The following is a 72,089-nucleotide window of genomic DNA, read 5'->3' as shown; positions in this document are numbered from 1 at the left end:
AATATTTGTTTTATCGTGATTGTGATTGTGGAATCATCTTTTTGAGAAAAACACGTTTAAAGTTTTACTAAAAATTAAAATTGATTTCTTGAAACATTTTATATTTCAAAGGACCTAGATAGGTGTTCAATATGTATTTTTTTATGCTGAACACGATTTTTATGATTAAATAATTTTTTGAACATCAGTGTTATTGTTATAAACAATTTATTTTGCAAAAGTCAAAATATGAAATTTTAAATTTAATTTTAACGACTTGCTGATGTCCTAGAGGTCTGAAATTTTTTTTGCGCCTTCAGAACTGACAACCGCACAAGAATCCATTGTTATTTTTTACCTACAGAACTAGGTTACCGATGGTGGGTATACCTGGAGATCATCTTCGAGGATTAAAATCGAATTTTTCGATAATAATTTTGACATTCATATTGAAGGTTTTGAAAACAAATTTTTACAATTGGACCACCAGGTCGCCGATGAATGTATGTATACCGGGTATACCTAGGGGTCATCTTCCAGAATTCAGGTCAAATTTTTTGTTTACGGTTTTGATATTCATATTTATGATTTTCAAAAATATTTTTTATACTAGGATAACGAGGTCGACAATGACGGATATACCTGGGGGCCATCTTCGAGGATTTAGGTTGATTTTTCGTTAATGACTTTAATATTAATTTAGTTTTTATTTATATTACACACAATAAAATTTAAAAAATATTTTATTTTTGAAAAATATAGAAGCTTATATTTTTTTGATCTAGAAAAATTTCTATCAAAAACTTGAGAACGAAAACTATCATAATTGTACTTTTCAATTTTATAAAAATTAATAAGTTCTTAATTTTTTGTTTTAAACAAAAATACCAAAAGTGATTTTTGTTTTGGAATTACTTATTTTTTAATTAAAAATTTTTTTGGAAAAAGTTTTATTTTATTAAATTTGTGTAAACAAATGAAAATTTTTTTTTAACATTTGGGACTTTTTACATTGTATTTTTATGACCACAAACTATAAGAAACCGTCATAAAACAAAAATCGATTTTTTGGTCGGTAACACCCTTTTCTCAGACCTGGTCACATGTAGATTATTTTATTAAGACTTGTTGGTAAATGTTTAATGAAGATAATTTCTCTATTCAAGGGTTTTGTAGCTAATTACTTAAAATTAATTTTAAATTATTATGCCTGACACAGGGCTGGTTTTAGAATCAGCTGTAAATTTAAATCTAAATTCAAACCCTACAATAATTAGAATTCTTAATTGTTGATATTATTAATCAAAATTCCTCACATTCAATTAATTACAATTCTTATTATGCGAAAATAGTAAATGAATCCGTAATGCTTAATAAAATAAAAACTATTTTTTAGATTCACAGAATGTCTTAATAAAAAATGATGTAAAATAATATTCTTCATGGCGGAGGGCGGATTTTGAAATTTTTGTTTAACCTTTAATGGGCATTTTCCTATTAAGAATTCCATAAGGAACACACATTACAAAAATAATTTATTTACTGGTCAGATGTGCTAAATAAAACACCGAATCAAATTTTACTAATAATATGTACATGTGAGTATTGTTTTTGAATTTTTTTAAAGGGAAGGTGGGGCGGGGTAGAATAAATTCTATGAAAAAATACATATTCTTAAGAATATTTTTTGACAATGCAGAGAGAGAGAGAGAGAGAGTTTAGTTATTTAATTAATTTTCATATAATAAAACAAAATTTGAACAACATTATTTTAAAGCCTAGGATTGTATAACTTTTTCGACTTAATACCTTCAATAAATTTGATTTTCAATTTAAAAAATATTATACGATTTCTTGTACTTTATACTGTAAATTGAGACTAATTGTGGCATTTATTGTCTTAAAAATGATTTTTTATTTATCATATTTTATGTATCCAAATAATCGTGTTATTTAATTAATTATTTTGTGTTAATTAAATTATATTGGTTTTGATTTTAGTCGTTTTTTGTTCGAATACTATTTTTTTATTTACATAAAAAATATTTACCGCGTCGATTTTCATTTTTTTTACTAAATATTAAAACCGTAGTTTTCATTTTTGAGTATCAACTTTCCTTTTCTCTCTGCTGCAAAATGCCTTTTGCAAAAGTAAAATATACAAATGTATGCAGATATCACAATTCCTCAAAGTCTTATGTTAAATCAATTTCCGAAATTCAAATCGAGGGACAGCAATTTGATCCAAAAAGGAAATATAAAACGAAATGCATAGGTGACAATTACAAATGGTGCGACGCTATCATAGGACGCATAAGTCAAAACAGTAAGTAGTTTTATTGAATTCAGTTTTTTTTACCTTTAAACATTATTAATAAAAAATTGTATAATATAAAAAATTAACCTATTAACGATAAAAACTTAACATTTCTTGTTCATTTCGATGTTAAGTTATTATAAATAGTATCGTTAACGTTTTGCAACAAAATGCCTTATCAATTGGTTATAGTGGCGGACAAGAAATTTTTATAATTATTTAATACTCCTACATTCTGTTAAATGTTTAACGTATTCCTTATTAATTTTATTGCTATTGAAAAAACATCATTTTGTACTAAATTTTTTTACGTGTACCAACAAAAATAAGCTGGTCAGAATATATTAATTATTTTAATTTTTCAGGACAGGAATTATGGAAAGAAAATATACGTTTCCCTACATTAAGTTTGGTCAAAGGTGATGAAAGCTCATCAGAACCTGATGATGACACAGATGATGTTAGTTATAAACCATATCTTATTATGATCTTTTCGTAAAGGCATTTTTTTATTATTATAATTATTTATTCTTTTAACTTTTTAATAAATTTAAAATGTTAAGAAAAAAATTATATTAATATTTAATAATAACAGGGTCGAATGTTAGGTTATGGTGGGCCTGGGACCCCCGTGGTACGTTCGGCCCTGAGTAATAATAATAATAATAATAATAATAATTAATCTTATAATTATATTTATTAAATTTATCAGCTACCAGTGGAAGAGGAAGAAAATAAATCTAAGCGCAGAACTGCTTTTCTAAGAACGGTGTTTCCTCAACGATCACCGAAAAAGAAATATAACAAAAAAAGAAATGATGACCCTGATTACGATTATCACGATGATGAAGATGTTAGGATGGTGAAAGCGTTAGAAAAAAAAAGAATTAAGTAATTAATCTTTAACATTTAAAAAAAATTTATAAAAATACCAGAAACATTTTTACCAACCGATTTAAATTTTATTATTCTGGTGTATTTTTACGAATAAGTTATTAAAATAATAAAGCAAACCTTTTTAAAATGGATTTTAATTAATTCTTTTATTAATATTATTTTGAATAATAGGTTCTTAAATTTCGCAGTTTTAACGCTGAAATTAGATTTTTTGTAGATTGATTTAAAATAGTGAATGAATATTTATTTTTTGCAGTATTATCACAGTAAATTTGTTTATTTTAGAATTATTTTAAAAATCAATAATAAATTTTTATTTTTCGCAATTTTATCAATAACTTTTTAGTGTTTAAAAGATTACTTTAAAACTGAAGTTTTCGCCCGTTTGCCTAATTTTTATGTTATTAGTTAATAATTGATATTTGTTATTGAAAACGATTCACGATTATAGCCCTAAACTTTTTTAAACTTAGGTATTATTTATAATCAATAATAATAAATAAAATGGATAGAAAATTTCAAATATTCCAGTGTATTATTCCTGGACTGTATGTGAAATAATACGTGCTATTAAGGTACATAAAGATATTGCTTAAAAGGATTAAAACAAAAGAATAAATACAATTTTGAAAAAAATTAAACTTTAAAAAGTTTTTTGGTAATAAATAATACATAAAAAATGAAAAACAAATTTAATTTTTATTGTATTAAATTGTCTTTATTGAGTGTAAATTTATATTGTCTATAATTTTAAAGTTGAATTCATATATTTTAATTAATTTATTATAATTATTGAAAATATTAATTTAATTTATCGTAAAAAATAATTAAATTACGACTTATAACTTATTTCATTATAAAAAACTAGTAATATTAAATGCGCGCAAGCGCGCCAAATTGACTGTTTCATTATTTGTTATAGAGAAATTAAAAATTAATATTATCAATAATTATTTAAATTTATTAGAATGTTATTCCATATTAAATGATAAAAATAAAAATTATATGTTTATAGGCCTCAGATTATTAATTATTAAATTATTAAATTCAAAGTCTTTTAAAATTCAATTATTTTCCAAATTTTCAATTTAAAATCAAATGAAATTCAATTATTACCCAAAATTTTCTATTCAAAATCAACTAAAATTCACTTATTTTCCAAATTTTCAATTTAAATTCAAATAAAATAAAATTAATTTCTAAAATTTCATTTCAAAATTAATTATCAAAAATCAACTAAAATTGAATTATTATTTAAAATTGTAATTGAAATTTAATTATTTTCCAAAATTTCAATTCAAAATCCAAGACAATTCAATTATTTTCCACATTTTTAATTCAAAATCTTTTAAAATACAATTATTTTTCTAATTTTCAATTTAAAATGAAATAAAATTCTTCAATTATTTTCTAAAATTTCTATTCAAAATTAATTATCCAAATTTTCAATAAAAAATGAACTTAAATTAAATTATTATTCAAAATTTCAATTAAAATTCAATTATTTCCCAAAATTGCAATTCAAAATCAAAGAAAATTCAATTATTTTTAAAAATTTTCAATTCAAAATCAACTAAAATTCAATTATTTTCTAAATTTAAAATCAAATAAAATTTAATTATTTTCTAAAATTTCAATTCAAAATTAATTATCAAAATTTTCAATAAAAAATCAACTAAAAATGAATTATTATCCAAAATTTTAATTGAAATTTAATTATTTTCCGAAATTTCAAATCAAAATTAAAGAAAATTTAATTATTCTAAAAAATTTGAATTCAAAATTAATTGAATTTTCAATAATTTGAATTTAAAAGCATTTAAAATTTAATTATTTCTAAAATTTTCCATCGAAAATTTTTTGAAATTTAATAATTTCAATTATAACTCTAAGGGAATTCAATTATTTTTAAATATTTTTATAATATTCTTTGAAAATTCAACTATCTGAAACCATTTTTCAATTAAAAATGATTATCAAATTATTGTATTTTGTTTGTAATTTCTAATAAATTTTTTAGTGAAATCATCAAAAATTTAATTAAAATCACTTGAAGTTGAATTAATTTCTAAAATCTCAATTTTAAATCTTTTGAAAATTCAATTAAATTTAAAAAATGTTTTCCAAAACATTTTTTGATAAATTATTTTTAGTTCTGTAAAATTTTATTATTGTTTGAAAATTAACAATATCTTTTGAAATTTAATTATTTCTAAAATTTTCAAGTTTAATTTGACACAAATTTGACACGTTATAAGATTACTATTCAAGAAACACGTGAAATCATAAAAGACCAACTTCAAGTTAGGACAGAAGGACAGGCCAAGCATTTTATTATTATATAATTAATTAATTAATTATCGAATATGTGAAGTCAAACGTTTACAGATTGTGTCGTCATCAATTTTCATTTGTTTTTTTTCGTTGTCAAAAAATCAATAACCATATTTTTTTCTCGTGAAGCGTCTGTAGTTAATTTTCTGTGTTAACTTTTTACCACATCTCGTTCGTGTTATTATTGTGTGGTTATTTTAATTATTGTTCCATTATTTTTGTTGTTCTGTTTACTTTTTAATTATATTAGTGATATTTGTTGCTTTGTGCCCTTTTCCCTCGGGAAAATGGTGTACACGGGCCAAATGTACGCCGAAATGATATTACTCTATGGTGCCAATAATTTTGTCGGCGCTAGGGCAGCCCGGGAATTCAGTGAGCGTCATGCCGATTGGCCCGTCCCAACTCCAAAAGTAGTTCTGGACGCGGTGAGAAGGTTCCAAAGTACAGGAAATGCAATGTCGGACCACCATGAGGCGGGTCGTCCTCGAATAGTCGTCAATCCAAGGAATCGCGAAAGGATTTTGGAACTGGCGGCAGCGAATCCGGAATTGGGGATTCGAAGAATGGCAGCTCAATTGAATTTGTCCTATTATGCAGTACAAAGAACATTAAAGATGGAGAGATGGCACGCGTACCACCCGACACGTGTGCAAAATCTCCATCCTGGAGATACAGCACATCGTTTGCGATTCTGCAGGTGGATTGTGGCGGAAAATCGCAGAGATCCAAATTTTCTGTTCCGAATTTTGTTTACGGACGAATCGCGCTTCGGCAATGACGGGATTTGGAATTTTAAGAATTTTCACTATTGGGCGCCTATAAATCCTCACATGACATCAGTGAGAGGATTTCAACATCGATTTACGATCAATGTCTGGGCCGGTTTGATTGGTGATCGTCTGGTAAGTTTTTAGTTTGAAGTTAAAAAATTATTAAATGTTTAAAAATAACTTAAAGTTTGTAACATTTTTTTTAAAAAATACTATCATTTCTCTAAATTCGAAAAAATAATTTAAATTTTAATTTATAGTTATTTTGAAAAAAAATTATTTTTTAACCTTACTAAAAGTATTTGGAAATTTTAGATTGGTCCCTTCAACTTCAGGGGAATCCTGACAGGCGCCAGGTATAATAGGCACATGCTACAACAAGTGACTCGTCGTCTTCGAAATGCTGGATTTACCGATGAGGAGATCCGTCATATTTGGTACCAACATGACAATGCGCCTACCCACACGCATCGAATGAACCAAGCCTGGCTTCAAAGGCGTTTTAGAAACCGATTCATCGGTCGAGGTTCAAGAGTTCCATGGCCGCCACGATCTCCCGATTTGAACCCTCTAGATTATTTCTTTTGGGGAAAAATCAAGAGTGAAATATACCGTCATCCAGTCCAAAACATGGAGGAATTGATGGAGTGGATTCGAGTGGCTGTGCAGGCTGTCCGAGATGATCCGGCAATGATTCGAAGAGCCATCTATGATTTGGTCCACAGAGCAGAACTTTGCATTCAACAAGGAGGTCACCAGTTTGAACAACTGCTGCGTTAGCGTAAGTAAAATTTGTAAATAAAATTACATTTGGGTCTGCAGAATTGTTAAACTTTATTTAAAAAGAAATCTATTGCAGAGAAGTGTCATTAAAAATTAAAATATTACAATTGTTTTAAATAAAAATAAAACAATTATTGTTTTCTAGGATTTTGACCTTTGAAAAAAAAAGAAAATCCACGGAATTTCCTTTACATGTACGTCGCGAAGTAAATTGATCTTCAAACGATAAAAAGGCCGACCTTGAATTCTTTTCTTCAGCAGTTTAAGTTTACAATAATTTTAAGTTCAAATTTCTTGAAATTAAGTTATTTAATAAAATCTTAATTCTTCCAAATTCTTTTTCAAATTTTTAATAAAAAAAAACTATTGCAAGTTAAGTATGTTCGATAATTTTAATAAAGTTTTTTAAAAATTCAAATCTTTAAGAAATTTAAAAAATCTGTGAAATATAATTATAGTCTTAAATGTGTAACAAAATCTTCAATTAATTTGCAGTTACAAAAAATTATAATTAATTTCACTGAATTTTAATTATTCAAAAAGTTAAAATTTATTTAGTTTAAAAATAATTGAGTTTTAAATTTATTAAAATTTATAATACTTGTGTGTGTAACTACGCCGAAAGGTTCATATTTGTAAACTTTGGCATTTCACTGAAATTAAGAAAAGTTTATTATTCTTTATTAATAATCGTTTCTAATATTAAGAATTAATGCTAAAATATATTTCTTTAAATTTCATATTAAAATTAAAAATTATTTAACACTGGAACTCGTTTTCTCAGAATTATTTCTATCAGAATATTTAAACTTTTTAATATCGTCAATAGGTCTAAAAAGAGTGTTTTCATCGAACGACGAAATCTTGATTTCCTTCTCCATAAGTTTTACCTAATCAAGAGATTTTAGACTGAGTTTGATTAGCAGCGAGAGCGTTCTGTCTGTCTCTGAAAGTCATCAAATCCCATCGAGTTGACCAAAGTTGATAACGGCTTATTTAAAATTTTTCTTGTGTTTCTCAGGATCCACGTAGAACATTGATGTCGATTACTGAAACTACTACCCTATGGTGACTCTTTTTGAATTCCGATATTTAGCCAAAAAACAATTTTCAAGGATTCCAACTTAATAGAGAATCTGAAATATATATTAATTCGACTTATTTTATTTACTAGTCATTGATTTAAAACTTAATAACAGTTTTTAAAATTGTTACCTAAGCCAAGCGTTTCTTTGTGACGTTTTCGTAATATTCTATCTGTCCAGACGGGTTGACGGCATTTTTTACTGGTGCCGTAAGAATTGAAAATTAAATTTTAATTATATACAGGCGCAAAAGTGATTGAACATTTATAAAATTTTTGATAATTTTCAGGCTCTCATGTTACATTTATAATCAATTGCGCGAATACCAAATTTTTTTTTAATCTTCAACAATATTTAGGTAAAAAATGGTTGCCACAAAAAGTTGATTATAGAAATATATGACTTTTCCAGCTTTTCCAAAATATTTTAAAAGATTCCACTCTCAAGTATAATTTTTTTATAAACTTCTAACCAGTTACAACAAAAATACAAAATAATTTAATTAAATTACTAATAAATATTAGCATTAGAGTGCGAAAAATTTGACTGTTAAATTTCATCAAAATATTTAAGAATCGAGTTACAATAATGTCAATTTCTGAAATCCACTTTATAAAATTTCACTAAATATGAAAATGTTTTGCTTTTAAAATTTTAATAAGTTTCCATAAATTTACGCATTTGTGGTAACCCTGTTATTGCTTTTTTTACTTACTAAAAAATAAAAAAAAATAAATTTAATTAACAATAAAACAAAATAATTACTCATCGTTTTTTCTGTGAATTAATTTTTTGCAATAAATTTTGAGTAATAAAATTATTTAACTTAAAGATAATTATTTGCTTTACGTTTCGATAAGATCAAATTTCTTTTTAATAAGATTTTATAAAATAGAATTCATTAATGAATTGACTTTTTTAGCGAAGATTTTTTATTTATTGAAACTTATGTAATATTTTATACAATAGGTTATCTGTTTAGCGAATTTTTATTTATCAATATTTTTAATTGACATCATATTTATCTATAACAGAATTTTCATAGATTTTTATTTTTAAAAATTTTTTTAATTAGAATAAAATGATTTCTGATCGTTACGATTTCTGGTGCAGCGTCCTTTAGAAAGAAAATTTCCTGAAAAGAAATGTTTTTTAATATCTGAAAATTTTTGATCTAACAGCTTTGTGATTTTCTGTAATGTAGGAATATTGCGTATATAATCGAAGAATTTTTTATATGTGCAATTTAATTGTTGAGTTTATAACGATGAGTATTTTTTTTTAAATAAATTTTAATCTGCATTGAAAAATTTTATATTTCTTATAGAAAAATCGTTTCTAACCAAATTAAAGTTATTAGTTTTAATGCAATTGATAAAAATAACATTTATATTCTTAATAAATAAATTTGTCACCCTTCAGGAAGAAAGGTGACTCAAAACCGTTTGATAAAAATACATTTTATGGTGAAAGTAGAAAGAGGCGATGAAATCTCAGTATAAATATTTGATAATTAAGATGTTATTACATTGTTGAAGGTAATGAGTAGCAACTTTTTTTACTTTCAGAGAATTCAAAATAAAAAGAAATAGTAAACATAACCTATAATTTTTTAGCTTGAGTTGTATATAATGTGAAAAACTTGTTTATGTAAAATACTTACATCTTCCATTTCTTTTTTATCATTTGAAGATGATCCAGAAATATTAAAAGAGATAGTTTGCATGATTAATTATTTATTATAATTAGATCAGATGCCAAAGTGCAAATTCAAAATTGTTTTAATGCTTCTGTGTAGATCAGCTGACTCAGTCCAGTGAAGGCTCGCCGTTCGCGCTTAGGGTTGATTCATAGCTAATCATTCTAACAGTAAAAAATTTGATTGGTTGTCCACAATTAGATTAATTGTTGATAGCCAGTCAAATTTGTGTATTTAAATGTAAACATATAGTCAAAGAATAGACTACTGTAACTCCATCCAACCATTTTTATCGGTCAAAAAATCATCAAAACAAAGAAGAAAAAGAATTTAGATACTCGATATTGCTAATTTCGCATGAAAAATAACTGTGTCTGAAAAAGGAAATTTACAATATATTAAAAATGTCGAGTAAGTATAATTTTCATTATAATAAAAGTTAAATATTATAACAGTAAATCCACAATAAACACTTTTCTTATGAAGAGTGGGACGCACATAACCTAAAACTAAAAAAAGGTTAACGTAAACAAAAATTAGTTTTAAGCATTTTGTTAAAGTTATATACATTTTAAATAAATTACGTTGAATTAAAACCTTCTGTAAAATAGTATTTTTTTAATTTTAATGTTTTCTCGGATTTGATAAAAATTGTAATTTTCATCCAATTTTGAAATTAATAACTTTTTTTAATCAGTAAAGTATTCTCTAGAATTGTAATCTGTTTTCAGTTATTAAAAGTATGTTGTTAAAAAATATAAAAGTAGTTAAGCTAGGGGGGTTCTGGCGCACTTACCGACAGTCGGTAATGTAGGAATCTACTTTACCGACCGAGTTAGTTCCGGCTGCCACCGCTAGATGGCGCCACCGGCCAATTCAACCCCCCTTGGCGGGAAATTTGAATTTTTAAAAGTTTAATTTAAAGTGGCTTGGTGTTCTACTTTACCGACCGAGTTAGTTCCGGCTGCCACCGCTAGATGGCGCCACCGGTCAATTCAAACCCTCTTGGCGGAAAATTTGAATTTTTAAAAGTGGCTTGGCATTTTACCGGACAATTCAAACCCCCTTGGTGGGAAATTTGAATTTTTAAAAGTGGCTTGGCATTTTACCGACCAATTCAACCCCCCTTGGCGGGAAATTTGAATTTTTAAAAGTTTAATTTAAAGTGGCTTGGCATTTTACCGGCAAAATCAACCCCTCTTGGCGGGAAATTTGAATTTTTAAACTTTTGTGTTCAAGTGGCTTGGTGTTCTACATTACCGACCGAGTTAGTTCCAGCTGCCACCGCAAGATGGCGTTATTTTATTTTTACGCTAAATTAAAAATTATTTTTTTTCTATTAATTTAAAGTGGGGGTTTTTAAATTTCCCGCTTAAATTACCGACCGAGTTAGTTTCAGCTGCCACCGCAAGATGGCGCTATTTTATTTTTACGCTAAATTTGAAATTATTTTTTTCTAATAATTTAAATTCGTTTGGAGTGGGAGTTTTAAATTTCCCGCTCAAATTACCGACCGAGTTTTGGCTGCCACTGCAAGATGGCGCTAATTTAATTTATTTTTTTTTAATCAAGTTAAAAAGGCTTGATGAGAATAATATAATTTTATAGGAAAAGTTGAAATCCATTGGAGGACGGAGACTTCACAACTGTAGTAGTGGGTGTGCTTCACAAAATGGTGTAATGTTAGTTTACTTTGTTCTTTAAATGGTGCTTCGTAATTATTGGCTGCAGCTAGATATACTTTTAGACTGTTGCGCCACCTCACTTTGCGGAAGGTGATTAATTTCTACCTTCTCTAGGTGGGTTATCCCCACTCCAACTCTTTTGATTCTCCATCTTCAAATTGTGCGCAACATGTGTAAAATATCTTTCTTTGAAAACGTGCCTTCGATATAGAAACATACAAAAATTTCTTTTTTTTCAATCATTTTTCATTAAATTAAATTTTTAAATATGGTAAGTAAAAAAAAATATCCAGGAAAATTTTCTTTTCTAATATTTATATATATATATAAATAAAGTTTAAATTAAATTTATAGAGTGGACATAATAATCGAGTCACGTGCACGTGTTGCTGTTGCTTCTGCAGATTCATATATTCAGAGAGAAATAATATTCCGATGGACTCATTATCAACTAATTTAATTGCATGTGAAAATCGTTTTATGCAGGTACATTTTTGATATTTTTTTAATTTTCTTTTATTATATTTATTAAATATATTAATGATTACATAACCTTAACTTTATGTTTACATTATATTTCTTACATAACCTTAACTTCATTTTACAATATATTAATTTAATCTTTTTTTTTCGTATTTTACTGAAAGAATGTACTTTTAATTAATTTTTATATACATATATATAAGTACATGTAAATTAAATGAATATTTATATCTATAATAAATAAATTAAATTTAAAAAAATTCTACGTTATAGACACCCAATCCTCATTGGCATCAGACAGAAAATCGAGAGACTCTAAGAAGAATAGATAATATTGTCAACGAGAGATTAAGAATGACATCATCTAATAATCGAACACAAACATTTTGTCAAACACCAGCACAATGTGTTCCTAGACAACCATCGTTTCCAAGGCAAACAGAACAGTCAATACGTCCAATGGTTTCAGTACATCCATTAATCTCTGGACGTTTTCCAGTACCAACGTATCCTAGACATCGACCAGTATCTACACATCCTGTGATTTTTTCTCAATCCGTTTCTCGACAGCCAACGTTTCCTGGACATAAAGTTGTCTCCAAACTGCCAACAGTTTCTGAAAATACATCAATTCTTAGTTCACCAACAATTCCTATTCAACCAACCGTTCCTAAGCCACCAACGCTTCCTATGCAGCCTACAATATCGAAAAATCTTACAGTTCCTACTAATCCAACAGTTTCCGAGAATACAAAGTCAAATACTTTATTGAATTCAATTCCCTCTGTGCAAGCAACTTCTCCAAAGTCAACGGCAGGTAACCGAAAACGAACAACTAGATGGGACATTGATTCACAAGAACAGTTAAAAAAATCTATTATTACTATATCACCTCCTACAGAGAATCCAATCGAACCTTACACTCCCACTTCAATAGAAACATATTTTTATACCCCTACACCAAAGTTGCAACTTGAATCACAATTTAAACCTTCTTCCGGAAAAGCTGATTCCACGAGTGACTCTTCCTCGACTGACTCTTCCTCAAGTGATACTGATTCTTCTTCAAGTAATACTGATTCTTCAAACGGGCCTTCTAAAGAAATTGTGACAAATAATTTGACTGAACCAACTCCAAGTCCTTTAAAAAAAAAAATTGAGAAAAACTCAATTAGTTCAATGCCTTCTCCAAAAAAAAGCAAAAATAATTCAAGGAAGTCGAGATCTGGAAAAATCATTAAGAATAATTTAACTGATCCAACTCCGGGAACTTCTGAAATAAACACCAAACATTTAATGAAAATGTCAACTGAAGATTCTTCTACGTCCTTGGAAGATATAAAAAAATTAAAAAATCAACCTTTTGATCCTCGGGAAGAAGCAGTAAGACTTGATAATATTTGTGCAAGAAAACCAACTAGACCACGCAAAACCAGTTCAAAAAAAAAATCAGATAACTCTGACCCATCAGTGTCGAAAAAAAAAGATGAGTGACGTATTGAAAATTATACTTCTTTAATTAAAAAAAAAAAAAAAAACTTTTATGTGCGGGACTGTTCGTTAATCAGTCGATTTAAAAAAATGTTATGTTTACAGCAAAAAAGTTTGTTGCGTTTCATCGTAATTAAAAAATACTTTTTATGTGTTTGACTGTTCGTTAATCAGTCACTTAAAAATTTCTTCTTTATATTTAGTGTGTGCGACTGTTCGTTTATCAGTCGATTTAAAAAAAATGTTTTACTTACAACAAAAAGTGATTTTTGCGTTTCAGCGCAATTAAAAAAAAACTTTTTTATGTGTTTGACTGTTCGTTAATCAGTCACTTAAAAATTTCTTCTTTATATTTAGTGTGTGCGACTGTTCGTTAATCAGTCAATTAAATTTTTTTTAAATTTAGTGTGTGACTGTTCGTTTATCAGTCGATTTAAAAAAAAAATGTTTTGTTTACAGCAAAAAAGTTTGTTGCGTTTCATCGTAATTAAAAAATACTTTTTATGTGTTTGACTGTTCGTTAATCAGTCACTTAAAATTTTTTTCTTTATATTTAGTGTGTGCGACTGTTCGTTAATCAGTCGATTTAAAAAAATGTTTTATTTACAACAAAAAGTGATTTTTGCGTTTCAGCGCAATTAAAAAAAAAAATACTTTTTATGTATGTTTTCGTTAAAAACTAAAATTTAAAAGTTTTATAAAATTTGGTTTATGTGAGATTTTCTTCGTAGGTCATGCAATTTAGCAAAAAAAAAGTTTTGTTTACAACAAAAAGAGAGATGGCTACACTTTCAGCGCAATTTAAAAAAAAAAGTATTTTTATCTGTGATTCATTAATTAATCACATAATTTAAAAAGAAAAGTCAATGTTACATTTAGTGTGTAAATTGCTTTTCAAATGATTTAATAAAGCAAATGTTACATGTTTAGAGTGTTTATCATTATTATTATTATTTGTTATTTGTTACCTTTCTTAATTCAATATACAACTATTTCTTAACCATTTTAAAATTGAATACAAATTATAGTAATTTAAAAACTGACTAGATGTTAATAATATTAATAATAATATAAATCTAATTTATTACATTAATAAAAAAATTCATTACAATAATTAAACTATTTAATATAATATTATAAATTATTTAAATAATTAAATTGGATTGTACTTGAATTCTATAGAATTTCATAATTTATTTAATTTAAAAAAAGGTTTAGTTTTAAGAAATTGTCGATCGAGAGAAGCTGATGGCGTATGAGAGAGAGAGAGAGAGAGAGAAGATTGACACATAGTGGGGACGCGTGGTGGGGACCGCCGTGGTGGGGATCGCTGGTATACAGTGAAGCCCGCCAGCCACCAGAGTCATTCATTCTTTCAGCTTCCAACAATTCAGATCAAAATAAATTTCTCCTTTCAGCTTTCTTTTTTTTCAGTTTTCATATTTAATTTGTCTAATATTTCTCATAAGCGTTTTTATCACATAAGTATATTTTTAGCAATTTAAATTTTCTTTTATAATTTTTAAAAATGGATACCCCTCATAACACAAAAAATGAAGAGGATGAGGACCATCCAATTATCGATATCTATGATGAGGTTCCTATAAATAATGATGAAGTCACCATCGTGGACGACAATAATGACAGTCAGGCAGACACAATTATTATAAGTGACTCTGACTCAATTATTATAAATGACTCTGACTCACAGTCAGATGTCTCCCATAATTCTGATAATGATTCAGACTGCTTAATAATAGACGTTGACCCAGAAGAGGTTAGTTTTCAAAATCAAATTTAAAATTCTCGTAAATTATGATTTATAAAAGAATATGTACATATTTTTTTCTTGTTCTAGATGTTAGAGCTTTTAGAAGAACTGCCACCAATTGAAGAGATGTACAATGTTATTGATGTAGATTTCAATGTAAATTTTGTTGTAGACTTTTTAAGACCTGCTACACCTTCTCCAAACATGTTACCAAATTGTGAAAACTAAATTTTATATGTGAAAATAGAGAAATTTTTTAATATTATTAGAGTATCAAATTTTTTCTATTCAAAGCCGAAAATATTTTGTATTTCACACCAATTTTGGTATACACCTGCGCCTGCGCATATAAGGTTGAGCGTTAAATCTGCGCGCGCATTATACGAGCGTCTTGAATTTATTGAAGGGGGCGGGTCATATTTGCGTGCGCATCACAATATGTGGTGGGGTTTATAAAAAAAGTGGGGTACCGATAATATAAGGCGATGCCGAGCCACTGGAGTCATTCTTTTTTTCAGGACTCCCTAGTATTAATAATTATAGACTTCTCACTCATTTACAGTACTTTTATTGCAGGTATTTCTAGTTTTAACTTTTTTCAAGTTTTTTTTTCCATTTAGCATTTTTATTTATAATTCTATTTTTAGCTATTACAGGGTTACTTTTTTAATTTCAGAGTTTTTTATCCTGTCTTTTATTTTAAAAAAATGGATCTCGAAAAAGTTAATGCAGTTGGTCGATTTGAAGGTTACCTGCCTACAAAACCTCTCGCAGAAATGACTAAAAATGGTCTTTATTATATCACCAAAATGAAGAAGGTTCAAACCAAATACGGACCGAGAATAATTGTTGAAGTAAATGCAGATTTTATAACATATTTACCATCGAGATTCGCCAAGCATTTTGACGATGAACCAAGCTCGCTGGAAATGATGCAGGAAGCAGCAATAGCCAAGCAGCTTCAAATGAAATATGTCGGAGGAACTTACAATATCGTTGAATTTCAATTTGTAAAATAAAAATTGTAAAATAAATGTATGTATATAAAAAAAAAATGTTGAAAAATACAGAAAAATTTTATCTATAAAATTGGTTTTTAATTTTCTTTCCTCTCCCTAGTAGAAGTTAAGTAGTAGAATAAGTTTATTTTCAGGTATTGTAAAATAATGTTTAATTTATTAAAAAAAAAGGTTTAAAATTAAAAAACAACATATTTTGAATTCAATGTTATTAATGTTTATTTTTTTAGAAACGTTTAAAAACTATTTACAAAAATGATTTATAATTTTCATAAAAACATTTTAACGTAGAATCAACTTCATCAGTTTCTTTAACAATACTACTTATATATTGGTTTGGAGGATCCAAAAACCAATCGCGAAGAATCTTTACATTTTTTACAGCACAATTATCATTATAAAGAGTATGATGCGTACATGTTAACAAATCACTTTTAATTTTTTTCAACGATGGACATTCAAAATCTTCTAAATTTTGTACATTTTGTATATATTTCTCAAGCCATGTCTTCTTTTCTAATCCTTTTACATAGATGATACTAGCGCCTCGTAATACATCTTGTAGAATGGGACGAAGTTCATCGTAAGAGACGTCTCCAGCTGTCCAATCTATTCCATGGTAATTGTGTGTTAACCAGCGATTTTCACTTTTATAGCGTCCTGGCAATGAATTCCACGTACAAGGTGATTCAAATAGGTAGACAAGTGGTTGAGCATCTGATTGAAGAGGAAGTATTGCCAACTCTTTGAAAATAAAATCGTTGTAGGGTCTTTTAAATCCTTGAACGTCCACAATGAACTCCATGTTGAAACAGAAATGAATTTTTGACTGAAAACTACTGCATTTATACCGAATTATACCCCCACCACTTTACCCCCACTCCTCTACAGCAACTTCTTGACGACGCCGCTGATTGGTTTATATTGTACAACGCGGTCATGAATAATGAGGCAATATGCAGTGGTCTCAGCTGGCATATTATTTCCTGATTCAAATTCTAAACGTACATCTACTGATGCTTGTTTAATAAACTCATTTTGTTTTGAACAATCAATAACAATTAGAGGAAATAGTTGTTTAAAAATAGCCCTTGTTAAAATAGGTTCTGAGTCTTTTCCATAGTAAGATGTTTGAAAATTAGCATACATTTCATAAAGAAGAGCATACTGATTTTGATCAAAGTTTAGATTTAAATTTCCATAAGGGTAATATTGTGAATTTAAAAATAGTTTAACATTTGTAATGTTACAATGATCAAAATGACAGGCATATTTTTTTCGTTTATCTTTTCTTGCTGTTTGAAATCCTACAATTACATATCGTGGTTTCTCCAATTGTGTTGATGTTTTTATTTGCCATAGGACTTTTGAACTTGTTGGAACTAACGGATACTCGTACATTTCCCATGATCGAAAACTTATTGAAATTAAAGGATCTTTTTCAATGAATTTTAATAATTTTATTTTATTATTATCAGCTGGTAAAACGTATGGTACCATCCATTCTAGTTTATTGATGAAAATTTTAAATTCTTCATCAGCTCCTTGTCCTGTTTGAATTATGGCATTAGTGTCATTACGTGCTCTTGTTAAAATAAGTTCATGTTTAGCGTTCATAAGAATTTTCTTATAATCCTCAGCAAAACCAAAAATCATGCCAAGTGGTATTGTAACATCAAAATATCCATTTTCTAAAGTAATTCTTGCATCAGCTGAAATTTTTGAAAACCCTGCATTCTCACTTAGATTTAGCTGAGGTGGAGTTAGAGATACTAAATTTTTCATTATAGTTGTATGTCCAACGTATTTGCATCGATCAATCTCGATACCATTTAATTCATAGCGAATTTCATCAAATAAAAAACATATTGCATTGCTAGACAAGTGCACGTTTTCTGTAACGGCAATACCATCATTTTTAGTCAATTTCCCAAATATGTGCAATGAACTTTTACTCGGTAGAATACATAAATCTTGATGTTGAACTGCAATTCGAATTTCATCACTATTGTTAAAAGAGGATGAAGCATACGGTTGATGAGCATGAATTTCATAATGAGCAATGGACTCATCAAAATTCACTGCTGCTGGAATGTTGAGAATTTCGTCCATTTTTGTTGCAACAACACCCAAAAAATATATAAATTATTTGTCTTGGCGTTTTCCTTGAGGTATAACTTTTAGACCTAGTTTTTTCAGGAACAGGCGATTCGGAGGTGTTAACACCTTGTGAGACAAATTTAAACTGATTTGTCTTTGACATGTTGGTTGACTTTTATAGTTTCCACCAACTTTTTGATTATATACAATTCCCATTACATTGACTTTATGTGCAATCGGATAGTTATAGTTTCTCCTCGAAAATTAATCAAATCACCGTCCTGATCGACAATGCGGAGTTGAATATTATGTATTGTCTTGACAACAATCGGAAGGTAAATGACGTGTGCTGGCACTTCCACAATCTTATATCCTGGTGGAACGCTAGGGAAGAATTCATGGATGGTGTGGGCTTTTTGATTATTTATATACGCTCCAGATGTAATGCTACACTCAACTCTGACTGAATTTACCTTGAGAATTGCTACCGGTAAATCAGAGATGTGTGTTTCATTAGGTGATAATTTCCGCGGCATAAATCCCAATAATTTACCAATTGAATCTTTATGTTTAAAATCAATTGGTAAATTTGATTCAACTAAACAGCGTAATGTATTGTTATTAGGTTTTATACTAATAACAGTTCCAAGTTTCACAGAATCTTTTATACATGTTTCAATATCTTTAATTTCATAACTTCCAGTTGGTATATCAATTATATGATTACCAATGTAAAATTTATTGTTACCTTCATCAATATTGGGAATAGAATTAAAAGTCAGTAATTCAACAAGACCGAGGACATAATTTTTATTTGGATTAAGTTCTATTGGTGGGAAATATTCAGCTTCAAGAACTGAAGTGTTTCCACTTAGTGTTAAAGTAAACGAATCACTCATGATGCTGTCAGTTTCTATACTAAAAGATTACAAAAGTTACATGTTCTTATATAGACTAAAGCTGCTCTTAACAGTAAGTTGTTTACATAAAAATTTTAAACATAAATGTCCACACACATAAGTATCATAACTTTGATATCTCTCATGATTATATTTTATTAAGCTACCGTCACCCAAGTATGTGATTAGATCTGTTGGTGGAGGAAGGTTGCCAAAACTATCAAAATACATTATTTCATTATTACATTTTTTATATGCCACCCAATGTGTTCCTGGACCTTCTTTATTATCCAAGTTAATAATTCCAGACTCATATCGATAAGGTCCTTTAAAAGGTAGTTCATTTCGCATAAAAACTCCTCGAAAATATGGTATTTTCATAGTTTTAGCATATTTCAACAGATCAAAATCAGTTAGAGGACGGTGAGGTAGCTTCAATGCAAGTTTTTTTTCTTCCTTAATGTTGGTTTCATCTTCTTCTTTTTTAATCCTTTCCCCTGATTGTATGGTTTAATATGAAGACCAAGTCCTTGTCGGTAGGGTTTGAGATGTAATCCTTTTCCAAGCGATATTGCTTCCATTGCTTTATTATGTCGTTGAGCTTCAACAAGTTGTTCCTTGGCAGTTTTAGCCTTGTTTACAGCTTTCACTATACCTGAAGCTCCACCAGCAAGAGCTCCCAAAGCACTAAGTCCAGCAAAAATCGGAACCAGTGGTAAAATACCACCAACTTTAGAAGGTACAGGTAAAATTCGCGGTGATAAAATTTTTGATTTACCACCAGCATTTTTTATTGCTTCTTTTGCACCAATCAGAGCAGCTTGAATTGATTCTCCAGAATTATGATTAGGTAGCATACTTTTTCTAGCAGCATCAACAACTCTTCGTAATGCTAGTCGCTTTTTCTTACACATGGTTTTTCTTTTCTTCTTCATTGTAGACTTTTTCTTCCTTTTCATTCCCATACCTAATGTTGATTTAGCTTTCATCGTTCCAGATATCGCTAAAGCTGCTGCCTTTTCACTAATACTAGAATACTTAGATGTAACACGTTGCCACGCCTTTTCAGCTAGCTCTTGGTCTGCAACGTTTCTTGCTTTAATGTTTTCTCGATTTTGCGAATATGCAATATCATGTGCTTTACATGCAGCGTCTAATGGGTTAACACCTTTATCACCACGTGCTAATCTTTTTGTCAACTTTGTACCGGGTCCACAGAATTGGTATCCAGGTAAATGTAATTCAAAAGGTAAACTATTGATAATACGGTTAACTAACCCTCTACCACGACAAAGATGTTTTTTATCACTTCGATGTAAAATCATTCTACACTCTATGAAGTTTGATGTGCAACTGACTGTAAGACTATAAAAGCCGAGTATTTATAGTTTACAGAGCAGTTACTGTCAAGATGCAGTTCACGAAACAACCTGTAGCACTCCCAATCACAAGTATTGACGTTGAAAGTAGTGAGAAAAAAATTCAACGTCATGGTAGTTTGTTTTCAGATAGCATCCGAGCTGTCTTTTGTGGTCCCTCAAATTGTGGTAAAACAAACGCTCTTCTCTCTTTAATCATACATCCAAATGGTTTAAGTTTTGAAAATATTTACCTATACTCTAAATCTCTGCAGCAGCCAAAATATCAATTTTTGAAAAATGTAATTCATGACGTGGATGGAATTGAATACTTTCCATTTAGTGAGCATGAAGAAGTAGTATCTCCAAAAGATGCTAAACCGAACTCAATATTCATCTTTGATGATATTGCTTGTGAAAAGCAAGACAATGTTAGAGCTTTCTTTTGTATGGGTAGACATGTAAATGTTGACAGTTTCTACTTGTGTCAAACATATGCTCGTATTCCAAAACATCTAGTCCGAGATAATGTAAATTTACTGGTGCTTTTTAGACAAGATGAAAAAAATTTAAAACATGTCTACGAAGATCATGTAAATACAGACATGTCTTATACTCAATTTCGTGATTTATGTTCAGAATGTTGGAAATCTGATAAATATGGATTTGTCGTTATTGATAAAGATAGGAATTTTAATGAAGGAAGATATAGAAAGGGATTTGATTGCTTTATTACACTATAAATATAACTACTTTATTTCATTTTAAATTAGTATAGTTTATGTTATCAAGACGGAAACATGTATCGAAAAGAGCAAGAAACACTTCGTCAAATAGCAAAAGCAAGCGACGCTATTAGACGAAAACATCGCTTACTTAAAATGGGTAAGGAGGCTGCAGAGACATTGTTAAAAGAAACTCTGCAACCAATAGTTACACCTCTTCAAAAGTTGGCAAATGTAACTGAAACTCCTTTCAAAAATGTTAAAATTGAAAAATTCAAGAAAGATGATAATGATTTCTCTTTTTCAACTGCTGTTGACGATGATGAAGAATTTGATAAAACTCTACTAAATTCAACTTTACTTGATAAGAGCAATAACTTTGAAAAAGAAGAAGAAGATTATGAAAAAATTACAAATAAATTTATTTTTATGTTAGATAAAAATAGAAAACTGTTTGTAGATACGGTTTATGGAGTACGTAAACTTGCCAACGGTTCTTTTATGATTGGTGATACACCTATTGAATTTGAAGGTTCACATATTAAGCTTATTGGAAAGAAAAATTATTTAAAAACTGCTGGGTTACTCGAACTATTATTTAAACAAAAACCAAAAGAAGCTTTAATAAGTTCAGATGATTTTTCAAATTATAAAGAAATTCTCATTGCTACGAATGCACATCGAAAAAATTATAGTCCAAGTGAATCTGTCAACATAAGTAGAACTTCCAAGTACACTGATGTTATTGCAAAACTTATCAAAAGTACACCAAAGAAAAGTGGTGGTGGTGGTTCTTTAAAGAAGCATAAAAATATATTACCACAATTTATGATTGCAAAAAGACAATTTAATCCAGACTACATCTATTGGGATGATCCAAATGAACTTGTTGACCGTTTACGACTACTCATAGCATCACAGCAAGCTGGTAATCCAAGTCATAATAATGAGATTATGTCAATTATTGAAGAACTTCGTGAAGCTCGAATTATATATTAAGAGAGAGCATAAAGAAGAAGTGCTTAGTATAACAATGAGCATTGATGTGTTCGGACATTCTTTAACACGACGTGTTGCAAGTCGTGGACTACCTGGACCTTCTGGTATTGGATTTAAAGTTACTCCAAGTGGAGACTACAATATTGAAAACAAAAGACTTTGTAACGTTAGAGACGCTGAAGAGCTTCATGATGCAGTAAATTTACGACTTGTACAACAAATTATCCGAAACGAGATAAAAACTGTCTTTCAAATTACATCTTCTTTAAGATCAGCCATTGATGATTTGAATATTTTAATACAAGTTGTCGAAGATAGAGTTAACGAAAAACTAAAACAAATTGAATTACAACAGAATATTATAATTAAGGAAACTACATTTATTCCAAACGATGAATGATAAAAAGTTAACAGTTGTAACTGAACTGCATAAACAAGCAAGACGGAATTATCCTCGTCGTAAAGTTCAAATGCGTGGCATAGATGAAACCTGGCAAGCAGATTTGGTAGAAATGATACCTTACTCCTATTCCAATAAAGGTTTCAAATACATGCTCACAGTAATAGACATATTTTCCAAATATGCCTGGGCTGTAGCTGTAAAAAGTAAAAATGGAAAAGATATTTCTTTAGCCATGAAATTAATATTAAAAGAAGGTCGTATTCCAAAAAATTTACACACTGATAGAGGCAAGGAATTTTATAACTCTGAATTTCAGAGTTTAATGCAAGAATTCAATATTAATCTCTATTCGACTTATAGTAATTTAAAAGCATCAATTGTTGAAAGGTTTAACCGCACTCTAAAAAATATGATGTGGCCTGAATTCAACTTACAAGGCAATTACAAATGGATTAATCTTTTACCAATTCTCATATCAAAGTACAATAATAAAAAACATCGTACGATTGGTATGAAACCTAAAGATGTCACCGTAGAAGATACAAGAGAATTGCTGAGACGTATCCGTAAACTAAGAAGAATTCCGCTAAGAAGACCAAAATTTAAAGTTGGAGACAGAGTTCGAGTCAGCAAACATAAAAACATCTTTGAAAAAGGTTACACCCCCAACTGGACAACGGAAATATTCACTGTAGATCAAGTTAAACGAACAAAACCAGTTACATACAAACTTACAGATTATGAAAATCACCCAATCGAAGGTGGTTTCTACGAAGAAGAACTATTAAAAGTTAAATATCCAGATGTATATCTCGTAGAAAAAGTTCTCAAGACTCGCGGCAATAATGTCTACGTGAAATGGCTTGGATTTGATAATTCACACAATAGTTGGATTAAAAAATCTGATATGTAATAAGTTATTTTAATGTTAAAATAGGTTAAAGTAACGTTAAATATAGTTAAAGTAACGTTAAAAATAGTTAAATTAATGTTAAAAATAGTTAAATTAATGTTAAAAATAGTTAAAGTAATGTTAAAAAATAGTTAAAGTTAAAGTTAAAAATAGTTAAACAAATTTTGTATCTAGGATAAGGTTTTTTTTCTAATAAAATTGACATAATATGTACATCTTTTGTTTTTCTTTTATTAAAAACATCATTTTCTCCATTTTTTTTTTTACAATATATAATTGGTTAATTTTCTTCATCCATAATTTCAACAATTTTACAATGTCCCCATGCAAGGGTGTCGGTACTGTTTGATAACAAATATCTTTTATCGTCAAAAGGACTCAATGCAATTTTGGTTTGCTTTACTGTTTGCACTTTGTGCAGTTTTGATCTGATTGTATACTGAGTTCTAGATTGCATATTTACATTTCGGAGACAATACACGTAATCATCAAAACTAATAGATTTTTTTACAACGCCAGTTTTTACACCTTTAGCCTTTTTGATGAAATCCTTATTCTCAACGCGGACGCTGTACATTTTGCTCCGCAAGCCAACAAATTCTGTTACAATTTTTCCGCAGCATTCATCTTTCATCATTCCTAAAATTTTTTTGTTGGCTTGCGGAATATTGTACACGTTATTCACCGGGTAATCGGAAGTATCAAATTTGTGGATATCGTCTTTCATATCAGCATAAATGTCAGAGCATTTGATTTCATAAATCAGGCTATCAGTGTCGGTGTACAATAATTTCAATTTCTTTTCATCATATTTTTTTAACATGTAATCATAATGGAAATCGTAGATTAAAGTTTTTGAAACATCTAAAACTGTCAGTCCAACATACAGTGGCTTGTTCATCAAGACTTCCATTTTCCGAAGTTCCACGGCAACCAAGTTTTCGTTAAAAATGGCCCTGCTGTGGAAATTCGGTTTCGCGATCAAAGCTTCAGCTCCATACCTACCCTCCCACTTTGTAACGAGTTTAATGTCAACGTGTTTTCGCACGTTCTCCATTGTTTTGCCAAATACCGCGTTGTTCATCAACTTGAATAGATTTTTTTCAAACTCATTGTTTGCATTAGTTCTTTTTGTTGTATTAAAATCAATGTACGTTTTTAGCCATGTTGATTGCTTGAATCTTAAAACTCGATGAATTTGAACTAACACAAGACCATGTTCTAAAGCTTGTTTCAAAGCACGGTAATGGAGAACGTGCTTTCGTTTCGGCAGGAGGGTAGTTAGGAGCTTTTGCTCTTTTGATCCTGGTGGCTTCGAGCGTTCTGGGCAAAACGGAAAATCACTATGCTTATCATGAAGTTCATTTGGGTAATCCAAATCGACTTCTAAAATGTAGCCAATTGGCGCATCATCTGCAACGTTAAAATCAAAATTAATATCAACATTTTCTTCCCACTTGAAGCCACCATAGGGAAGAGACTGAATCATGGCCCAGCCATAAAGGTTGTTTGCATCAAAGTATACGATATAAGATGTTTCCTCATTTTCATTAAAATTCTCCATGTAAGGATTATTTGCTTTTGCATAACGATTGACACACTGACTAATGCCACCTCTAATTCCGCGTTCGATAAACATTACCATGTCAATATCAGTGAGGAGTTCCAATCTTATATTCGTATACTTTAGCATGGCATCCCATGTCAGTCCTGGAGTCGTGTAATAATGCCCTGGATCAAGACCGTACGCGAGATGACACTGATTCCTGAAATTTTCAAAAATGTCCGCGAGTAACAATATGTCGGTCTGCATATACAAGTACACATAATCGCCGAGATTTTGACAACCAAACTCACTCCATACTTTCTGCGCATGTGCATAATCTTCATCGGAGACATTTGAATCGACAAGAGTGCTGTAAAAATTTTCTATAGGCGGCAATTGAGTTTCATCGAGTTTTTCCCTTGAGTCAAGGTACTCATAAGGAAAAACTCCTTTTCGCGTTAACAATTGAATTTTGTCGGCACTGTAATTCGAAAAAACAGAATTCACAATTGGGTATTCGTCGAGATAGGATGCTAACTTGTCCAATGACGATGCCATAAATTTAAAGGAATCAATAAAACGAAATTTAATAACACTGTCTTTCACATTTTTCGTAAAACTGATGTACTTTTCTTTGTTAATAGGGAGCAAATAAACATTACCTTCAAATCCTGAAGCAATAGAATCAATGATAAAATGAGCATCATAACCACTTAGGTTATGAAAAACAACAGGAATGACCTGTGATTCATGAAAATTAATATTACAATCTCGATGCGCGGGCCCCCGATACTTCCCTGTTAGATGACAATGGTCTCTCACCTTTACATCCCCAGGCTTGATTTTCTTTTTACAAATGTGACAAGTAGTTGCATTTCTAAAATCAATCAGCTGATCTCGACTTAGCACCTCCATCGGCACAGGATTTTTAAATAATGTATTGAGATTGTCTGCCAAGTCTTTCAACTCGGTTGAAAACCATTTAGCTGGATCTTCCTCATCTTTTGGCGATGCTTTGTATATGGACAACGTGTCGTCGAAAGAGCATTTCAAGTAATATCCAATACTGAGGGTTTTGTGATGTTGAAAAATCTCAGTATTGGCTGCTTCTTGTGGTGTTTCGGCAGGAAGCAAAAGACTTTCGCAATCTGCATAAATAATGAATGGCACACGCTCCTTGTTTTGAAAATTTTTAAATTCAACAAAATTCGTCCCTGGTTCTGGCAGCACAATACTCGTCTCGTTCATTTTCCTACAATTTTCTTCGTGTTCAGTGAGCTTAGATTCTTCACCGAAATAATGCAGGCAACGATCACAGATGTATTTTCGAATCTTCTTTTTTGACAATTGACTGCCAACTAGCGCTGATAAATCTTTGATCCACACGTAATGGTAGTTGAAAGAGATGATGGGTACGTCTTTTTCCTCCTCCAAATCTGCATTTTCATCAATGTAATGATCTTCAATTCGAAGAAGATTGACGTGAATAACTTTCTTTTCCTTTGAAAGGTGAAGCGGTGCCACTGAAAACTTTTCATCTCTTTTGACAAGTCCATATACATTAACAGAAATGTTGTTCAACGCCTCAAATTTCGGAATATCTTTGAGTGCAACAGGAAACTCAATTCCAGTGAAATTGAGTTCATCCTGATAAGGTCTGTATTTTGCAACTCGATCTGCATCTCTTGAAGGTGGATACAAGGCTGACAAAATTGACCACTTAAAACATTGATTATCTGTGTTTTGCACGTTAATACAAGCATGTTTGTTTTTAATGGTAGATGGTAAGTCGATATAAGAACCAGCACGCATGGGGTTGTACTTGTTAATGTTAACTTCCAACCTTTGAATAGAATCAAGTCTCCAATTAGAATCCTTCTGTTGGAATTCTTCGATTCTTCTCAAAGTAGGTTGTTTAACATTTTCATTGTACCACTGATCTAACTGGGTTGTAATGAAAATCTCATCAGTCTTTGCGATAAATGTCTTTAAATCAGATAGTTCTTCTTGACCATTAATAGAATCTTTTTTGAATTTCGCACCTAAAACGGTATAAACTTTGATTGGACCAAATCTGTTCAAAGCTCTTTCAATGTTACTTTCAAACAAAACAAAAGCATCGTCAAGGAACTCGTTAATATCCATATAATCAATATTTATAATAGCACTGGTTTGCAGACGATCCTCAAATGCACCCTCAAAATCCACCCATTTCATTCGCTCATTCTCTACTTGCACACCTGCACCCCGTTTCATTAACACATCAAAATTACAACGCAAGTATTCAAGTTTTTGGCTCAAATTCAAACATCTTGATGTTTGGTAAGGCAAAAAATCGGATTTGCGCAAAAATGCTCGCATGATGTTTTTGTAACGCTGACACTTGTTTTGCCATTCAAATGCGTTAACGAACTTTTCTTCACCTGACATTGACATTGTAGCGATGAATTGACGTTCCGCCATTTCGATGAAATTGTCCGACTCGAGACACACTTCATTGTACTCGTCGAGGGTCATTCGCTGTCGCGATTTCTTTGACACCCTACACTTAGGCATCGTAAACCTAAAAACCTAAAAACCTGAAATAGAAGAAAATCCACCACCTCCTGAAAAATCTTAAAACTAACCAAAAATACCCTCCACCACCTGAAAAAAAATAATAAACAAAAAACAAAATCTGAAATAAAAAATAATAAACGAAAAACAAAATCTGAAATAAAAAAAAAAGAGAACCTACAATAGAAAAAAAAGCTGAAATGAAAAGCTGAAATGAAAAGCTGGAATGCTGTGAAAGTACTGCGCTAGACCTGTAAACAGAAAGCAGTGATGCTGGTGGCCCGAGCGCTGTCCTATATACCCTACTTCCAACTATGAGGCACCCCACTACCGCGCTCCCCACTACGACGCGCCCCACTACTCAAGCGACGCGCGCAACCAGGTGGGACTGCCGCTGCGCGCTCTGCTGTAGGCATGGGAGGGAGTCCCCGGCTGAGTTCACATCGATGCGGGGAGAGACGATACTCAGCATATGAACCCAGCGCTGGCAGCGGCATAGACGCAACCAGCAATGGGGATCCCTCTCGATGTTTTTTCCATACAGGTTTAGATATATACATTGAAATTTTAAACTTTAAATTAACTTTAAAATAGGTAAAATAAAATGGCGTCATCTTGTGGTGTCAGCTGGAACTAACTCGGTCGGTAATTTTAGCGGGAAATTTAAAAACCCCCACTTTAAATTAATAGAAAAAAATAATTTTAAATTTAGCGTAAAAATAAAATAGCGCCATCTTGCGGTGGCAGCTGGAACTAACTCGGTCGGTAATGCAGAACACCAAGCCACTTGAACAAAAAAGTTTAAAAATTCAAATTTCCCGCCAAGGGGGTTTGAATTGGCCGGTAATCGAAAGTGGCGCCATCTAGTGGTGGCAGCCGGAACTAACTCGGTCGGTAAAGTAGATCACCAAGCCACTTAAAATTAAACTTTTAAAAATTCAAATTTCCCGCCAAGGGGGGTTGAATTGGCCGGTAAAATGCCAAGCCACTTTAAAAATTCAAATTTCCCGCCAAGGGGGGTTGAATTGGCCGGTGGCGCCATCTAGTGGTGGCAGCCGGAACTAACTCGGTCGGTAAAGTAGATTCCTACATTACCGACTGTCGGTAAGTGCGCCAGAACCCCCCTAGCTTAACTACTTATAAACAATTCAGATTTTATTTATTTAATAATTTTAGTTATCAATTATTAAAAATATACGATTTTAAAAAATACTTCACGAATTAAAAAGGGGATTTTGTTTATAAGAAATAGAGAAAAAATTGTGTTTATTGTCTGCTCTGAAGGAATAAGAAGTCTAAATTCTTCCTATATCTTAAAAAATTTGTTTGATATTAATTTTTAAAACGTTAGATTCTTAAAATTTTCGAAATTCAATTAACAAAATGTTTTTTATTACAGTTGAAGAAAACAGGAGACGTGAAAGCGTGGCAGAATCGTGGCCAACATCAAGGTATAAGCCATAAAATGTCTATTTTTTACATTAAAAACATTATTATTATTTTGTTTTTTATAAAAAAAGGAAAAGATATTTCTTTATTTTTTTGAAAAAATTAAATTTTAAAAATTTTGCTAGAAGAGAAAAATGTAGGTCTTTTTGACTTTTGAAAAATTTTAATGATGCTAAATATTTGTGAATTTTATTTTTTTATTTATTTATTGAAAATATACGGGCAAGCCCATTTTATGAAAAAAAAATTTATGAGGAAATTTATTTTTTTCATTTCATCCCTTTTTCTTTCAAAACTTTTTGTCTAAATTTTTTCTTTACAATAGTAAAAAAGATATTTGCAAAGTATTTTATAATATATCAAATAAAACTTTATTTCAATACATCCATTCAAAAAAAATATTTTTATTTTTACTTATTTACTTTTTTTTATTATTTAAAATAAAAAGTTTTTTTTTGCTTTTTTGTAAATAAAGTAAGAAGTTGTAATAATTATAAGATGTTTTATAAAAAATTGGTTAAAGTTCACCTAGGTTCCCGTTCACATAACTACAATTCAATTAAGAGTCTTTAGCTTTAAAATTGTAAAAGTTTCTCTTAAGAAAAAAAACTCGTTTTTCAAAAAAAAAGAAATGAGTTTCCCCTAAAAAAAACTATTGAACGATCAATTCCAATCAAGTCCGCCATATTTTTCGTGTAATGTACTCGTATTTTTTACGAGTACATTTTATTTATAAAAAATACGTATATGTACCAAATTACAATTCTTTAGGTAACTTTAAAATTGTAAAAATTAAGGGGAAACAACGCGTATGGCAAAAAAAATGAGTTCTTTCTGAAAAAAACAAGGTTATAATTGATTTCAATTGGGTCCGCTATATTTTTCGTAAGATCTGCTCGCAAAAATACGTATACGTACACAAATTTTGAGCTCATTAGATTAAAATGGCTAAATTTGGCAGAAGAGAAACTAAAATAAAAAAGTGATTTCATAAGGTTCCGTCACGGTTCACTGCGTGAACGGAACCCTAAAGATATGGAAAAATCAAAGCACAAAATTTGTTTAAACATTTTATTTATAATAGAACTTATATCAGGCAAAATCTAAAATAGTTTGCGAAAATTTTTTATTTTTTTCAAGGAAGAATTAAAACTAACAAAAAATTTAAGAAGTGCTTTAACTAAAGAAGATAAAATGGTTTATAAAAAATTATGACGTAATTATTTTTCAAAAAATTTTCAAATATTTTTATCGTTAACATTATTCAAAAGTTGAAGAAAAACATAAACTTTTTTTTAGTGAAAATTTTTTAAAGTTAAAAGTTTAAAGTGATCATTAAAAAAATGACTACTTTAAAAAAACAATAATTTGAAAATTTATAACTCAAAAATTTCGAACTAAAAAAGTATGTTCCAACAAACCTAAAAAATCAATATTGAAAATATAGGATAGTTTTAATGTAATGTGCAATAATATTAGTAATATAATAATAATGATAATAATAATTATATTATAATTTTATAATTTCTTTTTATAGGTCACCTGACTTCGATCCAAAAGAATTTTGTGCATATGCATTATGGAACACATTGTATGCATTTCTAAACCAATTGTTTTAAAAATCTATGTTTAACATTTGAATAAAAACAATTTGAAAATTTAAACTGAATATTTTATATATTTTAAACAGAGCAGTAAATCTTCATTTAATTATAAAATGTTTTAAATAAGTTGGAAACTTATTTCGTTTTTTTTTTAGTTTTTCTCAACCATTTTCAACTCATTTTTCAATATATTTTTTAATTATTAGAGCCATTATAAAAATTATAAAGATAATGAATTTTAAAATGAAATTTGAATTTTAAGTTCGCTTGACTAGAATACTCAAATTCAGGTATATGTATATGGATACTTTTACTGGACAAAGTCATAAGAGTTTTTTCGGCAAGGACGTTTTTGCAGGAAGTAATTAAAGAAAATAAAAGAAGTAATCTACTGCCTCTTGTCATGTAAAATGTAATTATTTGAAATTCAGATTTATATTTTTGTCTTTTTTTAGAAATAATTAATTAAAAATATGGTATTTTGAAAATTGCAGATCAATGCTAAAATACATGAAGTGCGTGACGAAAAAAATTTTTTGAAAAAATCGAGGTGAAATTGGAATGGAGTATCAAAACAATTATTGGCTGGGTAAAGATTCATTTGCAAACTGAGCAATGTTAAACAGATTTCAACGCCGAGATGATACATACTGATGATAGTCCTGATATCAAGAGAACGCTTTGATTGAATAAGAAATTCACTTTTATTGAGTAATTTACGAGCATTTTCAACAGTTTCAATTTGATTCACCCGAAGCCATAAGTGCGACTTTCGATTTGAACAAGTACCAGAAATGCGCTAAAGGACTTGAAATTAACATTGTCGTCATGTTCTTCAATTTACTCTGCACGCGCTTTGCAATCTTCTTCTAACCAAACTGAGGAATTTTAAGCAGGTTTGCTTTTAGTATCAATTGGTTCGTTTGTTTTTAATTTATAATTTATATAAATATTTTTTAATAAGTTTTAAAGTTTTTTTTCGCAAACAATGCTAGATAGATATGTTTCAGAATTGTTTATTCAACTGAGTACTAATTAAAAGCTCCAAAAAATGACAAATTTACACTGGGTTACAAAAAAATGGTCAAGTCGTGTTTATTTAAAATTTTTTGTGTTTATTGAAAGTTTAGGTGTCACTGAACAAGAGTATACCAAAAAAATTTTTTTTCATTCGGTCAGTTCCGTAAAAAACGAGATTAAAGTGTCAAAAAATTGTTTTTTAACACTTTTTGAAGCGTTGTAAAATAAAAACGCAACATGATAAAAATCTCCACAAGGGCTTGAATGAAAGCTTAGACCTTCAACTTTGAGTCCCAAAACTGAAAAGTGATAATTGCGGAGAAAATTTATTTGATATGAAATAACTATCCCAAATAGTCAAAATAGGTGGGATAGAGAGCACTTGTTAAAAATAGATTTCCAAAACCGAATTTTTTTGGAACTTATTACTTGGAAGTTTTTAACTTTTCAATTGACGTTTCGAAAGTTGAATTTAAAACATTGAAAATGGTGGATTGAAAATAGCGTTCAAAAGTTTCAAAAATGGACTTTTTTGAAATTTTTTGAAATTTTGAACGCTATCTTTAATCCGCCATTTTCAATTTTTTAAATTCAACTTTCGAAATGTCAATTGAAAAGTTGAAAACTTCCAAGTAACAAGTTCCAAAAAATTCGGTTTTGGAAATCGATTTTTAACAAGTGCTCTCTATCCCATTTATTTTGACTATTTGAGATAGTTATTTCATGTCAAATAAATTTTCTCCGGAATTATCATTCACTTTTCAGTTTTAGGACTCAAAGTTGAAGGTTTAATGTTTCATTCAAGCCCTTGTAAATATTTTTATCATGTTGCGTTTTCATTTTACAACGCTTCAAAAAGTGTTAAAAAAAACAATTTTTTGACACTTTAATCTCGTTTTTTACGGAACTGACCGAATGAAAAAATTTTTTTTTGGTATATTCTTGTTCAGTGACACCTAAAGTTTCAATAAACACAAAAAATTTTAAATCAACACGACTTCACCATTTTTTTGTAACCCAGTGTTATTAAAGGGACTTGCTACGTAACTGTTAAGTTTTTGAGAATTTAATGTTTAAGTGAGTGAAGGTTTTTTTTCAACTTTTGAGAATATACAGAATACAGGACACGGAATTTCATGAAAAATATGGCGAAGCTGATTGGAAATGATTTAAACCTCGTTTTTTAAGAAAACTAATTTATCCGGAAATACGCGTTTTTTTTAAATAGCTCATAATTGGTAATCGTACGTATTTTCACAAGTACATTGCACAAAAAATATGGCGGATGTGATTGGAATTGATATGAAAATAGTTTATTAGAAAAACTCATTTTTTCGGAAAAACGCGTTTTTTCCCTTAACTTTTACAATTTTAAAATTCTTGAGCAGCAATTTATTATAATAAAGTAATTTTACGAGTACCTTGCATGAAAAATATAACATACCCGATTTTAATTTATCTAAATATCCTTTTTTTTAAGAGAAATTATGTTTTTGGGAAAACGAGTTTTTTTCCTTAACTTTTACAATTTTAAAGCTAAAGTGTCTCAATTGTATTGAAGTCGTGAACGGAACCCTAGGTGAGCAAAAAATTGGACAATTGACCAAATTTTATAATTATTTTTTGCAATAATGATTAATAATAATAATAAATAATAATAAAATAATAATAATAAATAATAATAATAAAATAATAATAAAATAATAAATAATAATAATAAAATAATAATAATAATTTTTTTTAATAATATTAGAAAGCGCGTTTCTTTAATTCGAATCCATTGATACAAAAAACCCTTTTTTTGTACAAATATGAGCTAACCAAGATCTTGCTTCGTACGGCACAATTATATTAAGCAATAGCTTATCTTATATAAATTTCCTTATAATTTATCTTTTTCATTATTTTATTTTCTTGGCTTTATTATTATGCTCATCTTTTATAATGATCAAAATTATTTTAAACATTTATAAATTATAAATAAAAACTTTTTAAATAATTTTATGTAATTTTTTAAATTAAATTTTTAATTACTTATGCAAAATAATTTTTATTACTTTAAGAAATTTTATATTTTATTTCAATTTTTTCTGGATTTAAAATTTACTTGAAAATTCTTTTCTAATTTTTTAATTTATAACAAAAGTAAAAAATTTAAATGCTAAATAAAAGAATCTTTTTATTTAAAAAACAAAGAATTACGTACATTTCTTGTCAATAAACAATGATTTTTAAATTATTAAGGGAAATCTATTGTTGATATTTGTATTTAAATGTGATTCTAATTGATTTTTATCTTCTATTGTTTTTTCGGAACTGCTAAAAATTTTATAAAAAAAAAACATTCGTCTGAATTTTCTCAGTGACAGGTCAAGCCTAAAGAATATTTATCTTAAAAAGTTTGATAAAACGCTGATTTAAATTTAAAAATGTATATTTTATTATATTGGTTAGAAGAAAAAACTGTTACGGTAATGAAGGAAAATAAGTATTTACGAAAATCGAAGGATGGCGAAAAAATTAAAATGGTTATAAAAGGAAAGACGTATACAGCAAAAATATTAGCACGAAATAGTAAATATTTTAAAGATAAATATTTTAGAAAAATGCAATTTACGATAAATAAATCAATTAATTTCATTATTTAAGACAAGTTAATAAAACAAATTACCTCGATCTGATATATCTACTATAATAATAATATATACATTATTCATAAAGTGATTTCCTCCTCCATAAATTTTATTACAAATTAAAAACTAAAAAGATATATACATTTACAATCCTAAAATTTTTTTTATTTAATTAAAATTAATTTCTTATTAATAATAATAATAATAATAATAACACTCGCGCACCCTGCCTCGCGGAGCAGTCCATTGCGAATCTTTTACTCATCATTTACTCATTAATAAAGAAATAAATAAAATAATTTATTATTTGAACTATTTAAATAAACTAAGTGAACAAATTTATTTACTTTTAAAAAGTAAATAAATAAAAAAAACTTAATAGAAGTAAAAAATTTAATTGAAAACTAATAAAATTTGTAGAAAGCAAAAAATATCTGGATGAGCTTTATGTATCAACAGAAGGAGAGATTTTAGATGATGAAGAAGAGACACAGTTAGAAGAAGAAGGGAAAATGGAAAATCTTGATGCGGTAGAGAAACATCTTGGTGCTGCAGCAGAAAAACTGGACACTCCGGCTGAAGATCAGTTAGCTAAAGATCCTGGTCCTGTGGAATTAGAAGAAGAGAAACTGGAAAATGTTAATGCGGTAGAGGAACATCTCGGTGATGCAGCAGAAAAACTGGACACTCCGGCTGAAAATCATTCAGCAAAAGATCCTGGTCCTGTGGAGGAAAATCTTGGAACTCTGATTGAAGATCAGCCGGTTCAAGATCTTGTTGCTGTAAAGGAACATCTTAACATTTCAATCGAAGATCAGGCTGATCAAAAGACCACTTCCTTTCCAAAATGTTAATAAAAGTTATAAAATTACATTCACAATATTTTTAAAGTTATTATTTAATTTTTCTTCATAAAATTTTATTATTAATAATTATTTATTATTATCTATTAATAAAAATAAAATTAGTGAGAATAATAATAATAATCGTAATAATAAAATAATAAATACATTATAATGTAAAATCTAAGTTGATTTATAAATGTTTTCAGTAACACCTGATTTCGTTAGCGGTCTCGAAGAATTAGCAGTATTTGCACGTAAAGCAATAGAAACAAATTCATCTACCACTTTCCCGGTTAGTGAAGAATTACTATTTCTTTTCAACAAGATTAACTATAAAAACATATTACGTAAAAATTTTCTAAAATCAATTATTTAAATTTTTATAACTTCTTTAAAGCAGATGGACAGCAAGTCTAGTGTAAACGAAAGAGGAAGTTCTTCCGAAAATAAAGTTTTTGTAGAAAACGATGAGGTAATCATACACCCGAAAAGAGAAATGGAATTCCTTAGATTTAGAAAACGTCCAGAGGAAATGGTGAGGCGACTTTTGTTGGAATTAATTGGTGCTGAGGAATTAAAGACAATGACTGTATTTGGACATGGAAGGTCTAATAAACCTAGAAAAGGAATCCCTGAAAATATTAGAATCGCTGTTTTTGGTATGCATATTTATTTGTTCATTATTACATTTATTTCTATAGGTATTTGATTTTTTAAACAAACATTTATACAATAATGTTTACAAATGACATTTTCATTATCACTATCAATAACAACTGTAAAAACTATAATCACAATCTCTGTTGCTACTATAACCGACACCGACACTGACACCGACACTAACACCATCAGTAACAAGAAAAACTTTAACAACAATAAGAACCACTAACACTGTTGCTACCACTGTAACGTTGAGACGGAATAATTTATTATTAAGAGAAATATATTAAAATAAAATAAATGATCAAAGTTATTAAAATTATTCCTCACCCAGCGCGACCGGGTTCAGAGTTGCTGGGGCTCTATTTGACAAAATAAAATAAAATAAAGATTTAATTGCACGCGGACGCCAGTTAATTTATTAATTAAAATTAACAAAAGACTTAGATCACAGGGAGGGAAGTTGGTGAACCCAAATACAAAATACAAAAATAAAATATTAAGCGACTTCCAGGAATATTTAATTTATTACAAAAGATAAAACAAAAGTACATTAATCACTTACTTGTGTGTGATCAAATATGATCAAATATCGACTCTTTCCAATTTTTGTTCAATAATATATAATTTGGATAATATCGATCTTTAATACAATTCCAATATTCGATAGATCAATTCAGAGAATATAATTTAGTATAATTCAAACAATATAATTTGGTGTAATACAACCAAGGAGATATACTCCAGCACACAACAAGACATACGGACAAAGAGTCAGGAACGGACCCGACGATTTTCGGTAATGCGCCAATATATTGAACTATTGGCGTTTAGATCGATGTAAGGTCACAGGGGCGAGTTATTGACCTTTTTTCCCTAACCCTTATCCTAGGATATTTGATCATTTATTTCTCAAAATAATGTCAAGAAATATTTTCCCGTCACAACGTGTTAATTGTAATAAAATAACTATAAGTTTAACAATCACTGTCATTTTCACTAAAACTGTAAGTAACCGACACTGACACAAACAGTATTACTAATACACACATACACTTGCATTGACATTAAAAATATGATTAAACCCACGCACTCTGTCACGCGGAACAGTACATTGCGGGTTTTTTTACACGGTACTATAATTCATTTAGGACATATACATCTAATTATGTGGCATTCCACGTGAAGTGATCGGGGGTCAAAATTTAAATTCGGGCAAACATTTTTTTTCGTTGCTTAGGGAAAAAAGGGTATACGTATTTTTGTATTTTTCTTTTCGTGGCCACATTTTCGAGTTATGAATTTTTGAAATTTTGACTTTTTGAAAGTAGACCTATTTTCAATGTTATGTAACTCGAAAATTATTGACATTAAAAACATTTCGTCTGAAGAAAAAAGTTTGTTTTTTCTTCAACTTTTGAATAAAATTAACGAAAAATTTTTTTTTCAATTTTTAAATTAAAATTAAATTAAATTAAATTTTAAATCAAAATTCTTGTTTAAGTAATTTTTTTATAAAAAAAAATGTTTCCCTTTTTTTCTATTTAAAAAAAGTAAAATCAAATAAATTTTGATTAAAAAAATAAATATATAAGACAAAAAAAATATTTTTTTTATGAAAAAATTATTTAAACAAGAATTTTGATCAGGTCCATTCCCAAACTATATGTAAACTACTGTTGAAATTAAATAAATAAATAAAATAAAATTTAAAAAATTAAAAAAATACGTACACCTTTTTTTCCCCTAAGGAACGAAAAAAATATATTTGACCGAATTTAAATTTTGACCCCAGATCACTTCATGTGGAATGCCACTTATGTATCCTGAAAATAAAAATGTTATCATACTGATAATATATTTATAATTTATTTTGTTTTATTATTAGCTTTCGTTAAGAAGAATTCGGCAGGACTGGATTATGAAAAATATTTCGAAGTTATCAATAATCAGTGCCGCACTCTAAGGAACCCAAAAAAGCCCAAATAAAAAAAAACTCATTTCCCTCAAAAACTATTTTGCCGATTTCAATGAAATTTAATTAAGTTATAAGCATAAAAAAATCAATTGAGAAAAAATATTTTTAAAATTTGTACAAAAAAAATTCCAATAAAAATTTTGAAATTTAAAAAAAATTTTTTTGGACGTTTTTTCCAAATTTTATTTTTAGTTTCTGTTTTAAAAAATACCTCAAAATGTCCCCTTTAAAATATGTTTTTCAATTTATATGTAAACACTCTCATTACATTGCCAACGGATAATATGTTATTCATTTTATATGAATTTGATAACCCCACGTAGTTAATATTTTTGAAAATTAAAAAACTTTTTTTTTTAAAAAAAATTTTAAATATTTTTTGTCACTGATTTATTTATACTTATAACTTAATTAAATTTCATTGAAATCGGCAAAGTAACTTCTGAGAGAAATGAGTTTTTTTTAGCAAAAAAGTCGTCTTTTGGAAAATCTCTTTTTTTAAAAATCTGGGAAAAATATATGTTGAATGGGGCATTATAAGGTATTTTTTAAACCGAAAATAGAGGTGTAACTTGGAAAAAAAGTTACAAAATTTTATTTTTAAAATTTCAAAAAAAAAAATTTTTTTAAATTTTTTTTGAAAAATTTGAAAAATACTTTTTTTTAATTGATACACTTATGCTTATAATATAATTAAATTTCTTTAAAATAGGTTAAGTGGTTTTCGAGAAAAATGAGTTTTTTGAGTTTTTTTTCTAAAAAAGTCGTTTTTTGGAAAAACTATATTTTTTAAAAATCTAAAAAAATATATGTTAAAGGGGACAAAATGAGGTATTTTTTACAAAATAAACTAGAGTGGTCACTTAAAAAAATCGACTCCAAAAAAAATTTTTTAAATTTCAAAAAAAAGTTTTTTTAACATTTTTTGAAAAAAAAATTTGATATATTTTTTCCTTAATTTTCTTATTTATCTTTATAACATACTTAAATTTCATTTAAATCGGTCAAGTAGTTTTCGAGAAAATTGAGTTTTTTTTATTTCTCTTTCCCCCTCCATAAATCCAAAAGGAAGTCAAATGGGGGGTTGAAACTTGCTTAAATATAAATAAAATATGAGCTTAATACGTGCGGGGGCAATTTTTGCACACTTACTCCGCTATGCCCTTTTTCTTGGTAAATCAGTAAGAATTTTTTTCGTTTTATAAATTTTTATCAAGAAATCCTCAATGAATTTTTTTTGAATTTTATTAATTTTTCTCGAGGAATAATCGAAAATTTTTTATATTTTAATCATATTTCACAAGAAATACAAGGGAATAAATTAATTCCTTGATAAAAATGAATTAAAAAATCCTCGAGGATTCTTCGCGGAAAATTGTTAAAATAAAATTTTTTTTGAGAGTTCGTTGAGGAAAATTGTTAAAATAAAAAAGTCCTTGAAGATTCTTTGAGAAAAATGAAAAAAGAATCAAATCTTCGAGGATTTACCAAAATTTTTTACAAGGATTTCGCATGGAAATCTTAACGGATTTTTTCGAAAGGGATGTATTAAAAGGATCATCCCGTGTGACGGACGTTTTTTTAAAGCACTTTTAATTAACTATTTTTTAAGAATGAAAATATAAAACTTCAAATTTTTTACCATATATTTCTTACCATTTTAACTACAAATAAAATTTTTTTCAAAATGTAAACATTTTATTTATTTTGATTTTTGTTTTAAAAAAACGTTGTTTATCGCCGTACACAATTGATTGGCTGAACTAAAATAAAAATAAGACATTTTAATCTGCGATACTGAGGCTATCGCCGAAACTAGGATTATTTGAAAATAGAGGAAAATTAATTTTTTGCACTGTTTTGAAATATAATTTGAAAAAATCCTGAGTTTTTGTGTCATAGTTTTATCGTATAAAAAACACGACTTGACCTTTTTCAATTATCCTAGTTCGGGCGGTAGTCATACATGTACTGAACATGTCCTATAAATTTGGTCAATATCGGTCGTTCTTGGGATATCATGTACGCCGATGCATTAGAGGTCTAGTATTGCCAAATTAAAGAAATTAATAATAAATAGACTACCGTCCGTAAGTATCAGGATGCCCCTTTTTTCATGAGTGGAAAAATGCTTAAAACATAGAAAATAAAAATGACAAAATTTTTTTGTATTTTTTTCGTAAAAGCTGATTAAATTGTGAAAAGAATAACACCTGATAGAAGAATATTTTCGTTGATTATTCTATCAGATACAGAGAAAAAAGTGGATTTTGCATGCTTTTCGTAATTTTTTAATTTTTTGAAAACTAATTAACTTTTTTTAACGTTCTTGATCTTGTTTTAATCTCTATTCATTGTAGAATCTCAATTATTTACTAGTATTGTGATATAAATTTTTCCAAAAAAATTTGAAAAATTTAAAGTAGGATAAAAAAATTTCAAAAAACAGATTGCCACTTTTCTAACAAAAAAATAATTTTTAAAAATCAAAACACGAGACAGAATCGTAACTGGCACTTACGATGCTGTCTCGTGCGAAGACTGCTCGTTTGAGGCTCTGCGTAGCACGAGACAGTATCGGAACTGCAGTTACGATGCTGTCTCCTGCGAAGAGCACTCGTATGAGCCCCTTCGTAGCACGAAGCACAGCGTAACTGCAAAAGTCCTTTATTATATTAAGACAAAGTCTAAGCGACCGACCGACCGAGTCACACCATCCAGTAAAATTGTAGCTTTAGAGGCTGTTTTCACTGAAAGGGATATACTCGGGTATATATATTTTATTCCTCGCGGAGGATAAACGAAAAGTTTATTTAAAAAAGTTTAAAAACAATATAAACCAATCATAAATCATAAAAATAGTGATTTATGATTGGTTAATATTGTTTTTAAACATTTTTAATTTTTTTAAATAAACTTTTCGTTTATCCTCCGCGAGGGATAAATATATACCCGAGTATATCCCTCTCGGTGAAAACAGCCTCATACTAAGTTTGTACCACAGGTTTTTAGCCTTCTCTAAACTTTTTTGTTTCCAAATTTTTTTCACTTTTGTAATAAAAATTTGTATTTTAATTAAATTTGTTTATTTAATAAATCAAATAACAAATTTTTAAATTGAAAAATCAAATTTGACCGGATTTTTTTTTAAAGTTATTTTTAAATTTTGAACTTATTATTTCATGTTTTAGAATTTTGTGTCTTATGTATTTCTTAGACTATTCTATAGGTATTTATAAGAACTTTTTTTTTTAGTTTAAAATTTAATAGCTTGCACTATTTAATGCCGAATTAGAATGTGAAGGTAAGATTTTAATAATGATAAATTGACATTACATTTGAGCTTGATAATTGCATTTACATACGCATTAAGCAGTAACACCATTTTCCTATGATCGCGAAAAAATTAATATTATTTTTAATATTATAAATATTAATTATTATTTAACAAATTATAAATATAATAGAAAGTTAACAGTTACAAATTAAATTTCACCCGAGCGAGGACACATCGCTGGTATATAATAATTTCAAGCATTCTTTATAATTAAAAAGTGTAAAAATATATTAAGGGGGGGGTATGGTTAATTCGGTGAAAATAATGCATACTTTTAAGAATTTCTTTTGGCGATACAAAGAAAGTTAATTCATTTAATCAATTTTTATATAATTATGCAACATTTGAACAATAATTTTGTAAATTTTCTTTGCAAAATATTGCGAATTGAGCGAGTGAGAGGAAATCTCCTCAGGCGCCTCCAAGAAAAGTTATTTTGCGGTGTACACTCTAACTCGCAACAGAATCAAAACCAAAAATTCTACAAGCATTTGTTAAAGGAGATGTTTCTCGAGGTAACTATGGGAGAATTTTTTTTTTCATTTTTCAATTTTTCGTAGCACTCAGCAGCCAAAAAACCGATTTTCTCTATAAAAAATTGACTAATTTGTTATTGTAAAATGAGTAATTTTTTTTTAAAAAAAAGCTCCCATTGTTACCTGAAGAATTATGTCAAGAAGTACTGTACCAAATTTCAGAATAATTGGTTCAGTAGATTTTGAGTTATGATGTACACGGACTTCAAAAATGATAAGTTTCAGAAAAATGCTTTAAGTACCAGATGTACAAAAATTTTACTGGAAGTTTGACATTATTTTTGAACTCTAAAACGCAATTTAAAAAATTTGTCAATAGACATTTCCTATGGCTTAGAAATCGCTCTTTTAAATGGTCTATCGGAGAATATTGCAAAATTTAAAATTAAACAAATTACAGATTGTTATTTAATAAAAAACATGAATTCTCAAAGTTTTTTTTCATTTAAAATTATTTTCATAACTCAGTCAATTTTCCTCCGATTGATTTGCAATTTTGACACAACATTCTTGATATATTATGCATTCGTTTAAAAAAATGCAAAAAACAATTTAAATACCATACTCCCCCCTTAAGGGGGATTACTTATGAGAAGTGTGCAAAATATGTCAAAATTCAATATTTTTTTTCTCGCTCAGTTTATTACAAAATTACAATAACTTTTTGCATAATAAAAAGTACATTTTGAGCAATCAAAAACCATAAAATAAAAGAAATTCTATGTCTTGCGCTTGGCTGTAGAGGGCGTCATAGTCGACGCTTCGAATTTGAAGTGCTAAACGGGTCCTGCCGTAGCGCCCTCTCCAGTGGTGTAAAACAAAAAATAAAATAAGAATCTTAAAGTTAAGGTACTAATGTAGGGGTTATACCTAAAAGTACCTTCAAAAATCAAAATTTAAAAAAATGGCACTACTTTAAACAAAATAATTCAAAAAATGACGTTTTTTTCTGCCATTTTATTGTTCAAAAACATATTTAAAAATTTTTTTTCTAATTTTTTATGTATAACCCTTAAAGTACATATTACTGAACAATATCCAACAAGAATAAATCAAAAACATCCATCCGTTTATTCACAATCGCTGGAACCGATTTAAAAAACAACGATTTGAGAAAAACGCATTTTTCGGCTTTAGTGTTAAATCCTACACCTATACACAAAAACCTCAATATCTTTAAACATAATCAATATTTTTAAATCAACTTTGGTGCGTTTTTTTCATAAAGAATAGGGCTTTAAAACTATGTAGACTAGATCGTATGTAAAAATTCCTATTGTTTAAAAAAATACATAAATAGTTATTAAAATTCACGAATTCTTAAAACATTTTAGATTATAATAAAAATTGTTACTCTCAATAGGAGCTAAATTTCGTCTTAAGATTTTTAATCTGCATTCTAGAGACCTTAAGGTCAATAAAGAAGCAAAAAAAAATTTGAAAAAAAAATTTTTTTTCCGTGAGTAATCCCCCTTAAATAATAAATTATAAATATTGAATAAGGTCTAATAATTATAATTATTGTTTTTGCAAAATTTTATTTTTTAATTATTAAAAGTTAAATTAATTTTTAAAAATTTATTTTGTTTATTTATTTATTTGTTAACTTTAAACCAATAATTATAACTACAACTTCTAGACCTAATTAAATATTTATAAATTATTATTTACTATATTTTTACATTTTTTAATTGTCAAGAACGATTGAAATTACTATTTATTTTTGCAGTTACGCTGTGGTTTCGTGCGACTAGGGCTCGAAATATGAGCTCCGTGTTTTTAAAAGCCTCTCTTCTGTGCAGAAGCAATGCTTTAGAAAACACGGCCCTCAAAATGCGTCACAACCCCCTAAAACCTTGCATCGCATCTGGTAGTTACTCACTTTCTCAAATTATCACTCGTTAATCTTTGCAGTTTCTGTAAAAATGGCGTAATTATGCAATAATAATTATTATTAATGTTATTAACAATTATTAAAAATGATTACCAATAACAGGTGTATCTTTTCTTCATGATTCCAACGATACGAAAAACTCATTTTTCGATTTTGTGCAGTTACTGTGTTTTTTAGAAGTAGTTGTTCTAGGAGAGTTCTAGACCACTTACCCGCAGTCGGTAATGTAGATTCCTACATTATCATAAGTTGCCCAAATAAAAGTCGGTTGGTAGTAGGTGTCCTACCTTACCGACCGAGTTAGTTCAGTCTGCCACCACTAGATGGCGCCACTATTTTTTAATTAGTTAATTTAAAGTCTCTTGGCAATGGGGATTTTTAAATTTCGCGCCCAATTTATCGACCGAATTAGTTCGAGCTGCCACCACTAGATGGCGCCACTATTTTTTAATTAGTTAATTTAATGTCTCTTGGCAATGGGGATTTTTAAATTTCGCGCTTAATTTACCGACCGAATTAGTTCGGGCTGCCTCCGCAAGATGGCGCCACTAAATTTTATCAACCAAGTTAAAGTCGCTTGGTAATAGGGATTTTTAAATTTTCCCGCCAATGTCGGTAAGTACTTACCGTCAGTCGGTACTGCAGATCCCTGACATGACTTTTTACTCGATCGGTATGTCAGAGTTCTACCTTACCGACCGACAACCTATCCGTGTTGTTTGAATATTCCTGGTATTTGAATTATTATTAACTTAGGACTTTGGATACATCTTTTATTTGAATTTAGAATTTAATCTAAAAAAAGAATATTTAAATTTCGCGCGGCTGTTTGAATTCATTCAATTTGTCGGGGAATCCCTCTGCGCTTACCAACTTTTCACGCGGCAGTTGAGGGATTCCCCAGTCTATGTGCGGAGCGGGCAGTGGGGAGTGTGCTAAGTTGTGCGCGAGTATGTGGCGGTGGGAGTTACCAGTTTGTGGGAAGCACGCAGAGGTAGGCGTGCTAAGTTGCGCGCGTTGATGGTAAAGTGGAGGTTATGGTGGGGAACAGGGTATATCTTGGGGAGCGCGAGCCGGGAGCATCACTTTCTTGTGTGTTCACAGGTGCAGCAGATTGAAGATTTAGGAGCGTCAGCAGCAGTTTTTTTTTTAGTTTCCTTTCAGGTTTTCTTTTTTTTCTATTGATTTAGGTTTTTTTTCATTTCGTTTTCAGATTTTTTTTTTAATTTTAGATTTCAGGAGGTGGTGGGTTAATATTTTCAGATTTTTTTTTAATTTTATTTTTCAGGTGGTGGGTTATTATTTTCAGATTTTTTTTTAATTTTATATTTCAGGTGGTGGTGGGTTATTATTTTCAGATTTTTTTTTAATTTTATATTTCAGGTGGTGGTGGGTTATTATTTTCAGATTTTTGTATTTTAGGTTTTTTTTATTTTAATTTTTTAAGTGTACATTTTTTTATTCTTTTTTCAGATTTTTTTTTATTAGGTAGTGGGTTATTATTTTCAGGTGGTGTTGGGTTTTTTCATTTTTTAGAATTTTAGGTTCAGCCTCACGATGCCTAAGTGTACAGCCCCAAAGAAATCTAAGCAACGAATGAGCTTGGAAGAGTACAATGAAGTGTGTCTGGAGTCGGACAACTTTATTAAAATCGCAGAACGTCAGCTCATCACGACTATGGGAATGACAGGTGATAATAAATTTATTAGCGCATTTGAATGGCAAAACAAGTGTCAGCGTTATAAAAACATAATGAGAACTTTTTTGAGAAAATCTGATTTTCTGCCATATCAAAAATCAAGATGCTTGAATTTAAATCAAAAGCTCGAATACTTGCGATGCCATTTTGATGTTTTAATGAAACGTGGTGCGGGTGTGCAAATGGAGACTGATAGAATGAAGTGGGTGGATTTCGAGGGTGCGTTTGAGGGTCGTTTGCAATCAAGTGCTATAATTAACATCGATTACGTGGATATTAACGAATTCCTTGATGATGCTTTTGTTTTATTTCAAAGCAACATTCAAAGGGTTTTAAACAGGTTTGGTCCGCTAAAAGTGTATACCGTTTTGGGTGCAAAATTCAAAAAAGATTCAATTGGTGGTGGGGAAGAATTTTCTGATTTAAAGACGTTTATCGCTAAAACCGATGAAATTCTAGTTACAACCCAACTAGATGAATGGTACAATGTTAATGTCAAACAACCGACTTTGAGAAGAATTGAAGAATTCCAAGAGAAAGACTCTAATTGGAGACTTGATTCAATTCAAAGACTGGAAGTTAACATTAACAAATTCAATCCCATGCATGCTGGTTCTTATATCGATTTACCACTTTCCATTAAAAAAAGAAAAGCATGTATTAACGTTCAAAATTCAGATAACGAATGTTTCAATTGGTCCATTTTGTCAGCCTTGTACCAAGTTGAAAATCATTCAGATCGTGTTGCAAAGTACAGACCTTATGAGCATGAACTTGACTTCACTGGTATTGAGTTCCCTGTTGCACTGAAAGATGTTTCAAAATTTGAGGCTCTCAACAACAACATTTCTGTAAATATCTATGGACTTGTCAAGAGGGATGAAAAGTTTACAGTGGCACCTCTGCATCTTTCCAAACAAAAGAAAATTACTCACGTAAACCTTCTTCGAATTGAAGACCACTATATTGACGAAAATCTCGATGATGTAGAGGATAACAAAGAATCCATCATCTCTTTCAACTACCATTATGTATGGATCAAGGACTTGTCGAAGCTTGTGAGCAGTCAACTGTCAAAACACAATGGCAAAAAGTACATTTGTGACCGCTGCCTACATTATTTTCGAGATGAAGTAAAACTATCCAAGCATGAAGAAAACTGTCGAAAGATGAATGAAACGAGAATTGTGCTGCCAGAACCAGGGAAAAATTTTGTTGAGTTTAAAAATTTCCAAAACAAGGAGCGTGTGCCTTTTATCATATACGCAGATTGTGAGAGCCTCTTGATTCCTTCTGAAGTGCAACAAGAACCGAGCAATACTGAGGTTTTTCAGAATCATGAAACTCTCAGTATTGGATATTATGTGAAATGTGCCTTTGATGACTCTATGTCTGTATACAAAGCATCTTCTAGAGATGAAAAAAACCCGGCTAAATGGTTTTCAACAGAGTTAAAGAACTTGGCTGACAATCTTGACATTTTATTTAAGAATCCTGTGCCAATGGAAGTGTTAAGCCGACAAGAGCTAGCTGATTTTCGATTTGCAAGTATATGTCATATTTGTAAAAAGAAATTCAAGCCTGGGGATGTAAAAGTAAGAGACCATTGCCATCTAACAGGGAAGTACCGTGGTCCCGCGCATCAAGATTGTAACATTAATTATCATGAATCGCAGATAATACCTGTTGTCTTTCACAATCTAAGTGGTTATGACGCGCATTTCATTATTGAATCTATTGCTACAGAATTTGATGGTAAAGTTGAACTGCTTCCTATAAACAAAGAGAAGTACATCAGCTTTACGAAAAACATTAATGGTAGTTTTATCAAGTTTCGTTTTATTGACTCTTTTAAATTCATGGCATCATCATTGGACAAGTTAGCATCCTATCTCGACGAATATAAAATTGTTCATTCAGTTTTTTCGAATTACAGTGCTGACAAAATTCAGTTGTTAACGCGAAAGGGAGTTTTTCCCTATGAGTATATTGACTCGAGGGAAAAACTCGACGAAACTGAACTGCCACCAAAAGAAAAGTTTTATAGCACTTTGAATGATTCGAATGTCTCTGATGAGGATTATGCTCATGCGCAAAATGTGTGGAGTGAATTTAATTGTCAAAATCTCGGCGACTACGTGTATTTGTATATGCAAACCGATGTATTGTTACTCGCGGATATTTTCGAAAATTTTAGGAGTCAATGTTTAATCGCATATGGACTTGATGCAGCGCATTATTACACGACACCTGGGTTGACATGGGATGCCATGTTAAAGTATACGAATATAAGATTGGAGCTCCTCACTGACATTGACATGGTAATGTTTATTGAACGCGGAATTAGAGGTGGGGTTAGTCAGTGCACTAATCGTTATGCGAAGGCTAACAATCCTTACATGGAAGAATTTAATGAAAGTGAGGAAACATCTTATATTGTATACTTTGACGCAAATAATTTGTATGGTTGGGCCATGATTCAGTCGCTTCCTTATGGTGGTTTTAAGTGGGAAGAAAATGTTGACATTAATTTTGATTTTAACGTTCCAGATGATGGGCCAATTGGTTACATTTTGGAAGTTGATTTGGATTATCCAAATGAACTTCATGAAAAACATAGTGATTTTCCGTTTTGCCCAGAACGCTCGAAGCCACCAGGGTCTAAAGAGCAGAAGCTCCTAAATACTCTCCTACCGAAACGAAAGCACGTTCTCCATTACCGTGCTTTGAAACAAGCTTTGGCGAATGGTCTTGTATTAGTTGAAATTCATCGAGTTTTAAGATTCAAGCAATCCACGTGGCTCAAAACGTATATTGATTTTAACACGACTCAAAGAACAAACGCGAATAATGAGTTTGAAAAAAATTTATTTAAATTAATGAACAACGCGGTATTTGGTAAAACAATGGAGAACGTGCGAAAACATGTTGATATTAAACTAGTGACAAAGTGGGAGGGTAGACATGGAGCTGAAGCTCTAATCGCAAAACCTAACTTTCACAACAGATCCATTTTTAACGAAAACTTGGTTGCTGTAGAACTGAAAAGAATGGAAGTTTTGATGAACAAACCTCTTTATGTCGGTTTAACTGTTTTGGATGTGTCAAAAACTTTAATTTATGACTTTCATTATGATTATATGTTAAAAAAGTATGATGGTAAAAATTTGAAATTGTTATACACGGATTTATGCAGACATGAAAGAAGATATTCATAAATTCGATACATCAGACTATCCTGTAAATAACGTGTACAACATTCCGCAAGTCAACAAAAAAATTTTGGGTCTCATGAAGGATGAGTGCAGTGGAAAAATTATAACAGAATTTGTTGGCTTGCGGAGTAAAATGTACAGCGTTCGCGTTGAGAATCAAGATTTCATAAAAAAGGCTAAAGGTGTAAAAGCTGGAGTCGTAAAAAAAAACATTAATTTCGATGATTACGTGTATTGCCTGCGAAATGTAAAAATTCAATCAAGAACTCAGTACTCGATTAGGTCGAAACTTCATAAAGTGCAAACTGTAAAACAAACAAAAATTGCTTTGAGTCCTTATGACGACAAGAGATTTCTGTTGGAAAACAGCACTGACACCCTCGCTTGGGGACATTGTAGGATTGCTGAAATTATGGATGGAGATGAACCTGTGATATAGTAAATAGAAAAAAAAGATTTATGGAAAAAACATGATTGTTTTAAATAAAAAACAAAAATGTCTGTTTACTCAACTCATGTGTGTACTTTATTTGTAAAAAAACCTTAATCTATTTACAGGAAATCAGTTAACTTATTCTAACTTTTTCAAATATTTTTTAACTATTTTTAACGTTACTTTAACTATTTTTAACATTAATTTAACTATTTTTAACGTTACTTTAACTATTTTTAACGTTACTTTAACTATTTTTAACTTTAATTTAACTATTTTTTTTAACGTTACTTCAACTTATTACATATCAGACTTTTTAATCCAACTATTGTGTGAACTATCGAATCCAAGCCATTTAACGTAGACGTCATTGCCACGAGTCTTGAGGATTTTTTCTACGAGATATACATCTGGATGTTTGACTTGTAAAAGTTCTTCCTGATTGAAGCCGCCTTCGATTGGTTGATTTTGATAATCTTTAAGTTTGTATGTTACTGGTTTAGTTGATTTAACTTGATCTACGGTGAATATTTCCGTTGTCCAGTTGGGTGTATATCCTTTTTCAAAGATATTCTTGTATTTGCTGACTCGAACTCGATCACCGACTTTGAATTTTCGTCTTTTCAGCGGAATCCTTCTCAGTTTACGGATACGGCGCAGCAGTTCTCGTGTATCTTCTACAGTGACATCAATGGGTTTCATACCAATAGTACGATGTTTTTTATTATTGTACTTTGATATGAGAGTTGGTAAAAGATTAATCCATTTGTAATTGCCTTGTAAGCTGAATTCAGGCCACATCATATTTTTGAGAGTCCTGTTAAATCTTTCAACAATTGATGCTTTTAGATTACTATAAGTTGAATATAAATTGATATTGAATTCTTGCATTAGACTCTGAAACTCGGAATTATAAAATTCTTTACCTCTATCAGTATGCAAGTTTTTTGGAATACGTCCTTGCTTCAAAATAGATTTCATGGCCATAGAAATGTCTTTGCCACTTTTACTTTTTACAGGTACAGCCCAGGCATACTTGGAAAATATGTCTATAACTGTGAGCATATATTTGAAACCTTTATTGGATGTAGAATAAGGTACCATTTCCACCAAATCTGCTTGCCAGGTTTCATCTATGCCTCGCATTTGAACTTTTCTACGAGGATAATTTTTTCTAGCTTGTTTATGCAGTTCTGTAACCACAGTTAACTTTTTATTGTCCATTTTCAAAGGTGGTTGATCGAGTATCTAGTTTAGCGTTCTGAATAGACAAATCTTGTTGAATGTCAATTTCAATGTTTTTAAATCTTTCGTTGATTCTGTCTTCGAGAACTTGTATCAAAATATTTAAATCATCAATAGCTGATCTTAAAGAAGATGTAACTTGAAAGACAGTTTTAATCTCGTTTTTAACAATTTGCTGTACAAGACTTAAATTAACTGCATCGTGCTGTTCTTCAGCTTTTTCAACGTTACAAAGTCTTTTATTATCAATGTTGTAATGTCCACTTGCAGTAAGTTTGAATCCAGTACCAGGAGGTCCACGACTTGCAGAGGCAGCAGGTCGCGTTAAAGAATGTCCAAACACATCAATGCTCATTATAATACTAAGTACTTTTTACATTTACCCTCTATTAATATACTATTCGAGCTTCACGTAGTTCTTCAATAATTGACATGATCTCATTATTATGACTTGGATTACCAGCTTGCTGTGATGCTATAAGCAATCGTAACCGGTCAACAAGTTCATTAGGATCATCCCAATAGATGTAGTCTGGTTTAAAATGTTTCTTTGCAATCATAAACTGAGGTAATACATTTTTATGCTTCTTCTTTCTATTTACAAGACTACCTCCTCTTTTTGGAGTACTCTTGAAAAGCTTTGCAATAATGTCTGTGTACTTAGAATTTCTGGTCACATGGATAGACGCACTGGGACTGTAATTTTTTCGATGTGCATTTGTAGCAGTTAGAATTTCTTTATAATTATCTAAATCATTTGGACTTATTACAGCTTGTTTAGGTTTTAATGCAAATAAAAGTTCAAGTAATCCAGGAGTTTTTGCATAATTTTTCTTTCCAACAAGCTTGATGTGCGACCCTTGAAATTCAATTGGTGTATCACCAATGACGAAAGAACCATCACCTAGTTTACGTACACCATAAACCATATCCAAATATAGTTTCCTATTTTTATTTAACATGAAAATAAATTTGTTTGTCAGTTCGTCATAATTTTCTTCTTTTTCAACGCTTTTATCCAGTAAAGTTTTATCAAGTAAAGTCGTGTCCAATTCCTCATTTTCATTAAACTCTTGAACATCATTAAATTCTTCATCATCACCAACAGCTGTGGAGAATGAGAAATCGTTATCCTCCTTTTTAACTTTCTTAACTTTTTCAAGTTTAATATCCTTGGCTGATGCGTCAGTTACATTTACTAATTTTTGAAGAGGAGCAACTATTGGTTGGAAAGTTTCTCTTAACATTGTTTCTGCTGCTTCTTTTCCTATTTTTAGTAAACGATGTTTTCGTCTAATAGCATCACTTGCTTTTGCTATTTGACGAAGTGTTTCTTGCTCTTTTCGATACATGTTTTCTGCTTGACAACGAAAACTAAACTAATTTAAAACTAAATAAAATCCTTCTTTTTATAGTGTAATGAAACAGTCAAATCCTCTCCTATATCGCCCCTCATTAAAATTTCTATCTTTATCAATAACGACAAATCCATATTTGTCAGATTTCCAACATTCTGAACATAAATCGCGAAATTGTGCATACGACATGTCTGTATTTACATGATCTTCATACACATGTTTGAGGTTTTTTTCATCTTGTCTAAAAAGTACAAGTAAATTTACATTATCTCTAACTAGATGTTTAGGGATTCGAGCATACGTTTGACACAAATAAAAACTGTCAACATTTACATGTCTACCCATACAAAAGAAAGCTCTAACATTATCTTGCTTTTCACAAGCAATATCATCAAAAATGAATATTGAATTTGGTTTAGCATCTTTTGGTGATACAACTTCTTCATGCTCACTAAATGGAAAGTACTCAACACCATTTACATTATTGATTACATTTTCCAGAAATTTATATTTAGGTTGATGCAGAGATTTAGAATACAGATAAATATTTTCAAAACTTAAACCATTCGGGTGTATAATTAGAGAAAGAAGAGCATTCGTTTTACCACAATTTGAAGGACCGCAAAATACAGCACGAATGCTATTTGAAAACAGACTACCGTGACGTTCAATCTTTTTTCATTAGTTTGAACGTCAATACTTGTGATTGGCAATGCGACCGGTTGTTTCTTGAACTGCATCTTGACGGTAACTGCCCTGAAATCTATAAATACACGGTATTTATAGTTTTTCAGTCAGTTGAACATTAACCTTTGTGGAATGATGTTGCATCAGGACATTAAAAAAGGAGAGTGTCGAGGTAAAGGCTTGGTCAACCGTATTATCAATAGCTTACCGTTTGAATTACATTTACCTGGTTACCAATTCTGTGGACCAGGTACCAAATTGGCAAAGCGATTAGCTCGTGGTGATCAAGGAATCAATCCATTAGACGCTGCCTGCAAAGCACACGACATTGCATATTCGCAAAATCGTGAAAATATTGAAGCAAGAAACGCTGCTGATAAAGTGCTAGCTGAAAAGGCGTGGAAACGTGTTAAAGTTAGTGATTCTAGTCTCAGTGAAAAAGCAGCTGCTTTAGCTATATCTGGAACAATGAAAGCTAAATCAAAATTAGGTATGGGAATGAAGAGGAAGAAAAAGTCTCCGTTAAAGAAGAAGAAAAAAAGAATTTGCAAGAAAAAACGAATGGCATTGAGAAAAGTTGTTGATGCTGCTCGAAAAAGTATGATACCTAGTAATAATGCAAAAGAATCCATTCGAGCTGCTATAATCGGTGCACGAAAAGCTATAAAAAATGCTGGTGGAAGATCTAAAATTCTATCACCACGCATTCTTCCTGTTCCTTCAAAAGTTGGTGGACTTTTACCACTAGTTCCTATTTTTGCTGGACTAAGTGCATTGGGAGCTCTTGCTGGTGGAGCGTCAGGAATAACAAGGGCTGTGAATAAGGCTAAAACAGCCAAGGAACAGTTAGCTGAAGCCCATCGACATAATAAAGCAATGGAAGAAATTTCACTTGGAAAAGGACTACATCTAAAACCGTATCGACAAGGACTTGGTCTTTTTATGAAACCCTACATTCAGGGTGATGGAATCAAAAAGAGGAAGCGAACATCAAGGAAGAAAAAAAACTTGCATTGAAGCTACCACGCCGACCATTAACGGATTTTTATCTGTTAAAATTTGCCAAAGCTGTAAAAATACCACATTTTCGAGGAGTTTTTATGCGAAATGAACTGCCTATCAAAGGACCACATCTATACGAATCAGCAATAATTAATTTAGATGATAAAGAAGGTCGAGGCACACATTGGGTAGCATATAAAAAATGTAACAATAAAACAACTTATTTCGATAGTTTTGGCAACCTTTCCCCTCCAGCAGATCTTATCACATACTTGGGTGATGGTAGCTTAATAAATTATAATCACGAGAGACATCAGAATTATGATAGTTTCGTATGTGGACATTTGTGTTTGAAATTTTTATGTAAACAACTTAATGTTTCTAACAACTATATACTATATAAGAGTGTGTAATTCATTGTAAGCTTTCAGTGTATCAAAAGACAGCATCATGACTGATTCGCTTACTTTAACGTTAACAGGAAACTCTTCAGTTCTTGGAGCTGAATATTTTCCACCAATCGAGCTTAATCCTAATAAAAATTATGTACTTGGTCTTGTTGAATTACTGACTTTTAATTCAATTCCCAACATTGATGAAAGTACTAACAAGTTTCATATAGGTTATGAAATTATTACAATACCTACTGGAAGTTATGAAATAAAAGACATTGAAGCATATTTACAACATTCTTTGCCAGATGATTATGTGTTAAGTATAAAACCTAATAATAACACATTACGCAGTGTGATTCAATCTACTCATCAAATTAATTTTACCTATACGAATTGTAGTGGTAATTTATTAGGATTTACTGCTCGCGAATTGAGAGGGGGTGAGACACATACATCTGATTTACCTGTAGCTATTTTAAAAGTGAATGCTATACGTGTTGAGTGCAATATTACATCTGGTGCATATATAAATAATCAAAAAGTCCACACAATCCACGAATTTTTTCCCAGTGTTCCACCAGGATATAAGGTTGTTGAAGTACCAGCACAGGTCATTTATCTTCCGGTTGCAGTCAAGACAATACATAATATTCAACTCCGCATTGTCGATCAGGACGGTGATTTGATAAATTTTCGAGGAGAAACAATAACAATCCGATTACACATAAAATCATTGTAATGGGAATAGTTTATAATCAAAAAATTGGTGGTGGAAACTATAAAAGTCAGCCAACATGCCACCGACAAATCAGTCTAAACTTGTCTCACAAGGTGTTAACACCTCAGAATCGCCTCTTCCTAAAGCAAATAGGTCTAAAAGTTATACCTCAAGGAAAGAAAAAAGGACAAGCCAATTGATCTACATATTTTTTGGGTGTTGCTGTAATAAAAATGGACGAAGTTCTCAACATTCCAGCAGCAGTGAATTTTGATGAGTCTATAGCTCATTATGAAATTCATGCTCATCAACCATACGCTTCATCATCTTTTAACAACAGTGATGAAATCCGGATCGCAGTACAACATCAGGATTTATGCATTCTACCGAGCAAAAGTTCATTGCATATTTTTGGAAGATTAACAAGCAATGATGGAAATACTCTAACGGAGAATGTTTATTTAATCAGCAATGCTATCTGCTTTTTATTTGACGAAATTCGCTACGAATTGAATGGTATCGACATTGATCGATGCAAATACGTTGGGCATACTACAATTATGAAAAATTACATTTCTCTAACCCCTCCTCAGTTAAATTTTATGGAAAACGCTGGATTTGCAAAAATTACAGCTGATCCAAGAATTACATTAGAAAATGGATATTTTGATGTAACAATTCCACTTGCTATGATTTTTGGATTCGCTGAAGACTATAAAAAAATTATTATAAACGCTAAACATGAACTTATTTTAACAAGAGCACGTAATGATATAAATGCAATATTTCAAACAGGACAAGGAGCAAATGAACAATTTAAAATTTCAATCAATAAAATTGAATGGATGGTTCCATACGTTTTACCCGCTGATAATAATAAAGTTAAATTATTAAAATTTATTGAAAAAGATCCCTTAATTTCAATGAGTTTTCGATCATGGGAAATGTATGAGTATCCTTTAATTCCATTAAGTTCAAAAGTCATGTGGCAAATTAAAACTTCAACTCAGTTGGAAAAACCACGTTATGTAATTGTTGGATTTCAAACAGCTAGAAAAGATCAACAGAAAAAATATGCCTGTCATTTTGATCATTGCAACATTACAAACGTTAAACTCTTTTTAAATTCACAGTATTACCCATATGGAAATTTAAATCTAAACTTTGATCAAAATCAGTATGCCCTACTTTATGAAATGTATGCAAATTTTCAAACTTCTTATTATGGAAAAGATTCCAAGCCTCTCTTAACAAAGGATATTTTTAAAAGCTTATTCCCTCTAATTGTCATTGATTGTTCAAAGCAAAATGAGTTTTTGAAGCAGGCATCAGTTGACGTGCGTTTAGAATTTGAAGCAGGAATCAACATGCCAGCTGAGACCACTGCCTATTGCCTCATCATTCACGACCGTGTTGTGCAATACAAACCAATCAGCGGCGTTGTGAAAAAGTTGCTGTAAAGGAGTGGGGATAATCGCAGGTATAAAAGCTGTTACTTTGGGGCAGAAATTCATTTCTGTTTCAGGATGGAGTTCATCGTAGACGTCCAAGGTTTTAAAAGACCCTACAACGACTTTGTTTTTAAGGAGTTGGCAATATTACAACTTCAAGCAGACGCACAGCCTCTCGTTTACTTATTTGAACCTCCTTGTACGTGGGAATCGTTGCCGGGACGCTACAAAAGTGAAAATTTTTGGCTAACCCATAATTACCATGGAATCCACTGGACAGCTGGAGACGTCTCTTACGATGAACTTCGTTCAATTCTACAAGATGTACTACGAGGTGCTAGTGTCATCTACGTTAAGGGCTTAGAGAAAAAAACGTGGCTCGAAAAATATCTGCTAAATGTACAAAATTTAGAAGACTTTGATTGTCCATCGTTGAAAAAAATTAAGTCTCAAATGATAACTACATGTACTCATCATAAGCTTCATAATGAAAACTGTGCTGTGAGAAATGTAAAAATTCTTCGTGATTGGTTTTTGGAACCTCCAAACCAATATATAAGTGTTGTTGCTAAAGGTATTGATGAAGTTGATTCTACGCTGAAAGCATTCTATGAAAATTGTGAATCTTTTTTGTAAAATTTTAAAGTTGTTTAAACAATAAACAGTAATTTAAATGTACTTAATATCTCTCTCTCTCGCTTTTAATTTGCAAAACCTACCCTAAAATATAATTAACATTATTATTTTATAGCGCCTGAAAAATAAAACTAATTGCTGAAAATGAAATTTAAAACTAATTCCTGAAAATAAAACTTAAAACTAATTCCTGAAAATAAAATTTAAAACTAATTCCTGAAAATAAAGTTTAAATCTAATTCCTGAAAATAAAACTTAAAACTAATTCCTGAAAATAAAATTTAAAACTAATTCCTGAAAATAAAACTGAATATTAATTCGAACAAGAAAATAATTTTTGAAACCAATTTTTAGATAAAATTACTTTTTTTTTTTTTTTTATTGATATCAAAATGCTTTTTCACAAATTTTATTGTAAAAATCATTGAAGTTTATTTAAATTTAAATTCCAATGCGTTGTATGTTCCTCCCAAGTACTTCATGTACAACTTGTTTGAACTTGCAGCTTCTTGCATCATCTCAAGGGTATTTGGCTCATCCTCGAAAAATTTTACAAATCTGGCTGGCAGGAAAGTAATAAATTCATTATCCACTTCTGTCATAATCCTTACTCCAAATCTCGTCTGCACTTTGGTAAGTTTAGTAATGATGTAACGACCCTTTGGAACCAATTCGGAAAGTGGCCTCGTTGGCAAAGTACATTCCATGCGTCCAACAGCATTTACTTTTTCTAAATCCATTTTTCTCTTTTGGTAAAACCTAAAACAGAAAAATAAAGCAAAATTTTAAATAGTCTTATAATAGAAAAAAAGTTAAAAGCATATCTGAAAATAAAAGCTAAAAATGGAGGCTAAAAATGAAAGCTGAAAAGCATGTCTAAAAATAGCTGGAAAAACGTTGCAAGGCTGAAAATAACTAAAAAAAATAGCTGCAAAGCTGTAAAGAAATTGCTAAAAATAAAAGAAAGCTGAAAATAAATGAAAATAAAAAACCTGTAAAAATCTGAAAATAAAGCTGCAAATAAAATAGTTGGAAGAAAAAAAACCGACTAAATGTACCTGAAATTAGCTGGAAATCTGAAAATTGAAAAAGAAAATAGCTGAAAATAAAAGTATTTTAACGGAATAGTTTATACTTACCGTTACTTTGGAGATCTCGAAGAGAATGACGCTACCGGTCTGGAGCTCACCTTCTACTGCCACTACCCTCCCCACTTTTTTAGATCACCCCACCATTACCATGCGCGCGCAGATTTAATTCCCCTCCCTATTATGCGCACGCAACTCCTATCAATCAGCATATACTTACACATTTAAAGAAAAAAACTTCGTGTAGAAACAATTATTTATTTATTTATATATAGTAAAAAAATATAATATAAATATTATTATTATTTTTTTTTTTATTTTTTCTGAAATTTTTCTATCGAAGATGATTCTGGGGGCATCGATATTTCCATCTGAAACAAAAATTATTATTATTATTATTATTATTATTATTATTATTATTATTATTATTATTATTATAATTATAAAGCATTACCGGTGTTATCACAATTATGCGACTGACGAGTAGAATCGAATCATCATCTTCACTGTCATCATCATATTCATCTTCCGAAGTACCATAATCATCATGCTCCTCAGTGTCATCATAATCGTCGTCAGAGTCATCATCAAACTCCTCCTCATACTCCATATCGATGATGTAAACGATTAAACGTTCTGCACCATCATTGCTGTCATCATCATCATCGAAGTAAGAAAATGCTTTTTTCATTTTTCCTTGAAACTGTAAGCAAAAGAATGCAGTTTAAAGTAAAAAAAACTAGCGAGAGACAGTTCTCACTGAGAATTAGAGGAGTAACTCGAACTAAGTGAAGACTATTCACGTATGCTCCTCAGGTTATTCCTAATTTAATCCTTGTAGTGAAAATTGTCTCTCGCTAGTTTTTTTTTCTCACTTTAAACTACATAAAATGAAATTCTGAAAATAAAAAGCTAAAATGAAAAAAAGCAGCAAAAAAACCTTTGAAAGAATTTTTTAAAAAAATCTGAAAGAAAAACTGAAGATCAAGAGCTAAAAGAAAAAAAATAAATGAAAAAAATACAAACTCTGTATGCAAAGCTGAAAAGACCTGAAAATAAAGAAATCTGAAAGAAAAACTGAAGATCAAGAGCTAAAAGAAAAAAAATAAATGAGAAAAATACAAACTCTGTATGCAAAGCTAAAAGGACCTGAAAATAAAGAAATCTGAAAGAAAAACTGAAGATCAAGAGCTAAAAGAAAAAAAATAAATGAGAAAAATACAAACTCTGGATGCAAAGCTAAATTGTAAAGCTGCAAAGGAAATGCTAATAACCTGAAAAAGAATTTTTATACTTACGGTTTTAATATTTACACTTCTCTGAATTTTTGTAATTATATATCTCTTGCTTTCAAAACTAATCCTGTAAATAAATAAATAAATCAATCAATAAGCAAATTGAAAAGAAAATAATTTTATAAATATATATATAAGAAAAGGTTATTTTAAGAGTAATTGTTTGTTGTTAACAATGATTCATGCTCCAGCAAATTTCAAATTGTATCTTTCAATTTGATTTTGGCTGAATGTTATGTTTGGATAAAAGTCAGCATCTGAATCCGAATCAGAAGTTGATATTTCGGAATATATTGTTGGTGGAGTCATCGGTTGTTCCAGAGATAAATTTGTAACATCATAGTCATCTTCATCATACTCATCGTAATCGGAATTATTCATTAGTTCTACAACCTAATGAAAATTCATCATTAGATCTGCCACCTATTACATATATAAATATGTAATTAAATTAAATTAATAAATGTATAAGATAAAAATTCACCTCCTGCTCGCTGATATCAATTATTAAAACATCATCATCATCATCATCTTCATTACTGCCGGGAATATTCAACATTAGCTCTGCAACCTAATGAATAAATAAGGAAAGTGCATATAAGCAATTAAATTAATAAATGTACAAGAAATTTACCCCTTGCTCGTTATTATTCATAGTGGAGTCATCATTTTCGTCTTCACTTGACTCTTCATCGTTGCTGATCCCTGATGAATCTTCACTATTATACAACTGACAATTAATGGGATTTTCTGGATTACTACCAATTTGTAATATCTCTGCAACCTTAATAAATAAAGCTGTATAAATAATTGAATTCATATAGAATTATAGTATAAAAAATATTTACCTCACTCTCGCTGATTTGTATAAAATCATCATCATTATCAGAGTCATGCTTACTTGAAGAATCATCTCTATCGAAGAGAACTGTTGACGCCTCACTGTCGTAACATTCGTCATATATATCTACGCACATGGTCTCTGCATGAATTTCCTGTTCAACATTAGAACTAGCTTGCTCTTCCATTTCTATTTGAGAATAAAACTTTTTTTTTTCTTTAATTAAGTGATTTTAATTTAAAAAATTAAACAAAACTATAATGTGTTTCCTCCAGCTGATAGTACAGACCTGAACTGCTTGCTTGAGTCCCTTTCTCCACAGCGCTTCCCACCACAGCGCCTCTAGCTCTCTCTCTCTCTGCGCGGGCTCCCCACTCTAGCTCTCTCTCTCTCTTCGCGCGGGCTCCCCACTCTAGCTCTCTCTCTGCGCGGGCTCCCCACTCTCGCGTATCTTCTTTCTCTCTCTCTTTTCGCGAGTATATTTTCTCTCAGAAGGAGTTTTCTTGTAATATTCTACTAAAGGAAACATATTTTTTTCAAACTACAAAAAGATTTATAAAAACCACCTTAAATACTAGCCACAGAAATATGTGAACTAACCTAAAAAATAAATCTCTTTAATCTAATTTTAACAGGATTTTCTTCCAAAGGACACATTTTATTTTACATTTTATTTTGTATTTTTATAAAAACAACATTTACAAGTAGTGAGATCAGGAAATACTAAATCTAACTTTTCACGCTTTTATAAAAAAAAAAAAAAATGAACTGCCTTTGGCTACAAGAATATTTTAAAAAAAACTAAAAATTCTGAGAATGAGAAAATAATAATACAATAACATAAAAATAAGAAATACTGATACAAGTAATGAAGTTAGGAAATATGTACTAATAATAATAAATCTAACATAATTTGCATTTAAGTAATATCGCATTTTTGATATCTATTACCTAGAATAAACACAGCTTTTCACGCTTTTATAAAAAAAAGAACTGCCTTTGGCTACAAGAATATTTAAAAAAAACTAAAAATTCTGAGAATGAGAAAATAATAATACAATAACATAAAAATAAGAAATACTGATACAAGTAATGAAGTTAGGAAATATGTACTAATAATAATAATAAATCTAACATAATTTGCATTTAAGTAATATCACATTTTTGATATCTATTACCTAGAATAAACACAGCTTTTCACGCTTTTATAAAAAAAAAAAATGAACTGCCTTTGGCTACAAGAATATTTAAAAAAAACTAAAAATTCTGAGAATGAGAAAATAATAATACAATAACATAAAAATAAGAAATACTGATACAAGTAATGAAGTTAGGAAATATGTACTAATAATAATAATAAATCTAACATAATTTGCATTTAAGTAATATCACATTTTTGATATCTATTACCTAGAATAAACACAGCTTTTCACGCTTTTATAAAAAAAAAAAAAATGAACTGCCTTTGGCTACAAGAATATTTAAAAAAAACTAAAAATTCTGAGAATGAGAAAATAATAATACAATAACATAAAAATAAGAAATACTGATACAAGTAATGAAGTTAGGAAATATGTACTAATAATAATAATAAATCTAACATAATTTGCAATTAAGTAATATCACATTTTTGATATCTATTACCTACAATAAACACAGCTTTTCACGCTTTTATATAAAAAAAAATGAACTGCCTTTGGCTACAAGAATATTTAAAAAAACTAAAAATTCTAAGAATGAGAAAAATAACGCTTAAAAATTCTTTAAATGAAAAATACGAACTATTGAAAAAAGAAAATATAAGTAAAAAAGTATAAAGAAAAAAAACGAAGTAACAAAATATTCACAACAAAGATTATTTCTTTTTTTCGTTTAAATTTTCTTTCAAATTTGAAATTTCCTCCTCTTCAAAAATTTCATTCAATATTTCTTCGTAAGTTTTTTCGGGGGTACTTACGAACATAGGCTCGTAGGCTGCATTCAAGTTGAAAGTTTCCAATGCATTGTTTTGACATTCGTATTTCTCTAAAATATCTACACTTTCATCCAGAAGCTCTTTCAAACTTTGCTCATTTTTTCTTTAGGAACCACAGTATCGTTAGCTGGGCCCCACCTTGTCAAACGTTGCACTTTTGGTGTTGATGTTGACAGTGTATCCCATCTTGTGCGCCGCCGCCGCCGCCGGTGAGATGATGATCCCGCTTGAGAAATGACATTTTGTACTGCTGACTGTGATGTTCCTGGCTCTGAATTGATATTTTGTACTGTAGGCTGTGATATTAAATTTGCTGATGTTCCTGGCTCTGAATTTACATTTTGTACTGCTGACTGTGAGATGACATATTGTTCTGAATTTCGTTCTGCTTCTAAGTTTTGTTCAGCTCTCATCATCTGATGAAATGAATAAATATTTAGTATTTTTCTTAACAATAGTAATAAAATTATGAAATTATAAAGTTAAGTATATTTTTTTTCTTACCTGTTGTGACCAACAAACGACACAAACGTAATATTGAACTGACTGTGGTTGGCTGTTAGTTTCTGGATCCTTTAAAACATAATGTATGTATTTACTTACTTATTTATATACTTATTTCACATTAATAATAATATAAATGCATCCGCGGTATGACAATAATACTCACCATCTTCAAATAAATAGCGGCAAAGAAACTTTTCGTATAACACATACACAATAATAAACAGGTGGTCCAGTAATACATAGTCATAAACGTCAACTTAGAACGGCATGTTTGAAAGTAGAAAACGTTACTACTCTAGAGGCGCACCACACGACAAACTCTCAAACTTAATTTCTTCCAAGCCTGTGAGTCGCTGGGACTCACATCCCCACCAGTGGAGTTTCACATGAGTTGAGCAAGGAAACACAGCAAGTAGTGTTCACAATGTTTTAAATAAAATTAAATACTCTTTCTTAATATTCTTAAAAAATATATACGTTTTTCCCGACAGTATAATCAATTGCAGAATATATGTAGAACACTCTTGATTAAATAATATCCAAGTATATTTTTTAAATAATATGAAGTTTATTTTCTTTAATAATTAGGTTAAAAATTTAGAAATATTAAATAAATAAATAAAATAAATAAATAAATATTAAATTATATAAAAATATATTTAATTTAAAATTAATAAATCTGATTAAATACATTGTAGATATATAATGCAGATAGAATGTGGTGGGAAAATTTAAAAATTTTAAAACATTAAATATTAAAATAATTATGTGTATATTAAAATTAGCCATATAGGGATAGATTATCAGTCGGTAAAGTAGAACTTTGAGCAAAAAGCCATGTCAGAAATCTGCAGCACCGACATTCGCGTGAAATTTAAAAGTACCCTAGGCGGCTTTGAATTGGTCAAAAAAATGCGCCATCTTGCGGAGGCAGCTCGAACTAATTCGGTCGGTAAATTGGGCGCGAAATTTAAAAATCCCCATTGCCAAGAGACTTTAAATTAACTAATTAAAAAAAATAGTGGTGCCATCTAGTGGTGGCAGACTGAACTAACTCGGTCGGTAAGGTAGGACACCTACTACCAACCGACTTTTATTTGGGCAACTTATGATAATGTAGGAATCTACATTACCGACTGCGGGTAAGTGGTCTAGAACTCTCCTAGAACAACTACTTTTAGAAAACACGGCAGAATATATCCGCATATTAAACGCAATTTTATGAACATACTCCATTATTAGGCCGAGATACGTCTTGTCATTGGTACTGATAATTTGCAATTATATATTTGTTATCTGGACTATTGATGCGTCAGTATCGTCTCGAGATTTTGTTTTATTATAGCAAATTGAAAGGACTAATGTTTGGTGCCAATATTGTGCTGTTATCGGTGATATGCAGTATAATTTAAACGAATTGGTGAAACTGAAGTTCAGTGTCGAAATTAACGCAGTAATGGGACGCGAAACGTCTTGTCATTGGAAATGTTAATTTTCCATTATTAATTTATTGCTTGGATCGGTAATGCGCCAGTATTAAGCCAAGAATCTGATCAATTTTGTAAACTTAAGGAAACTAAGCATAAGTGCCATTATTGTTAAAATCAGCAAAATTAAGGAAAGATAGGTGTTCAATATGTATTTTTTTATGTCGAACACGATTTATATGGTTAAATAATTTTTTGAACATCAGTGTTATTGTTATAAACAATTTATTTTGCAAAAGTCAAAATATGAAATTTTAATTAAAAGGACTTGGTGATGTCCTGGAGGTCTGAAATTTTTTATGCACCAGGTTGCCGATGATGGGTATACCTGGAGATCATCTTTGAGGATTTAGGTCGAATTTTTCGTTAATGTTTTTACATTCATATTGAAGGTTTTGAAAAAAAATTTACACTTGGACCACCAGGTCGCCGATGACGAGTATACCTGGGGGCCATCTTCGAGAATGCAGGTCGAATTTTTTCTTTATGGTTTTGACATTCATATTTAAGGTTTTTAAATATAGTTTTTATACTTGGATAACGAGATCACCGATGACGGATATTTTATTTTTATTTTTTAAAACTGTACACGGGTTTACAAAGTGATACCTTTTATAAGATTAAAAAATTGAAAGAAAAAGAAAATTGCAATAAATGCATGTGATCATAACAGTTATAAATATTTCGTACCAATATAAATTGAGAGCTCTCGCGCAAATTTACTCCTCGATATATACCTGGAGGCCATCTCCAAGGATTTAAGTCGATTTTTTCGTTAATGACTTTGATATTTATTTACTTTTAATTTATATTACACACAATAAAATTAAAAAAAAATATTAAAGCTTATATTCATTTGATATAGAAATAGTTATATCAAAAACTTGAAAACGAAAACTATCTAATTGTACTTTTCAATTTTGAAAAATTTATAAGTTTTTAATTTTTTGTTTTAAACAAAAATACCAACAATATTTTTTGTTTCAGAGTAACTTATTTTTTCATTAAAAAATATTTTCGAAAATTTTTTTTTAATTTGTTTAAATAAAAGAAATTTTTTTTTTAACATTTGGGATTTGATGGTATTTTGAGGACCTTAAACTATAATTCACTTCTGGTTGTGTTATGAACGATTGTTCACTGCCTTTAGGCAAGTTTAATGAAATCACCCAGTGAAAATTTTTGAATTGGCCCAATATCGGTCCAATATTGGTAGCCAATTCGCTAGTACCGGTCCAACATTGGCGACCAATATTAGATTAACATTGGCTGACGCTTGCTTTGTTAACGCCTCGGCCAAGCTGGTAATTTTGTATATAAAATACTATAAGAAAAATAACATTTCTACAAAAAATTAATTTTTTTAATTTTAGCGGCATGGCACGTTTCAGAAATTCTTAATAAATAACAATAATAATTATTATTTATGATTAATTAACGATATTTGTTAAATCTTGACTGCCAATATTAAACCAATATTAGCTAGCCAAGGCTTGGCAGAGGCGTTAACAAAGCAACCGTCAGCCAATGTTAGTGTAGAAAATGAGTAGAAAAAATGTGGGACAAACGAGGCATCAGCGTGAATCAACGGATGCTGATGTGTAGAAAAACTGAGGCAGAAAAGTGGCATCAGCGTGGATCAATCGATGCTGATGTGTAGATAAAATGTGGGACGAACGAGGCATCAGCGTGGATCAACCGATGCTGATGCGTAGATAAAATGTGAGACAAACGAGGAATCAGCGTGGATCAACCGATGCTGATGCGTAGAAAATTGAAGGGACGAACGAGGCAATAGCGTGGATCAACCGATGATGATGTGTAGAAAAACTGAGGCAGATGCGTGGCAACAGCTTGCATCAACCGCTGCTGATGCGTAGATAAAATGTGGGACAAGCAAGGCATCAGCGTGAATCGACCGCTGCTGATGCGTAGAAAAAATTTGGGACGATTTAGGCATCAGCGTGCATCAACCGCTGCTGATGCGTAGAAACAAAATTAAAAAAAAAATTCCAGGTTAAGTAGGGTTAGTTTGTTTACATTTTATAGTTTGAAAAAAAATTATTAATGCATAAATAATTAAAAAGTTAAGTAATAAAATAAATAGAAAAATACATTTATAAATTAATTATTTTTCAATAACTTTTAAAATTATTTTTAATTAAAAAATTTTAATCTCATCTTTTGAAAAAAATTAAATAATTCATATCAATTATTTAAATTCCATTAAATAAATGGAAGTTTTTTTATTACTTGGAAAAACAATAAAATTTTTTTTAATTTCGTTAAATTTAAAAAAAATTGATTCTGTAATCAATCTTTGGATTGATTTCAGAATTATTTTTTTGTCGCAAATTTTTTTTTTGGTATCATCAAAAAAAATTTTTAATTTAAATATTTAATTTTAATAATAAATTAATTAATGACAATTTATTTTTCCTTTCTCGATTATTTAATTGACCAAGAAAAATTGAGAAACATTTTTATCTTTTTCTTTAATTTAAATAATGGAAAATCATGAAAAAACCCCCTACAAAAAGCTGCCATCTGCTGACGCTTACTATCAAGTAACACAATTTTTAACTAATTATTATTTCCTTGACAAAAAAATAGTATGACTTACATTAGTTTTTTTCAGAAAAATAATAAATTGACTTATTTAATTGAATAAACAAAAAATAAATGATTCTGGAATCAATCTTTGGTTGTTTCGTGGGTATACTGTGGCCATAGCGTGGGTCTACCTTGGGAAAACCCAAGAAGACTAGAGACAGGAGAGCCAACTCGAGTGTTAACGATAGAGGGAATGTTGACAGTACGATGAGGCGTACTACCCCGAGGCGCACTAGTCTTCTACGCATCTAATACATACATAACTGTATATACATGGATGCAGTTTATACAGTTATGAGGCAAAATTCCTGAAATGTCCTAACAAAAAATTAAAAGTTCTCGAATTTAATCCATACTTTTCTAAAATGTTGTTATTGTTGGTGAAAGTCTAAAAATCAATTATTAATGAATTTAATAAAATAGTTTTTGAATTACAACATTTTTAATTTTTGACTTTTGAAAAAAAAAAATTTTTTCAATGTACAATATTTATAAGTAGAATGCATAAAAGTTAACATATATATAATGATTTTTAAAGCTTTTTTGACGAGCTACACGCTGTAAATAAAATTTTTTTTTTTAAATAACATTTGACCTTGAAATTCAAGGTCAAAATGTTAATTTACGTTTATCTCAAAATCGGATTTTTTAAAATTATTTTTAACTATCTCAATGGAAAGCTTGACTAATTTCCTACAAAACATGTGATTTTCAGAGTGGGATCTTTTAAAGTTTTTGAGATATTAATTAATTAATTAATTAATGTTTATAACAAATGAAATATTTTACAAACGAATAAAGTTACCGTAATTATGAAGTTAGCAATTAAAACTTAACGTAATTCTGCATCCAACGAGCCCTATATAAAGTATTTTGGATAAGTAGATTGTTAATAAACAATTAGTTAACATTGCAATTGTTTATTAACAATCTACTTATCCAAAATACTTCATATAGGTCTCGTTGGATGCGGAATTAGCTTAACTTTCAATTTGTTAGTTTAGATTTACGGTAACTTTATTTGTTTGTAAGATATTTCATTTTTTATTGTTATTTAACTAAAATTGAACAAAAATACTTCATATAGGGCTTTTGGATGCGGAATTACGTTAAGTTTTAATTGCTAACTTCAGAATTACGGTAACTTTATTCGTTTGTAAAATATTTCATTTGTTATAAACATTAATTAATTAATTAATTAATATCTCAAAAACTTTAAAAGATCCCACTCTGAAAATTACATGTTTTGTATGGAAATTAGTCAAGCTTTCCATTGAGATAGTTAAAAATAATTTTAAAAAATCCGATTTTGAGATAAACGTAAATTAACATTTTGACCTTGAATTTCAAGGTCAAATGTTATTTAAAAAAAAAAAATTTTATTAACAGCGTGTAGCCCGTCAAAAAAGCTTTAAAAATCATTATATATATGTTAACTTTTATGCATTCTACTTATAAATATTGTACATTGAAAAAATTTTTTTTTTTCAAAAGTCAAAAATTAAAAACGTTGTAATTCAAAAACTATTTTATTAAATTCATTAATAATTCATTTTTAGACTTTCACCAACAATAACAACATTTTAGAAAAGTATGGATTAAATTCAAAAACTTTTAATTTTTTGTTCGGACATTTCAGGAATTTTGCCTCTTATGCATGTGTTAGGTGCGCAGAAGACTAGTGCGCCTTGGGGTAGTACGCCCAATCGTACTGTCAAAATCGAGTCCACTGCTCTCTATGAACAAACAAGCGAGTTGGCTCTCCTGTCTCTAGTCTTCTTGGGAAAACCCTTGCTGTTAGGTGGATCAACCAAGAATATAGCAGGGCTCTTGCGTGGGTCTAACGTGGGCATAGCGTGGCTCTTGCGTAAATCTACCGTGGGCATAGCGTGGGTCAACTGTGGGCATAGAGTGGCTATTGAGTGGGTCTAACGTGGGCATAGCATTGCCGCTGCGTGGGCATAGTGTGGCTGTTGCGTGGGTCTACCGTGGGCATAGCGTGGCTGTACCGTGGGAATAGCGTGGCTCTTGCGTAAATCTACCGTGGGCATAGCGTGGCTGTTGCGTGGGTCAACTGTGGGCATAGAGTGGCTATTGAGTGGGTCTAACGTGGGCATAGCATTGCCGCTGCGTGGGCATAGTGTGGCTGTTGCGTGGGTCTACCGTGGGCATAGCGTGGCTGTACCGTGGGAACAGAGTGGCTGTTGCGTGGGTCTACCGTGGGCATAGCGTGGCTGTTGCGTGGGTGTACCGTGGGCATAGCGTGGCTGTTGCGTGGGTCTACCGTGGGCATAGCGTGGGTGTACAGTGGGAATAGAGTGGCTGTTGCGTGGATCGACCGTGGGCATAGCATCGCTGTTGCGTGGGTCGACCGTGGGCATAGCATCGCTGTTGCGTGGGTCGACCGTAGGCATAGCGTGGCTGTTGCGTGGGTCGACCGTGGGCATAGCGTGGCTGTTGCGTGGGTCTACCGTGGGCATAGCGTGGCTGTTGCGTGGGTCGACCGTGGGCATAGCGTGGCTGTTGAGTGGGTCGACCGTGTGCACAGCGTGGCTGTTGCGTGGGTCGACCGTGGGCATAGCGTGGCTTTTGCGTGGGTCGACTGTGGGCATAGCGTGGCTGTTGAGTGGGTCTAACGTGGGCATAGCATTGCCGCTGCGTGGGCATAGTGTGGCTGTTGCGTGGGTCTACCGTGGGCATAGCGTGGCTGTACCGTGGGAATAGCGTGGCTCTTGCGTGAATCTACCGAGGGCATAGCGTGGCTGTTGCGTGGGTCAACTGTGGGCATAGTGTGGCTGTTGCGTGGGTCTACCGTGGGCATAGCGTGGCTGTACCGCGGGAATAGAGTGGCTGTTGCGTGGGTCTACCGTGGGCATAGCGTGGCTGTTGCGTGGGTGTACCGTGGGCATAGCGTGGCTGTTGCGTGGGTCTACCGTGGGCATAGCGTGGCTGTTGCGTGGGTGTACAGTGGGAATAGAGTGGCTGTTGCGTGGATCGACCGTGGGCATAGCATCGCTGTTGCGTGGGTCGACCGTGGGCATAGCATCGCTGTTGCGTGGGTCTAACGTGGGCATAGCGTGGCTCTTGCGTAAATCTACCGTGGGCATAGCGTGGGTCAACTGTGGGCATAGAGTGGCTATTGAGTGGGTCTAACGTGGGCATAGCATTGCCGCTGCGTGGGCATAGTGTGGCTGTTGCGTGGGTCTACCGTGGGCATAGCGTGGCTGTACCGTGGGAATAGAGTGGCTGTTGCGTGGGTCTACCGTGGGCATAGCGTGGCTGTACCGTGGGAATAGCGTGGCTCTTGCGTAAATCTACCGTGGGCATAGCGTGGCTGTTGCGTGGGTCAACTGTGGGCATAGTGTGGCTGTTGCGTGGGTCTACCGTGGGCATAGCGTGGCTGTACCGTGGGAATAGAGTGGCTGTTGCGTGGGTCTACCGTGGGCATAGCGTGGCTGTTGCGTGGGTGTACCGTGGGCATAGCGTGGCTGTTGCGTGGGTCTACCGTGGGCATAGCGTGGCTGTACCGTGGGAACAGAGTGGCTGTTGCGTGGGTCTACCGTGGGCATAGCGTGGCTGTTGCGTGGGTCTACCGTGGGCATAGCGTGGCTGTTGCGTGGGTGTACAGTGGGCATAGCGTGGCTGTTGCGTGGGTGTACAGTGGGAATAGAGTGGCTGTTGCGTGGATCGACCGTGGGCATAGCATCGCTGTTGCGTGGGTCGACCGTGGGCATAGCGTCGCTGTTGCGTGGGTCGACCGTAGGCATAGCGTGGCTGTTGCGTGGGTCGACCGTGGGCATAGCGTGGCTGTTGCGTGGGTCCACCGTGGGCATAGCGTGGCTGTTGCGTGGGTCGACCGTGGGCATAGCGTGGCTGTTGCGTGGGTCGACCGTAGGCATAGCGTGGCTGTTGCGTGGGTCGACCGTGGGCATAGCGTGGCTGTTGCGTGGGTCTACCGTGGGCATAGCGTGGCTGTTGCGTGGGTCGACCGTGGGCATAGCGTGGCTGTTGAGTGGGTCGACCGTGTGCACAGCGTGGCTGTTGCGTGGGTCGACCGTGGGCATAGCGTGGCTTTTGCGTGGGTCGACTGTGGGCATAGCGTGGCTGTTGAGTGGGTCTAACGTGGGCATAGCATTGCCGCTGCGTGGGCATAGTGTGGCTGTTGCGTGGGTCTACCGTGGGCATAGCGTGGCTGTACCGTGGGAATAGCGTGGCTCTTGCGTAAATCTACTGAGGGCATAGCGTGGCTGTTGCGTGGGTCAACTGTGGGCATAGTGTGGCTGTTGCGTGGGTCTACCGTGGGCATAGCGTGGCTGTACCGCGGGAATAGAGTGGCTGTTGCGTGGGTCTACCGTGGGCATAGCGTGGCTGTTGCGTGGGTGTACCGTGGGCATAGCGTGGCTGTTGCGTGGGTCTACCGTGGGCATAGCGTGGCTGTTGCGTGGGTGTACAGTGGGAATAGAGTGGCTGTTGCGTGGATCGACCGTGGGCATAGCATCGCTGTTGCGTGGGTCGACCGTGGGCATAGCATCGCTGTTGCGTGGGTCTAACGTGGGCATAGCGTGGCTCTTGCGTAAATCTACCGTGGGCATAGCGTGGGTCAACTGTGGGCATAGAGTGGCTATTGAGTGGGTCTAACGTGGGCATAGCATTGCCGCTGCGTGGGCATAGTGTGGCTGTTGCGTGGGTCTACCGTGGGCATAGCGTGGCTGTACCGTGGGAATAGAGTGGCTGTTGCGTGGGTCTACCGTGGGCATAGCGTGGCTGTACCGTGGGAATAGCGTGGCTCTTGCGTAAATCTACCGTGGGCATAGCGTGGCTGTTGCGTGGGTCAACTGTGGGCATAGCGTGGCTGTACCGTGGGAACAGAGTGGCTGTTGCGTGGGTCTACCGTGGGCATAGCGTGGCTGTTGCGTGGGTCTACCGTGGGCATAGCGTGGCTGTTGCGTGGGTGTACAGTGGGAATAGAGTGGCTGTTGCGTGGATCGACCGTGGGCATAGCATCGCTGTTGCGTGGGTCGACCGTGGGCATAGCATCGCTGTTGCGTGGGTCGACCGTAGGCATAGCGTGGCTGTTGCGTGGGTCGACCGTGGGCATAGCGTGGCTGTTGCGTGGGTCTACCGTGGGCATAGCGTGGCTGTTGCGTGGGTCGACCGTGGGCATAGCGTGGCTGTTGAGTGGGTCGACCGTGTGCACAGCGAGGCTGTTGCGTGGGTCGACCGTGGGCATAGCGTGGCTTTTGCGTGGGTCGACTGTGGGCATAGCGTGGCTGTTGAGTGGGTCTAACGTGGGCATAGCGTTGCCGCTGCGTGGGCATAGTGTGGCTGTTGCGTGGGTCTACCGTGGGCATAGCGTGGCTGTACCGTGGGAATAGCGTGGCTCTTGCGTAAATCTACCGTGGGCATAGCGTGGCTGTTGCGTGGGTCAACTGTGGGCATAGTGTGGCTGTTGCGTGGGTCTACCGTGGGCATAGCGTGGCTGTACCGTGGGAATAGAGTGGCTGTTGCGTGGGTCTACCGTGGGCATAGCGTGGCTGTTGCGTGGGTGTACCGTGGGCATAGCGTGGCTGTTGCGTGGGTCTACCGTGGGCATAGCGTGGCTGTTGCGTGGGTGTACAGTGGGAATAGAGTGGCTGTTGCGTGGATTGACCGTGGGCATAGCGTGGCTGTTGC

At 31.6% G+C, this 72,089-nt stretch overlaps 4 protein-coding genes across 4 annotated transcripts; 3 read left to right on the top strand and 1 right to left on the bottom strand.

Moving 5' to 3' along the window:
* The first annotated feature begins 5,814 nt into the window (after positions 1-5,814).
* Positions 5,815-7,080, top strand: LOC127277823 (uncharacterized). Its single transcript, XM_051299215.1, has 2 exons — positions 5,815-6,432; positions 6,616-7,080. Exons 1-2 carry the CDS (start codon positions 5,815-5,817, stop codon positions 7,078-7,080), a joined length of 1,083 nt encoding a protein of 360 aa, XP_051155172.1.
* A 5,309-nt stretch (positions 7,081-12,389) lies between these two features.
* Positions 12,390-13,529, top strand: LOC127277822 (cell surface glycoprotein 1-like). The gene has a single exon (XM_051299213.1). The coding sequence runs from the start codon at positions 12,390-12,392 to the stop codon at positions 13,527-13,529; it is 1,140 nt and encodes a 379-aa protein (XP_051155170.1).
* A 9,680-nt stretch (positions 13,530-23,209) lies between these two features.
* On the top strand, positions 23,210-23,713 carry LOC127277821 (uncharacterized). Its single transcript, XM_051299212.1, has one exon. It carries the CDS (start codon positions 23,210-23,212, stop codon positions 23,711-23,713), a length of 504 nt encoding a protein of 167 aa, XP_051155169.1.
* Positions 23,714-23,993: 280 nt separating this feature from the next.
* Positions 23,994-27,815, bottom strand: LOC127277820 (uncharacterized). Its single transcript, XM_051299211.1, has one exon. The coding sequence runs from the start codon at positions 27,813-27,815 to the stop codon at positions 23,994-23,996; it is 3,822 nt and encodes a 1,273-aa protein (XP_051155168.1).
* Positions 27,816-72,089: the final 44,274 nt, after the last annotated feature.

Source organism: Leptopilina boulardi, unplaced genomic scaffold (genome assembly GCF_019393585.1).
Source record: "Leptopilina boulardi isolate dan_hultmark-lab unplaced genomic scaffold, ZJU_Lbou_2.1 LbouV2_180, whole genome shotgun sequence".
NCBI lineage: Eukaryota > Metazoa > Arthropoda > Insecta > Hymenoptera > Figitidae > Leptopilina > Leptopilina boulardi.
This window is presented reverse-complemented; position numbering and strand designations above follow the sequence as displayed.

Coding starts and splice junctions, on each gene's coding strand:
- LOC127277821 (XM_051299212.1), top strand. CDS start 23,210: ATGATGTGGCCTGAATTCAACTTACAAGGCAATTACAAATGGATTAAT.
- LOC127277820 (XM_051299211.1), bottom strand. CDS start 27,815: ATGCCTAAGTGTAGGGTGTCAAAGAAATCGCGACAGCGAATGACCCTC.
- LOC127277823 (XM_051299215.1), top strand. CDS start 5,815: ATGGTGTACACGGGCCAAATGTACGCCGAAATGATATTACTCTATGGT. Junction 6,433..6,615: donor GTTTGATTGGTGATCGTCTG/GTAAGTTTTTAG, acceptor TGGAAATTTTAG/ATTGGTCCCTTCAACTTCAG.
- LOC127277822 (XM_051299213.1), top strand. CDS start 12,390: ATGACATCATCTAATAATCGAACACAAACATTTTGTCAAACACCAGCA.